The sequence below is a fragment of the Canis lupus genome, chromosome 31 (genome assembly GCF_003254725.2).
Source record: "Canis lupus dingo isolate Sandy chromosome 31, ASM325472v2, whole genome shotgun sequence".
Classification (NCBI taxonomy): Eukaryota; Metazoa; Chordata; class Mammalia; order Carnivora; family Canidae; genus Canis; species Canis lupus.
Window position 1 is genome coordinate 34,340,875 of NC_064273.1, and position 72,089 is coordinate 34,412,963.

The window sequence follows — 72,089 nt, forward strand, 5'->3', positions numbered from 1 at the left end:
CTGGCTCTGGGCCACGTGGCATCCAGAGGTTGTCAGAGAGCTAGAATCTGTAAAGGGGATTAAAATTAATTAATTAAAGGCAGTAGGAAGCAGGGTGGGGAATCAGAGGCAGGAAATTATTAGGTCCACCCTTTAGGGTGAGGAATGCTGAGCCTTTGGGGTAGGGCTGCCCAGGGACTTCAGGGGTCTTCTGAAGGGCGACAGTGAAGGCAGAAGGGAGGCAGGGTCTAGCCACTGATGTTGGGTCATGAAGACTCCATCCTGGGAGAAGGACCACATCCTCCCTTGGGCCAAACCTTCGAAGTTCAGGGATGAGGCCTGAGCTGTGCATGCACATGGCAGCTCATGAAGCATTAGAGAAGCAAAGATGGGAAAATGCCGCAGGAGGTGAATTTTTAAAAAGCCTCCACATCCCCTGAAATTATAGGTAAATGATGCATTTGGTATAAAAGTCTGATGAAAAGCCTCAGGTCATCAATATATAGTGGCCCTATAAATAACCCTAAAGGAGGATTTTGAAAGATTGCTTGGCTCATGTCTGCACCTTTGGGCAGGATCACATCCCCAAGAAGTTGAAAATAATCTATCCACATTACATATATTTTTTTCATAAATTATAGAACCCCATGTCTGTATCTTAATTCAGCAAGGTTGAAGTATTCCCCAGCATCTAATATATGAAGCTATAGATCTAATTCTCCTGAAGTTCTTTCAAAATTTATTTCTCAGCTCAATATATTTGTTGTGTATATTCTTGCTTAGGCTGGCAGATGCAAGATTTTACTATTTCTATATCACCAGCAGAGGAGATGAGATACTGAGGAATGGAAAGGCTTTGCCAAGGTCACATGGAAAACCATAGTTCATATCAAGGACTCAAGTCCTAAGCTTCTGGTTCATGACTCCATCTACCATATAATAGAGTGTTTGGGTGCTATGAGTCATATGATAGGGCCACACGGATTCTAAAAGGAGCTAGAGAAAGGAGAATCGGCAGGAGTCAGGAGGAGGCCTGGAAAGCTTGGAAGGAGTGAGTGAGGTGTGTATGTGTGTGTGTGTTTTATCGCTGTTCAAGCAACGACTCTCGAACTTGACTGCTTATCAGAACCAACTGAAAAGGTTTACCATCTTTGTCCACTTATCATCCTTGTCCCTTGGGATCCCAAGATGAGGTTCAGGGAGTCTTTGCAATCCTTGACCTGATGGCTGGTCTTGTGGGGGCACACTCCCCCAAGATGAGGGATGGGGCTGGGAGCTGTGTACCACGGGCCCACCTTCTGAGATATTATGGGAGTAACACCCAGTACCCTGGTGTCCATGCAGCTGGCTCCCAAGCAGACATGGAACCAGAACTATGTGGCATGCACCCCCAGATGCATCCCGTGTAACCTAAGGGTACTGAGTTCCCATGGCTGCTCAGTTCTCTCTCTGTGGCCATGCTCACCTTTGCTTTGTGTTTGAGGCAGATAGCTCCCTGACTCATTAATAGCAGATAATAGTGTTATAAAAAGTATCCTGGGGAAATTAACGGGGTTAGTTGCATGTCACATGGCAGATACTAATCACATTTGCTTTAAGATCTTTCTATGCTTCCCCTAAAAGTCTTCTTCAGCACTTGCTATGGCACCTGTATTAGTTTGCTGGAGTCACCATAATTAAGTGCCTCATGCCAGGTGGTTCAAACAATGGAAATTAATTCTCTCACAGTTCTGGAGGCTGGAAGCTGGAAGATCAAGGTTTGGTTTCTTCCAAGGCCTTTCTCCTTGGCTTGTAGATGGCCATCCTCTCCCTGTGTCTTCACAGGGTCGTCCTTCTGTCATAGGTCTGTGTCCTAATCTATTAATCTGTGCCAGTCCTATTGGATTAGGGTCTACCCATATGATCTCATTTTAGCTTATGTACCTCTTTTAAGACCTCATCTCTAAAAGCAGTTGTGTGCTCAACTGGATGCTCAAAATCCCCAACTAGGCAGGCTTTTGCTGAGAAAGGAGTCGTTTTGCTCTTCACACAGAGAAGTGAACCCTGCTCCCCTTCCTCTGGTCTGAATAATAAATAAATAAATAAATAAATAAATAAATAAATAAATAAATATTCAATTCAATATATATTCAATATATATATATTCAATTTCTGTTTTTCTGTGAAATATTATAACGAATACATCTATCCTTCCATTGAAAGGAATATTTCTCTAGAGACATTCCCATGTAAAGTGGCTATAAATTATGACGATTGGTTCCCACAAGTCTTAGGAGTCTTATGCTTCTGGCTGCCTCGTGTTGGTGCTTGCTCATGTATGCAAGCAGAGACCAGGGCCCCCTCCATGGGCAGCCTGTACTCGCTGGTACCAATTTGGGGATATATGGCCTTCCACTCATGAGGTAGACCCAAGAAGGGAGTTGAAAGGAGAAGCCACCATAGCAGTGGCTGGATAGAAGCCAACGGAAGGAATGAGAGTTGCGTCTGAGCTTAGCGTTGGTTTGTCACACAGCTGTTGACTGAGTCTCCCCACGTGGAGTCATGGGTGAGGCCCCCCAGGGGGGCATCTGAGTAGCAACTACCCACTTTCTCATGTGTTTATCCATGTGAGCTACTTGGTAGCTGTCACTTGGATATGTTTATATCTCCGGTAGGTCCTTTGAGGAGTTGTCAGTCATCGTTTGTAGTAGCCAGGATGGGGCCTCACCGTTCTCCAGCTGAGGCTCCTGCTTGAACCTGGCACCGAGCTGAAGCTGGTGAGATGTAGAAGGGCGTCCTGACCATCCTTGGGCCAAGCAGATGGGCAGTGACATGTACCTCATTCTCTGCATCGATCACGATCCCGGCTGTGAAAGTCAAGGCTTCACTTGGCTGCTGGGAAAACCCTTCAGCGTCTCCTTAGTCCAGGTGAAAGGACCAGACCTCTTTACAGAGAGACAGCACTGGCTGCAGCAATGAAACCGCTGGCAGGTTCCAGGGTCCAGCCCACATCCTCTTCCTGCTGCTGGTGAGGTTGTGACGTCACAGATAGGGCTGGGGCCCTTCTGTCTCATTACAGTGGGGCTCTCCAAGCCCATGTCCCAGACCTCCGATGCCCTCCCGCCAAGGGAGGAAGTTCCCGGGGTACAAGCAGCCTAGCAGATTTGGGGGCAGGGTGGGGGACAGTGGAAAATGTTCCCCTGAAAGCCTGAGATTTGTGCCATGAAGAACAGGGGAGGAGGCTGCAGCTCTTGGGAAAACCAGCCGGGAGGAGAGCTCGGGCTGCTGTTCCCAGAACTGGCCTTGCTTCGAAAAAACAAACCTTCTTTCCATTGATATGGAACACGAATCTAAATCCTGCGCCCTTGAACTAATAAACAATGGCCAACCCGTGGGGGATCTCTGTACCTCTGACTTTGACCTTTCAAAAAAAAAATTAAAAAGAAAAATATCTAGCCTTTCAGTCTCTGTCCCTGGTGGAATCTGGAGCAGAGAGCCAGCAGCTTCCTGCTGCCTTCCGCTAGGTGGCACCTCGTGCTCTCAGATGCCCGCGCGGCGTGTGGACAGGTGAATGAATCTCATTGGCTTACGGGAGGCATGATGCCACCGGGCAGCCCTTTTTAAGAGAAAAGCCAGGACCGGTGGAAGAGCCACCCCTGAGCAGAGGTTTGGGTGCTGAGCACGGTGCCGAGCACAGGGATCCCGGAGCTGCAGTGTCAGAGCAACATGAGTGAGGTGAGTGGCGCTGCTGCTTGCAGACGGACACTTGGGGTGAGAAGGGACCTGGCCACAGTTGGGCTTGGGGAAAAAAAAATGTGAAGGGTTTCCGAGTGGTGATGAAGAGCAGATCAGCCCCGTAACTATTTTCTCTGAGGGTTGACACTCTTGACAGCTTGGCTGGCACAGCAGGTGCAGACACCTGACAGGTTAAGTCTGCAACTTTTAGAAATCTGCCTTAGAAAGAGAAAGGGGATTAACCGTCTGCTTCCGATGTCATTGGGACTTTGGAAAGTGCTCTGGGTTTGAGACCTCCGGAGAGAAACCGATTGGCTCAGTGTCTTGGGAGGTTTGCACTGCTTCCCGCTTGTCCTCACGTGTCCGCTTCGGGGGCCCTGGCAGCAGGTTGGCAGGCAGGCCCGCTGGTGACAGTCAGCCCTGGGAGAGAAGCGGGGGCAGGATCTCACGGCCCAAACTCTACCTGCAGTTCATCAGGGCACTGGCGAAAGGGGCAAATGGTGTGAACCGTGCCAGCCCTGTGTGCGCGGCTCGGCCTGGAAGACGCTTGGACAGGAGAGCAGCGACAACGCTCGGCTGCAAGTCCCTTCTCTGAATATGTTCATATAGAAGATACCTTGCTGGGGCAAACTGAGAGCTCATTTTATTTTAAGACAATCATGTTCTCTTGCTTTCTTTTAAATGAAGCAGGTTTGGGGTTGGTGTACAAACCACCCCCTAACTCAGCTCAGTAATTGGGACAAATCCATTTTCATGTCTTTTCTGGTCGGCACGTAAATAATGACTTTTAAAGATCTTTTATCTTCTCTGTCTTTTTTTTTTTTTTTTTTGACAGATGGGGGATCCTTTTTTTTGGAAGTCTAGAGTAAAATTAACTTCAGAAATAAGTTGCACCTTCACTGCGTTTCTCTCTCTCTGATGGGTGACTTTTGACATACACAGGACAGGAAGGAGGGGGCCAAGAATGTAGGGTTTAGGGATGGGGCTTGGGACGGAGCCAGGGGTTCGAGTGAGGGTAAGGGAGTGCGGGAGGAAGATGGGAGGGCTGGAAGCCTCCCCGCCACCCACCGAGAAGGCTGGGGGGGCTCCAGTAACACCCCGAGCTTGCCTGTTCTCGGCCCTCAGCTCTGCGGCCCCGCGCTCCACTTGTGTTGTCTCATTTGCCTTCCCAAGTGCTGTGAGGTAGGTGCTAGTGTTATTCCCAGTTGACAGATGGGGAAACTGAGGCACACTGAAGTTCAAGGTGAGCTGGTTCCATGTGGGTGGCTGGTGAAGGGCAGGACTCAGGCTGTGGGGCTGGCAGCCGGCCGCCCAGTGATCTCAGGGTCCGAGAGCACATGGAGGTCTCTGAGCCTTGGGTGCCAGAGAAGGAGGAGGGGGAGGAGGAGGAGGAAAAGCAGCTTGGGCCTGAAGCAGAGACGGGGCAAGAAGAACCAGGCCCCTGGGCTTTCTGCTGGAGCCCACGAGACTTCGGGGGCCTCTACCCTGTGGCAGCTCACCCTGTTCACCACGAGAAGCGCAGGCTTTGGGGTTGGAGGTCTGTAAATATACAAATTAACAGTCTCATAGAGAAGGAGTCAGGACACAGTAGAGCCCCCGGGGCCCTTCTTCCACACTTAGCTACCCTGGGTTTTTCTGGAGTGGTGGGGCTCCTGCTGGCTCCCCTCGGGCTGTCACCCCATCTCCAGCCGGGGCGGTGGCCAGCATCACACACGTGAGCTCTCCAGAATGCCTCACCTCCGCGGTGTTCACCTAACTGTGGGTCCCCAGGGAGAGAGCAAACGTCCCAGAGCTCAGCCCATGATTAGGGTCACAACCTCGTTTCTGCCAAACGTGAAATTAGGGCAGCTGTGCAGCTGCGCCCTGCCCCATCTCTCCCCCCCCCCCCCCGACCTGTTCCCCATTCCCTCAGACCCTAGCAGGCCACTGCAAGGGCTTCCTGTGGTGCTGAGAACATCCTGCAGGATGCACATCTGGCTCCTTTGCCGCCCTGTGCCCCCACCACACCGCTTCCAGCTCCCTCCTCCACCTTTGCCCCTCCTGTCCCTCCTGCACCCAGGCCCCCCTCAATCAATCACCTGCAGCGCCAGTCTTCTGGCCACCAGCTGGGTGACCAGCTCTCTGGCTGGTCCCCAAGTTTCCGGTTGTGTGTCCCTCAGAGGGTGGGAATTTGTCCTTTCACTAAAACTTAAATCTGCTTAAAACATTTAATAAAGTTGAACAGAAGCTCCTTTCTGGGTAGAGAACTGAACCTCTCCCCACCCCAAAGCCTTTCCTTAGTTGGATGAATTACATGTGGTTTCTTGTTTTAATAGCTCTCAGGCAGGGATGGATTTCAGATGATCGTTTACTTACTCATGTAACTAATGACTGCAGAGGGCCGAAGCAATGGATTTTATCAGGCTTTCCTCTGACTTCGGGATTTGTTTGAGTCTGGTGGGCAAACAGGGCCTGCTCCAGCTGGCAGGGTTTAGGGCTCGCTGAGCTTACAGCTGCTCCCTTGGGCTGTGCTGGAGCTGGGCTGGGGGGAGAGGCTCCCAAAGGGCCATGTGCTCCCCAGGTGGGCACAGGGGTACAGCCCCGGGGACTGAGCTGGCTTTCAACTGGATGGCGCCACGACACAGTATCTTCTCCATCCCCTGTGACAATGCTTTTGGTGGAGGGGGCATGAGGTGATTGAAAAGAGCAGCTCAAGTAAAGCAAGGAAAGTCAAGTCCAATTTTAGGGCACCGAGAGAGTGGAGGTGGTTTGTGGGGGTGTCTCATTTACATTTCAGGATTAGAGTATGTCAGATGGGCCTGGAGATAATTTAATAGGAATCTAAGTGCAGGGTAAGGTGTATTAGCTGCCTTAGAAATCCTAGCCACCAAGGCTGAAGTGTACAAAGTCATTCCCTTCTCTCTTCAACTGGACCCCCACACAGGAGAAGAAAAAGACCTCTTTTGAGCCACCATACAGGAGTCCAATGAACAATAACAGTCAATCCCATTTTCCCCATGCAGGTTTGCATTTTTAAGTTGCTCTTCAAAAGAACTTATTTAGGAGGGCCAGGAGCAAGATTTTAATGCCATTAAGGCAAACATTTGGAGAAGCAATTTAAAAAATGACACCCACCCTCACCCTATTTGCAGGGGGTGGGGAGAGCTCCCGTTGCATAATGCATCAGTTGACAGTTATTAATTAGACCCGGGACCCCTTTGAGAAGGCATCCTCCCGTCTCCACTCTTTTCTTGCATAAGCTTGGATGGGATGTTGCAACTTGGCACCAGAGCTATGAGCCTTTCTTTCATCCAGACACTGCCGACAAAAGGATCATGCCTCTCAGAGGCATGGTGGGAACACACTGAGGACATTTAAGGGCAAATCTTTAGACCCACATGCCTGTCCTTAGCACAGAATCAGAAGCTACTGGCTCTGCAGCAAATCTCTAAAGAAGGAAGAGGACAGTGAACAACATTGTCTGGAGAGAGATTTGCAAGGGGAGGGTAAGCTCACTTAAATCCTGAGGTGGGTCATAGAAAGGACGGGATGTTTTTTTTTTTTTTTTCAAAAGTAGCTGTTGGTTAAAAAATATCATAGGACACTTGCTTGGGACTTACCTGGTCAGCCATCAGGGTAACCCACTGCTGAGACAAATAGTAGGAAACAGAACTGGAATGAGATTTATCATAGTCGTGTGCCTCATATGACGTCATGGTGAGCTACAGCAAATGCTCACGGACAGATGATCGGGTTTGCAGAGAACTGTGTGGTTTAGACCAGTTAAGCACAGATGCTGGGGGTACTTGCATAAAATGGATTTTAAAATTGGCCCCGGAGGCCTAGCAACAGAAGGCCAAATGGCAATTCAGTTTTTTTCTGTAATGTTAACCTCATTTGGGGGGGCGGGTACCAGCAGCAGGGACACAGAAAGATCCAGAAAGATCCACATGGTTTTGCTGGATCACAGCAGGGTAGGCACTCTTTCTCTCCTCTCACTGGGGATATTAGGTCTAGAAAGATACCAGTTTCAACTTGGGTTCTAAGTTCAAGTTTTCTGGAGTGGGAAGAGGTCACAGTTCAGCCTGGAAATGTGTTTGCTGGGCTGATGATTGTAATGGATTGCCATAAAACTCATTCCCCCGATCCTGCATTTCATTAACAAATGACGTGTGATTAAGAAGCCTCACTGTTTTCCTCTTTAGAATTCTAAGAATGACAGAATGCAAGATGTATTTTTTTTTTCAGAAAGAAAAATTGAAGAAATGACTCACACTCGGTTTTATTAAGGGTTCAGTTGAATAGTGTGATCGAGATGAAAAGGAAATACAATTTTCTGTCAGGGGAAGTGCCTTGAATTTATGATGAATACGTTGTTTGCATTATTATTTTTTTTAATTATAATTTTTACCTCGGTTTTTCATTAGAGGTGTTGTCACAGGAGGAAGGTGTTCACCATTTGTCTTTGGTCCTCTGTCCTCGGTGTACTGGGTGCATCGTGCTACTTGAACCCCTGAATAATATCATAAGCTCAAGCCCGGGGCTTTTCACTAATTTAGAATGGCTTTCTAGAACGGGCTTCTTGCTGGAGGGGGCAGAAAGAAGGACTTTAATTTGCACTGATTTATGTTATATTTGGCTGATGGTTTTCTAAGACACAGCATCAAAGCTCATGCTATTGTCTTCATCTGTTTGGGCTACTGTAAGAAAGTGCCACAGATTGCGTGCGTGCCTTATAAACCTTGGAAATTTATTGCTCATGGCTCTGAAAGCTGTAAATCCGAGATCAGGGAGCTGGGTTGGTCGGGTGAGAACCTTCCTCCTGGTTCATAGACACCTGTCTCCTTTCTGAGTCCTCACATGGTGGAAGAAGGGACAGGGATCTCTGGGGTCTCTTCCCTTGGGGTCTCTTATGCGAGGTCATGAGTCCCATTCATGGAGCGCCCCCCATCATGGCCTAATCGCTTCCCAAAGGCTCAATGCCTTCAGCTTGTGGGTTAGGATCTCAGCACATGAATTTTGAAGAAACACAAACGTCCAGACCCTAACAAGTACTACGGGTTGCATTTTATTTATTGGGATTATCCCACCTGGACCATAAGCATCCTGAGGATAGGAACAACTTTACACTGTCCCCAGGACCTGGCTCCTGGTCTGGCACTTGGTAATGCCCCCTTACTGGATGAATAAATGGATTTCGGGGTGTGAGTTTATCGGTTAAAGTGACCAACAGACCTGACACCCTCTTTTCTAAATGTTGAGATTTGGGGTCCAGACAGGTTTGGAGAAGTAAAGTTCTATCTTTTTTTTTTTTTTTTTTTTTTTACTCTGGGTTTGAAATCTGGGTTTGTCATTTGAATCTTTTAAGTTGGAAAGGATACATTTATATGCTTTCAGGACAGGCAAAGAAATAAGAGAAACTGGAGAGAATCTGGACAGAAAGAACTCTTGACATTTGGAAAAATGTCAAGGAAACCAAGGGAGCAGAAGGAGGGACAGAGAATTCTAATATCCTATAGTTCGGGGGTAGTCTCCACTGGGACTATTTCACTTCAGATAAGCTCTATGAAATTCAAACAAAAGGAGCCGTAGCCAGAGAGGCAGAGCCCGTGAATGCCCTACAAAACGGTTTGCTGTATTGAAATAGAAAACCAATTTGACTGTGCTTAGGGGGGGATCAGAGGGAGCCTGAGCAGATCTTTAGTGAGATAACTTCTGGTGCCGAATCACGGTCCACCAGCCTGCAAATCCGGGCATATTGTTGGAGGCAGAATGGATCTCTCACACAGGAAACGAAATTGCATATATTCGAATATTTTAATTCATATCGAAAAATTAGCCATTGATGTTTATAGTAATTAACCAAGTGTTGTAACTTCTGGTTGCATATTTAAATATTTTCAGTTAATTGGTATTTAAAATAGGAATATACGACAATTCATACACAGAAAGATGCATTTGCCTGTGTTCTCCTGGGAAGTCAGACACTGAATTGTGTGACCGTGCCCCCATGCAGCCCAGCAGGCTCTGACTCTATATTCCTAACACCCCCAGGTATCCACTGTTTGCCATTCTTCATCCGATCCTTGGAACGAAGTGAGGTCTAAGTAATGAGGAGGAAATATTTTCCATTCTGTTTGGTACAGGTGCCTTTCGAGCATGGATATGAGAATGTTCTACAGATCATTGTTTTGTGCCATTAAGCCAAGCAAGCTTGCCACACCTGCCAGTGGCCCAAACCTATAAATCCTACATCCATTTCTGGGCTGTTTTACATGAACAATTCAGCGTAAGGTACACATTCCAGGCATCAATCTGCTTGAATATTGTTAGTGCCTTGCAAATAGCCCGAAATTTATGCTTCGGAATCTCACTGAATTACTTCTCATTCCATCCCTGAAAGGGAAACGCTTGGCCATATTTATAACGTTGCCGGTGGAAAAATCAATCACCCACTAAATGCCATTATTTTACATTTTACTCTTAAACTGCCACCTTATAAATAAAAGGAAGACAAATTAGAATCATAAAGCAGGAAGGTAATCACCCACAAATTGAAAAAAACTCCTCTGCAGAACATCTAAGGGAAAAGAAGCCAAAAAGTGTGAATTGATAAGAAGTATTGAAATGAGGCAATTTTCATATCACAATGGAACTAGAATAGAGAACAGGAGAATCCTTTTTCCTGGAAGGTCTCTGCTCCCAGTCTGAGGAGAGTCAGGGCTTTGCCAAGACGGAAGTATCTCAAGTCCTCCGTATTTTGATCCTTCACCCAATGGTCTAGAGTGTCTTTTGAATGTTAGTTTTTAAATATTTGTTTCTGACTATTTGAAAGCTGTTTGATAGCTGAGGTTGTAGCTGGATTGGCTTGAGATTATGCTTTCCCCGCTATCACAATCCCAAACTGTGGAGGAGCAGCAGGACGAAGGAAATGGTCATCTGTCCTCATAACCCCACACCTGTGGCTTGGCCGAGGTTCTAACAAAGTGATCGGTTATTTTAATTTTATACAGTGCCTGAAAAGAGGACCCCGGGGGTTGACAATACTCATTAACGTTTGTCTTAACCAAGCAAGACAGTAAAATGTAACAAGGAAATGTCTTTATCCTCAAGATTTTTAATTTTTTTTTGCCAATATACTTTTATGTCCATCAGGTACTAAGTCTAACTATTTAAAAATTAATTAATATATTACATCTGTTTTTATCTTATTTTATTATTATTATTTTAATCCTTAAGCAATCTGTCTGCCCGACAGGGAGCTTGAATCACAACCCTGAGATCAGGAATCAGTCACACGCTCTGCCGACTGAGCCCGCCAGGGTCCCCATACCTGTCTTTACATGGAAGATTCTTTTTTTTTTTTTTTCATGGAAGATTCTAACATATATAATTTCCTTATTAAGTAACATCCCTCTTTCATCAGGGATTATTAGGGAAGCATCACTTTTCTTTTCCCGAGCTTGGCAAAATGACACAGTGTACCTGTGCTTTTCTTTTTCACATTTCCCGACAGTTGTTTGATCTGCAGAGAAATCCCCGACGCCATGAATTGGTCCAGCAGGTTCGGTAGCTGCGCTTCTCCAGCCTAATCTGATGGCCGTGGGTTCAGAGCTCGCATGGGTGCTCGTGAAGATACTCTAGCAGTCGCAGGGGGGGTTGGTGCCCTCTGTGCTTCCTTGTTACTTTTGCTGACGGCGTTAGCATTCTTTTCAATCTGTGAAATTGTATGCACAATGTTTAAAAATTGGGGTAAAACGCATATCATCAAATTTGCCATCTTACCCATTTTTAAGTATATAACTCAGCACTGTTCAGTTCTTTTACCTTATTATGAAATAGCCCTGCAGAACTGTTTCATCTTGTCAAACTGGAATTCTAAAACAAAACAAAACAAAGACAAAAAACTGGAATTCTATACCTATTAAACAACAAGTGCCCTCCCTCTTCCCCTCGCCTGGTGACCGCTTTTCAACTCGTTGTCCCTATGCATCTGACTACTCCAGGGACCTCGTATATGTGCACTCAGACAGTATTTGTCCTTTTGTGCCTGGCTGAGTATAGTCAGGATGATATCCTCAAGGTTCCCCCATGTTGTGGCAGGTCACTATGTAAGACAAGTTCACCTAAAGGTAGATCCATAAATCGATAAATGGATTTATGGATCATCGATGATCCATAAATCGCCCTCCCAGAGCTCAAGCAACTGCCGCACAGCACACGGTGATATTCTGAGAGCAAGTCAAGAGTCGTGGGATTCCCATTCTTTCCCACTCACCCAGATGACAATGTCGGTATCAATCCTGTTATTAGCTACTGATAAAACCTTATTTTGTTCCTATTGATCTTTGATCTCAGAGAGACATAAAAAGAAATTGTAAAGTTTCCTTCCCTGTGCGTGGTTATGACAGTGAAGCACCTTACATCCCCAGAGATGCCATTCTTTTCCATAGTCTATATCACTGGTGATCCCTGGGGTTGTGCTGTGCGCAACCTGTGCAGCTGAACGTGGTGGCCCTGCCCTTTCCTGGAGTGTAGTCACCCTGCTCAAAGACCGCTGACCTAGAGAAAGACTGTCATTTCCATGGTCCTACTTAGAATTCAGAGAATTGAAGCAGACCACTGTTGTCATTTCATTCGAAGTAGTCATTTGAAAATAGGGAGCTGAGTGCCTGAAGGCAAATCTTGCTCAGAATCACAGAGCTTCTTGAGGAAAATCCAGTGTCGGTTTCCCTTACACATTTCCTATTCTATTAAATTTCTCACTTTCTGTCATATCCTAGATACAACCCACTTTCTTTTACACCTGCCCCAGTTCCACTTAGGACTTGGATGTGAAATACTTGAAAAACAATATTGTCCTGGATTTTTTTTTATTAGCCTGAGTAAAAAAAAAAAAAGCAGCAACAGAAATCTTGACAAAGTCATTCCTTCCTCCCCCAGGTCTTCCACTTTGATTCTAGAGGTTCAAGTGTGCTCTCTGAGCCTCACCCCCATCCCAATAACACAAGGAGGGATTGGTGAGGTGAGCGTCAGGGAATGGCTGCCGTGAAATCTCACTGAGATCACAGTTGACAAAGTCTTTGCCTCACCTGGCGGTTTCCTTGACTTTGACTTTACACCAATCCACCGTCATTTCTTGCCTTACTCCCCAAACCCTGGCTCTGTTTGAGTAAGAAGAGCATTCTGGACCCCTCAAATAAAACTTTTTTAATTTTTTAAACCTTTGCTCAGGGAATGGCAGCATTTTGAGTGGCCAGATCCACTACGTGTATAATCAGTAATCACATATCTTGTTGGCCACGTTTCCTTCTGCCTTCTAGATTAGGGAACTTTGAAAGACGGAGACTGGCTCTTCTACACTGGCACATGCCCTTCAATGCACATTGATGGGGAATCCATTGCATGCTGTACGTTGTACTAGGTGAAGGAGTAAGACATGGTCCCCACCCCTCCAAGAGTTTAGAGGCTAGTTGGGGAGACAGAGTCACATAAAATTAACCTGACTTAAGGTCTATTCACTGTACAAACGGATGGAAGCACTTGACGAATGTCATTGTTGCAGGCCTGGAAAGGAGAAGAAGGGTGTTCTCAGGGAACCTTCCTCATGGAGTCAATGCTTCCAGAAGTAGGGTCTCAGGGGATCCCTGGGTGGCTCAGCAGTTTGGTGCCTGCCTTTGGCCCAGGGCGCGATCCTGGAGTCCCGGGATCGAGTCCCATGTCGGGCTCCCGGCGTGGAGCCTGCTTCTCCCTCTGCCTGTGTCTCTGCCTCTCTCCCTCTCTCTCTCTCTATATATATATATCATAAATAAATAAATAAATAAGTAAATAAATAAATAAATAAATCTTTAAAAAAAAGAAAAAGAGGTAGGGTCTCAGTACACATTGACTGAGGAATATCGACCATGACTAATGGATATTCAGTCTAAAAAATCATGAATTTCAGAACCACATGACAATTTAGCCATCTTCATGTCCAAGGGACAAGTACATATCTATGATGATACTACAGTTGATTTCTGCCCCTCGCTTAGTGATACAGATTGCTTCAAATGTGTCAGACATCTTCCCATCCTTATCAATGAATATTTGGGTTCTATTAAATTATCATGTCTTCTTTAAAAGTGCCAAGTGAATAAAGTCTCTTTAGTACATTGGAAGCTGATGACATGAGTACGGTCAATAAGACTTTTGGAATTGTGCAGATTGTCTCATTTTGAAAGTTCCACGTTCTACTTGTGAGAAATGCCTGAGTGAACTCAGATATGCCCGTAGCCGTCCTTCTGTGCGAGTATTAGCGTTTGTCCAGGATGAGACCTCCCTGCTCATGTTGTGTCCCAGAGCCCCGGGTGGCTTCCTCACCATTGTTGGTAATTTCTTCTCTTTGGAGTTTGTTCAAGGCATGGGCTCATCCCTGTATTTATAACTCTGTTCTCACATATGCATAAATCCTGTCAAAATATAGAGATAACACAGCGCCACATCGCAAATATTATTTCTGGCAATGTTCTATACCTCAGAAATGTGGGCTATTTTACCTATTCTGGAAGATGACTTCTTAAAATAGATGTAACAATGTGTCAAGTCCCTCCACCAAGTACCTCATGCGAGTTTACTGTTGTCTTTTCATCTAGATTTAATCCATCCCATCTTCAAAGCGGATTCATTCTGGGGGCACTTTTTAGTGAATTTCCATGCCTTTTTTTGTTTTGTTTTGTTTTGTTTTTTGCCCAATTCTTGCTGAGAGCCAGATTTGGCTGAAATTCAGGTGAGAGCTCCCTGATAATTGAACGTTGGATGAAGATTTTGAATTCTCACAAGACGAACGCATAAAGGCAGCGTCGTGTAACTTTAGCGCTACAAGCAGTGCCCTCAGGGGACCCCACTCTCGCTCTTGTGTCCCTTGCGTATTTCAACAAGGAAGCAAGAGGGGGACTGAAGAGACAAGCAGATCTCCATCAGAAATGCGGTGGTTCCAAGACAAGCAGCAGCTCTGTAATTGTTGGCTCCTGCCCGCCTCTGCACGAAATGTCTTTTAAGGTGATGGTTGCTCACATGGAGCTGGAAAGTCCTGGGAAAGCCCGTGTTTGGATGGTGGGGCAGGACATGTGTGGGGCCCAGTGAAAAACAGGCATGTGGGGCTCCGTGGAAAACATTATTAAGAATTTCAAGACTGTGATGACAAAGCATTAAACCAAACTTGGGGCTTTTCTGAGCCAGAGGTCCCTGTGTGACTGCGTGGGTCATGTGGCCATGAGGCTGGTCCTGCGTGGAACTGGAAGTGGCCTGATTGCTTTTTAGTGGAGAGAAACAGAGAGAGAGCGAGAGAGCAACAGTGCCCTGATGAAACATTGCTATCCCTTTGCAATGTCAGGGGCCTTATATATATATTTTTCCCTCACCCAGAGGAGGTTTTCAGAATGGCCCATGCCTGACCATGGGAGCAGGTGGCTTGAGGGTCTTCCCTCTGAATCAGATGGAGCATCGAGGTGGCTCTGAGGAAGTCCACCTAGCAGCTCGCTTATGCAAGAAATCAGATGACACTGGCTGACCCTGCAGGGCTGCTCTGAGGTTGGGGTGACAAAATTGATTAAAAAGCACTTGGAAAGCATTTTTAAAAGGCCATATACATGCTAACTTGTGACCCCAATGTGACAAATTCCCTTCATTCTGATTCAATGATGAGCACTGGGTGTTATTCTGTATGTTGGTAAATTGAACACCAATAACAAATAAATTTATTATAAAAAAAAACACATAAAACGACCTTACCCAGTGTGGGCTGTTGATTCAGATGAACATTGCAGGCAGCCTGCTGGCACCGAGGTACCTCCTACACTCTCGTGTTCTTCCCTGGAGGGCACCCTACCAAGAGACAGGGAGAGCAGGTGTATGAGGCTTGTTCAATCCGCCTGGGTGGCTCAGTGGTTTAAGCGCCTTCCTTCATCCCAGGGCATGATCCTGGAATCCTGGGATCGAGTCCCACATTGGGCTCCCTACATGGGGCCTGCTTCTCCCTCTGCCTGTGTCTCTCCCTCTCTCTGTGTCTATCATGAATAAATAAATAAATAAAATCTTAAAAAAAAAAAACAAAGAAAGAAACGTTTCCTGCTTGGGAAGTACAGGGTTCTCATCAGAGCAGGAACCAGGGTCAGTATGGACAGGTACAAGGCTGGCATGAGTGTCAGCCCTTCGGATCAACCCTGACCCAAGAAGGCGACCTTGACCGACGTTACAGCTGGGTTTGTTTTCCAGCAGATTACATGGGTCTGGATCTTGGAGGGATTTGAAAATAAGATAGAGAGCGAATGAATATCCACCGTGAAGGAGGCAGAGCGTGAGACGGAGCTGGTAGCGGGTGCTGGTGCTGGTGGTGGGCATGCGTGCATTTTGTTTGCAGTGGGGAGATTGCTGGAGTTTACACCTCCCCAGGGTGCAGCTGATCAGATGGCCCATACAGCTTCATCTGGTCTCCTAATCTGTCTCAATTCACCCCTTCAGCCGTGACAGCTGATTTATGACAAAGCAGTCAGTCCCCTTGCTTCCAGAAGTATACAACCTCAGACTTCTACGTGTTCCGAAGCTATTTTCGTTTTAGTCGAGTGGGGGAGAAAAGCTGGCTGCTTCCTTATTACCAAAAAAGAAAGTCTCCAGCTTCTGAAGCCTCGGAACACCCCCCTTGGGGAGAAGCACTCTGAGCAGCGCGGTGCCAGGTTAACATCTGAGCTTTATCACAAGGAGCCAGCACACGAGCACGGAGCTTCAGCTTCCCTAGGAGGGGCGCATGCAGAAGAGCCCACAAAACTAGTTTAACGTGTGAAAAATAAATCGGGACACTCGGGCGGAGGGGATTACCGAGCAAGATCCCCACTCTGGTACCAGATGGGTCGAGGCATAAAATATCTGTGCGGTCGATGGCAGAGGAGCCATCAAAACCATCAAAGACAGGTCTTCTGTCTTCCAAAGCCAATACCTTCCCCTCTAGACAGGCAAGATGAGGTGGCAGGTGTGCAGACTTCCAAACCAGTCTGCCGACCTTCAAACGCCAATCCCTTCCACTTAGCAGCTGTGAATCCTTGGGCAAGTCACTCAATCTCTACCCCAGTGTCTCAAATTTTATATCCATCAGATGAGGGTGATTGTCCTATCGGCTTCACAGGACGGTTGGTTGCTACAGACGTGTTACCCTGTCGCTTTGCAGGGACGGAGCCTGCTGCCTTGGTGCAGAGAAAGGAAGCCCTTGCCAAACTTGGAAGCAAGATCATTCACTCGGCCCTCAATGTGGCTTCTCTTGGGGAACAGTGGATTTGGCTGATGTTCTTTCCTCTCCTGCACACTGTCTTGTTCACTTGATGAGGAAGTTGAGCGCAGCAGTAGATCATGATCGGCTCAACCATTAGAGGAGCCGTGTGGCCGCGGTGAGCGACCATTCAGTGCCCGGGATGGGTGGCTGTGTAAGGCCCAGCAGGGCAAAATTCCCTCAGCTATGGGGGCATTTTCATTCTGTGGTTTTTGGCCACCCTTTGCCTTTCACTTGATGACACCTGGCACTGCATTTTATTAGCCATACTGGGGAAGGGATGGGGGAATGAAATGCCGGTGTTACTGCTGAAAACAAAGCAAAGAGGTCTTTTCCTGTGGCCTCTGTAATCTGGGGGAACGGGGACCTTCTGGCCTCACATCAGCTTCTCTGGCCTTTGAAATATAAAAGTGCCCTAAAAATAACATGACTATAGGAGGGACAGGCAGGCTTGGTGTTTTCACAGTGATACCAGTATAGGTCTCATTTCGTTCCAGAAAACTGGCCATGCCTGTTGGTTTATCCCCCTCATCATCTGTACAAGGTCGATTTGTCCTTTAATGAGTTAGTTTATAGGTTCATCTCAGTGTCTGCCTTTACATTTATCTTTTATGGACGCTTTTCCACCTCCCTTCTTTGTCGTGGCTTTGGGTTGACTGGCTGTAGCTCCCGGGATGGGGAGCAGAGCAAATCTCTGAGGTCCCTTTCTGCTCTGCGTGGCTCTGGCATCTTCTGTTACACTGAGAAATAATACACGTTTGGGTCTCTGTGTCTTTGTCTGAGAGCCTACTGTTGTCTGGTCACGGCAGCTGTCGGAGAAAGCATCTGCTCTTTACGCCGACAACCTTTATTCTGAGGATATTCTAAGGAACCTACAGAACTTTAGGAGGGCAGAGAAGGAAGCGGGGCAGACGGAGAAGCATTTCTTTGGGTGCAGTTCAGATGTGGAGGGTGGATGATGACATCTGCATTCAGGGGTCGTGCTGGCACCTTACAGATCCATGGGGCTTCTAAGGACAGCTCAAGGCAGGCTTGTTCTACTCTTGCTGGGGTCCGTGGAGGGGGGTGTGTATTGACTCAGGCTTCTTTTTCATCTTCAGCTGTGCGGGGTCTCTGCAGATGGGTCAGCTGGACACACACTGCCCCAGGGCCACTCCGGTGTCCCCTCTTCCTTCCCCACTCTTCCCTTGGTCACCATTCTACCCTCTTCCTGTGTCTTCTCTTTCTGGAAAAAAATACAGGCTGTCATTTGTATCGACACACAAAATAATCCACCTTGGGATGAGAGGCCCAACTGAAATTCGTAATAACTGATAGGTAGAGACTACCTACTTTGTGAAAAAAATAATCACAAATCCCAATATTCTCTCTTTAGATTCTCATAATAGCCACGTGAGCTATAGGTTTAATAATTTAATTTAATTTAATTTAATTTAATTTAATTTAATTTAATCCTTCATGGAGAAGAAACTGAGCAGCAGAAGAAGCCAAACTCTGAGGACTGAAATCACTTATTTGGGGTCATTTTGCTGCATGTCAGAGCTGGGGTTTCTCCTGGTCCCCAAGCTGCTGAGCACAATGTGCTTTCAGTATCTTAACTTACTGCAAATCGAACACAATGGAAGCAATACAGGCAGACTTCTTTTGAAGCCTGTTTTCCTATTACTTTGCCGTCTGGTTCCTTTTAGGGACCAGATCTGTGCACTGAGACCATTTTCATCATGTGTAATTCTCACAGCCTGATGAAGCAGGTGCCTTGTCCTAGCTTTAGAGAAGCAGAAACTGAGGCCCCAGAGAAGCCAAGTGACCTGTGCAGGGTCACACAGCTGCTAAGTGGCAGGGCTGGGAGGGTCTGGACAGTCTGAACCCAGGATTGCAGGAGACTGTCCTTACTTCTCTGTTTTCTTTCTTTCTTTCTTTTTTGGTCATATTTATAAAGGTATAATTTGTGTATAGTAAAAGTTACCTTGCTTAGTTGTATAGTTGATGAGTTTTGACATGATCAGTCTTATAATTGAGACACAGACTATTCAATCACTGCATAAATTCTTTGTGTGCCTTTAGCGTCAGCTCTTTCCTCTGCCCTTAGCTCCAGAGCCTACATTCTTTGCCATCACATCCTAAATTAAAATAATCCCAATTTATGATGTAAGCTATTCACACTGCCTTGAGAATACCGTGATCACCGAGGCCTGCACAGGTGCTTCGTAACTGACAACTGAAGCATTAGAAATGTAGGAAAACAATCAGGAGAGTGAGGACAGTTCTGGTCCTCGTATAAATCACTCCCAAATCTCAAACTGCAGAAGGGACGTTCAGTGATGGGGGCTCTTTTGCTTTTTTTTTTTTTTTTTTTTTTGGCTTAAACAACAAGCATTTATTCCTCATAGTTCTGAAGGCAAGGAAGGCGCAGATTCAGTGTCTGGTGAGAACTCACTCCCGAGTTCATAGATAGCCATTTTCTTGCTGTGTCCTCACATGGTGAAAGGAACCAGAAAGCACTGTGGGGTCTCCTTTATAAAAGCACTAATCCCATTCATGAGAGGTTCACTCTCATTACCTAATCCCCTCCCAAAGGCCCTACTTCCTAATACTATCACATTGGAAGTTAGGATTTCAACATATGAATTTGGGAGTTGGGGGAACACAACTCTTCAGTCCATAATAGAGGCATACAACATCAGATCATCCCATGATTAATTATTTGATTGTCAGGTTTAGGTGGTGACCTCCAGCTATCATTAAGGTACAGTTATGCTATATGTTGGCAAATTGAACTCCAATAAAAAATTAATTAATTAATTAATTAAAACAAAACAAAGCAAAATAAAACAAAAAAACCCAAAAGACTATGGGAGACAACTTGAAGAGAACCCTCTGGTCAAATTTGGAAGAATTTGAGCATCAAAACAAGAATGAGTATAATTGTTTATAACACATCGATTTCTTAAAAATCTGTGAGTCCATTGTGATATCTCTATCACATATATATCTCTCATTTATCTAGCTACCTCTCATCATCAGTTGTAATCTATATTTATATAAAGGAATAGCAGAGAAAAGAAAAGCTCTTCTTCATAGTAGAATGTCAAAGAATATAGAATTAGAGATATCACTATTTTATAACAGTTGATGTAGTAATTGCTGACTAGGTCAGGCAGCAATCAACGGTGTATTTTAAAAACATCAGATAAAAGGTTGTTAGGAAAAAGGCATATTCATATGGTGCTGAAGAATCACTCCACAGTTTACTCAGTAATTGCAAAAGGAAAACTGTACCTTTGCTTCTTTTAAATGGGTTTCTGTTCTGCTCCCTAAATGGACACCCCACCACCTGCTCACGGGGACTCTTCAAGCCTATCAGGCAGAGAGGGCTGGGAGGCTTCCTTGCCACCCAGCAAAGAAGTGAGTGCCTCCGGGCCAACACGGGTCCCTACTGTAGTCCCGTGATCTGCTCTGCATCTCTTCCCCCCACCCCATCCTTGCTGGTGGCTGGGAAACCCATGGCTCTGGGCTGGACACGTGGTTTAAAGAGGACACTTATCTTCCCTCTGGCCCAGTGATAGCATCCTGCCTCTGCACATTGAGGTTCAGGAGGGAATTCAGCCCATACCCATAGAATCAGACACCCCATGGAGAGCAGCTACCCCAAGTGGTGTGGAAGGAGGACACCCTCCTGTGTGCTCTCAGCAGCGGAGGCTGGGGGTGCCGGCGTTTTGCTCTGAGACCAGAGTTGGGGGCATCCTGGACGAGGCCAGTGGCAGAGTTTGCTCTGTGTGCATCTAGGTTTCGGCCCAAGTGCAGAACCTGTGCTTTCACATATTGCTGTTGGCATCACTGGTCTTCCAGAGATGCCCTAACAAGTCACCATGGTCCAGTTGGCTTAAACAACAGAAATATATTGTTCCACAGTTCTGGAAGCTGCAAGTCCAAGGTCAAGGCATCAGTAGGCTGGTTCCTTTGGAGGCTGTGCATGAGAATCTGCTCCAGACTCTCTCCTTCACTTACAGATGGCCGTCTTCTCCTTAAATCTTTCCCTCCGTGCATGTCTGCATCCACTTTTCCCCTTTTATAAGGCCTTCAGTCTTATCGAATCAAGGTCCGTCCTAAGGACCTCATTTGAACTTGATTACCTCTGTCCAGACCTGGTGTCCTAATAAGGTCACTTTCTGAAGTACACTCAATTGCAGGAGCACGTGGTTCAACAAGTAACACTGCAAATGTTGTGGTGAATTCCCTCCGATTTGAAGGACCATCCAGAACCTTCCCTGCCACCCATTTTTAAGGAGGATTGACATTATCTCACATCTTATCATGACTCCTTTTTTTTTTTTAAGATTTTATTTATTTATTCATGAGAGATATGCAGAGAGAGGCAGAGACACAGGCAGAGGGAGAAGCAGGCTCCCTGGGGGGAGCCTGACATGGGACACGATCCCAGGACCCTGGGATCACGACCTGAGCCAAAGGCAGATACTCAACCACTGAGCCACCCAGGTGTCCCTCTGACTCCTTTTTGAGCTGAGTTGAATAAACAAAGCAAAGTGATTTTCTTGACATAACTTGAGATACGTGGATTTGAAAATTTAGAGGTATTTTCTGTAGATAAATTTAATAGGACATGAACTCATCCTACTTTGAACTCATAAGATAAAGCAAATCTATAAACTTAGAGGATCCACACAAGAGCCGTTAAAGTGTTCTTACATTTCTAGCATATACCAGTTATGGAATTGTATGTGTGGTATGAGGCGATTTTTGTAAAATGGAGACTATATGCATCTCCACACAGAAAAATGATGTGTAAGAAATATTCTAGGCTATTTTATGAAATATTAACGAAGTTTAACCCTGATTAGTTGGAGTATATGTAGTTTCATGCTTTCCTCCTTGTACATGTATTTTCTGAAATTTTCATAATGACCATATCCTAGTTTTATAAATAAAAAAAGTGTTATTTTAAAAAATAAATTGGCACAGGAAAGGTTTTTAAGGGTGAAAAATACTAATTAAAAAATATGGCTGTAGGGGCGCCTGGGTGGCTCAGTCGGTTAAGCATCTGCCTTTGGCTTAGGTCGTGATCTCAGGGTCCTGGGATTGAGCCCCATGTCAGGCTCCCTGCTCAGTGGGGAGCCCGCTTCTCTCTATCCCTCTGCCTTTCCTTCTGCTCATGCTCTTTCTCACTCTCTCTCTTCCTCTAATGAATAAATAAAATCTTAAAAAAAAATAGGCGTAGGACAAAGCATAATGGGAATTTCGGTAAGACAAAGCACGCATGGATCCCTAAAAATGAGGATCCTTTTATAAATGGTCTGCCCTAAGCACAGCAATGCTAATTATTTCTATTACCATAAAGGTCAGGATAACAAGGGTAGGGGAAGAACTTAGCCTCTAGGGTGGGATTTCGGCCTTTGGGTCTTTCTGGGGTGAGGGCAAGCACAAGGAGGGGAATGAGGATGAGTTTCAAAGGTTAGAGCCCTTGTCTGTGAAGATCCCACCACTTTTTCATTTAACCAACTTTTTTTTTTTTTAAACCCTTCCAGCTGAAGTTCTCTTTGACGTTAGTTTCTACACCTTTAGGGATTAAATTAGCAGCATTTTTAATGCTCCATTTTCGGAATGGAGAATTATAGGTGATTTAAAGTATCAGTGGCATGAAATTAAATCTATTCTATCCTTATCACATAATGTTGGCATGAAAGTCTCTTCCGCTCTTCAGACAAATTCAGGAACTTTGATTTGGGAGAGGCTTTTAATGATGTACCTTTGATGTTCCCAAGAAGCCACCTGTTCAGTTGATCTTGGGGGCCCCAAGCAATCATCAACTGCCTGCTGGCTCACCCAGCCACCCAGCCCACTGCACCATGCCGTGGCTGTGGTTTTGCTCCACTGTACATTTTAAGTCTGATATTTCGGGTTGCCTGGGTGGCTCAGTGGTTGAGCATCTGCCTTCAGCTCAGGTCGTGATCCTGGGGTCCTGGGATCGAGTCCCACAAAGGGTCCCCCACAGGGAGCCTGCTTCTCCCTCTCCCTACGTCTCTGCCTCTCTCTCTCGGTGTCTCTCATGGATAAATAAATAAAATCTTAAAAAAAATGAAGTCTGATATTTCATCCAAGAGACTTGCGAAACTGTCAATAAAGTGTTAAATACCATGGAAACACACATTTGTTTCTTTATAAACACGGTAAACAAAAGAAAACACAGAAAAGGTGCTGGGTGGGAAGGTGAGATCTTCGGGGACAACTCTCATCTTGACATCTCTCCTGTGCAAGGCACTGATTCTGGGAAGAATCTGCAATATTCGAAACATCATGGTCCCTGAGCGCAGCCCACACCACAGACAGGCAGATTCGTGTTTTTCCGCTTATTTAGGACCCATCTGAGAAACTGCTCGTCACGATGCTACCATTTCAGGCAAGCTGGAAACCCTGAAACCATTGGAAATATGAATATCAAGAACACTACAAAAGGAAGATAGCACCGAAGAGAAAAATTGCTTGGGAGCAAGTGTATCACCAGGGGATAGACGGCGTTAAGTAGCACTTGCTAGCAAGAGATTCCAAGCCATTATGGGAATAAGATGGATTTTTCTTTCCTTCTTTTGCCAGATCTCTGCAACTACTTGGTAGACAGAATCCAAGAGAGGCTAGATGTTGGAAACTGAGAGCAAAGTGCTTTTTAAACAAAACAAAACAAAACAAAACAAAACAACAAAAAAACCACAACACCTTGAAACAAGTACTTTCCCTTCTTTTGATATAGAAATGCCAACCACTTGATATCGCCGGGTAGCGTGGTCTCTGGACTACATGGTAGTTGATGGGCAGGAGAAGCACGCTGACCCCCTGCCAGGTCCCAACGTGTGGCCAGCAGGAGCCAGAGGTTATGATCTTTCCTTCTCAGAGGCGGGAACAGAGACTCCAGGAAGGGCTGTCCCCAGCGACGCAAGGCTGGTGGGGGCGCTGTGACTTGCACTGATCTGCAAGGGGAACAGCCTCCTTGATTCCCAGTCCTGGTCCCTCACCTGTGCCCCCGATCTTAGTCATCGTCGGGGAAGCTCTTAACCAGCTCGTCGAGATGATCAGGTCGTGAGCCAAACAAAGTCAGAGAATGTGTCCTTCTCCCAGGGACCCTCAGGGCCCAGCCCAGTGCCTGGCTCACTGGAGAAAGTGAACAGTCCAGCAAGGAGTCTCTCCCCGGGGCTGAGTGCTGGCCTCTGACCCTCAAACCATAGCCTTCACTGCAGATGGTCTTGCACATTGGTGAATGTGCCTAATTTTGACAATCTGTTTTTGTAAAGAATCTTTATTTCTTAGCCTGGGAGAGATCAACATTCTTTAAGTATTTTTCTCCTACAGCAGCAGTGAGAGGCTGATGCCAAGGCAGTGAATCTCTTGTTTCCCTTCCTCCTGGATGGTTCGATAACAGGACTGAGAAGCTTATGCCTTTCTGAGCCATAGGCTTCTGTGGAGCCCCTCTGTCCTTTGTCCCCCGTGGACCTAGCTCCATGAGGCTTGTTGACTTTTCTCCAGCGTTGCCAAAGCAAATGCATTGGCATGGAAATCTTTCCATTATTTGGTGGCAAAATGGATGATGCTTTTTGGGAGACTGGGGAAGAAGGGGTGGAGAGTGGGTAGGACCCTGGGGACTCTGGGGATGGCCTGGGACATTTACTTGAGGAGGCTCTTTGTTCCCCAAGCCTTTGGGAGTGGTGACCCTCTAGTCAAATCATATGTCACTAAGTTAAGTATCAAGCCAGTACAGATGCAATACAGATTTATACATTTATTTTTATTTATTCATTTAACTTTTAGTTTCAGGGGTAGAATTTAGTGATTCATCAGTTGCATATAACACCTCATTACATCAAGTGCCCTCCTTAATGCTCATTGTTGTTACCCCCTCCCTCCATCCTCCTCCCTTCCAGCAACCCTCAGTTTGTTTCCTAGAGTTCAACGTCTCTTAGGGTTTGCTTCCTTCTCAATTTTCATCTTACTCTATTTTTCCTTCCCTTCCCCTGTGTTCATCTATTTTGTTTCTTAAATTCCACATATGAGTGAGATCATACGATATTTGTCTTTCCCTGACTGACTTGTTTCGCTCAGCATAATACCCTCTAGTTCCATTCACATTGTGGCAAATGGCAAGATTTCCTTCTTTTTGATGGCTGAGTAATATTCCATTTAAATGCTACAGGTGTTGCTTCAGAAAATATTCTCGGACTGTCACTTGGACCTTAAATTTAACCTGCTCAAATTCATTTCACTTTCCATTTTCTTCAAACTTCTGAAGTGAAGAGTAAATATCTTAAAACGGGAACCTGTGTCTTATCCTGAAGATGAAACTCTGTGCACTGACTGAACCATTTTCAAAGGAGACATAATCTGTCTGGTGTTCTGAGTTTGCACTGATGAGGAAGGACATTTTGGTAATTCAGTTTAATCTACAACATATGATTAACATAGTCAACGTTATAGGTATTGATGGCAAAGTACGAAAGTCGAGACCCCCTCCCCACTTCAGTATTCTGGAAGTCGCATAATAAGAACTCATAGAATGATAGCCCAAACTCATAACTTATAGTCCTGGCCCATGAAAAAGCTGCAAATGGAAGTTGTCAAAGACTTTATTAAAATAATTTTCCAAATCCTTGAAATTACTTAATTTCTTGAAATTTTCACTTACTTTGGAGGAACGCTGGACCGGTGCCTGGTGGAGCTGCATGGAGCCTGAGGCAAAAGGAAATGTCAGTAATACTGGTCGATTTTGTCTTTGTGGACCATGTTGACATCTTGTTTATCATGACTTTTTACAGTAATTTGATTTTCTAAAATAGTGCCTTAAAACATTTTTTTTTAGTTGTATTGAGGTATGATTGACAAAATTGTAACATACAATTTTGATGATGGTTTGATATATGTGCACATCGTCAAGGATTCCCATCATTGGGTTAATTTCCACATCCCTCACCTCACATACTTACCTTTGTTTTTTGGTGGGAGCATGTTAGTTCTACTCTCTTAGCAAATTTCAGTTATATAACATTGTGTTACTAATACAGTCATCATGTTGTACATTAGATCCTTGGACTTTATTCATCTCACAGCTGAAAGTCTGTACCTTTTTACCAACCGCTCCCTAATCCCCCACCCAGTGCCTCGCAGTCACATTCTACTGTTTCTATGAGTTTGTCTCCGCTTCTCCAGCTTTCCCTCCCTCCCTTCCTTTCTCTCCCTCTCTCCCTTTTGCTTGCTTTCTTTCAGATCCCACATATAAGTGGATCCCATGCAGTGTTGGTCTTAATCAATGACTTTTTTGGTGCCCACTTAAATTTTGTGTCTGAGGTGAATGCCTCACTCACATTATTACCCAACGGTGGCTACTTCAAGAACACCAAGATTCTGTAGTAGATCGCATGAGGAAGCCTAGAGGACTGAGGAGTAATGTCGTCGCTCATTCTCAGAGAAAGAGTGAATTTTGCAATGAGCATGCAGTAAGGTGGTTTCTGAGGATTGGGACAGCACCACCTATTCTGTTTAGCTGGCACTCTGAGGACATAGGTACTAGTGATATGTGCACGCCCCTAGATGTAGCATACAGATGGCCAGGCATATCTTAATCTCCATGCTGAGCTCAAAGTGTAGGAAGAAATGGATCCAAAGTCACTTATTTACCAGAAAGTAGGTATGACCTATTCTATCGTGGAGTATCTAATATGAACGGGTTGCCCCTGATTGTGCAACTTGGTTGAAAGAGTCACCCAGACAAATTGATGTGCTGAGTCAGACACCTTTTCAGATGTCACTTTAGACTCTCTCAGTGAGGACCTCGTGGGTGGCCAGCTTTGCGTGGGCTCCACAGGCTTCAGGCAGGTATGGATTGACAGCATGCACCTCCTGGCCACACCACGTGTCTCCACCTCTGCATCTCCTGCCCTGACACTTCCTGGTAGATGCCAGCTGTGAGACATTGCCCAGTCTGGAGGCATCAGGAACTGAACTGGTGAGCGACAGCAGCTGGTGGCTTATCGCTGATCTTTTCCCATGGGGGTCCACTGGGTTGCACCCCTCCTAGAGGGGGCGAGGTCAGTGTCACCCGGTAAGCCGACTTGGCGATGAGTCCCTCTTTGCTCTTTCGTCCCTCATCCCAGGCGCCCTCTCCAACAAGGTTGTAGCACAAACAGCATTTGCCTCTGTGTTCTGGGAAACCAAATGAAGACATATTCTTTATTTTCCTGTAGCCCTTGGTGCCATGGGACTGTCAGAAAATTACTTCAAAATTTATACCTTTAAATACCAATCCTGCCTTTTTATGGATACATGGCATGTACTAGATTTTCAGAAAGAACTGTATATACCACTCTTTATTTGGGCTCCTTTTATTTGGAAGCTTATTAAATTCTGGAATGCTGCCTTTTTATTACTTAACATCACCGGGGAAGGACGCCTCTCTTCTGAGACCCATGTGAGTTGCTTGGCAAGTGTTCAGGGGTTGAGGACAGTCCTCTCTGGCAGCCGTTCTACCTTGTTCCCTCCCATGTCCTCCCTGCTTGTCTGCAGCCTCCACAGCAGGTGTGCTTGCTCACCACCAGCTCATGCTGGAAGAGGCTCCTTCAGTGCTGCAATCGGAACTTCTCGTGTTGTATCCTTGGATGGCTATTTAGCATTTCCTAATGGCAAATGAGGACAATATAGAAAGAGATAATTTTCAAGAAAATGCATCCATGTTCTAATAAGCTGAGTAGCTTTTGTATTTGTGATCGTAAATAGAGCAGAATGCGCTTTCCCACACGAGACCGTCTGCCCCCTGAAGAGGTCTTGGGGATGGTGACAGGGATGCTGTCTTGACATGTTGGAAAAGAGAATGCCATTGTGCCCGAGGAGGATGGACACAGAGCTGGCTTGAGCAGCAGGATGCTGTTTTCAGATGGCTGAAGAAGGAAGGGACTGTTATTCCTCCAGACACTTAGGAAAGCTTGGGAGAAGGACTGGGTCTGTAGTGGGACGAGGTGTAGTGGAGGGTCCCAAACAGGAGTGTCATATGAACGTGAAGCTGTTCAGGTGGGGCTGGAGCTGACCAGGAGAGGACCTGACTGAGAACATGTGCCAAGGGCCTTGACAAAGGCAGACGGCAAGAATCATGGTGATGAAACAATCAGGGGTGATGACCACTATAGACCCCCAGAATAGGGACACTCTCTCTCCCACTGCACTCAGACTTCCCTTAAAAATGCTGCAAGATCTCAGAGAAGTTTGAAATGGGAGACTCACAGTGAATAGTTCTTTTTTGCCAGGATCATTTTTCTGATCTGAGACGCCGTCTCCTTGTGACATCTCTCAGTGTTATTTTGCCTCCCTCAAATAAGACCTGACACAAAAACCCTGTCTTAGAAATCCTGAAAAAATGAGCTCCTTTTCCCCTCTGTGCACATTTCATGTTGGATTTCCTCGGGTTTCTAAAATGTGATATTTTACGGAACGAGGTATTCATGACATTTGAAAGGTGTCACTGTTTAAGGTTGTTAAAGACAGTGAGGGTTGAATGCGCTCCTATTTTGCATTTGTATTCTGCTTAATTTTGACTTTATTCAACTCTACAACCCTGTCCTTTTATTCTCTGAAATTCGCTTTCTTCCTCTGACCCGTCTGTGGATTATATGGGGGAAGGATGGAGGGTGTAAACACTGGAGTGTCTAACAGCTGCCATGCAGCTGGCTGGATCCTCTGTCATGCTGGTCTGATTCTCTTCAGTGCAGCCCACTTAACCAGCCCTACAGTGGAAGAGGGAGACTCAAAACAAGCACGAGAAGAGAAGGGTGTTTCACTTGCAAATCTACTATATTTAAGAAGTCTGCAATTTATTTAAATGGAGATGATGTGTATTCCTGGTTGACTGCTTAGGTAATGATGCCATGACACAGGATCTAAATGAAGTTTGTAGAGCAGTTGATGTCTGGCTAAGAACTGCAGATGCTCTCTGTGGGAACACATGGGCAGATCTAGTGCTCCAAAAATTCAGGATGTTCCAAATTAGATGTGAAGAAAGGGCCCACATTCATACAATCTTTCTAAGTGGCCTCTCCTTCCACTTCCACTAGCCCACAGAGAACTGGGTTATCCTCCCAGAACAGGACAGAGCACCTCTGAGCAACATTTGCACTTCATGTTGACTGGGATGGGGTGTGTGGTGGGCTTGGAGAGCACCGGGACACTTGGCTTTGTCACATTCTCTTGAGTTATCATCTGCACAAGGCAACAAGAGTACACGGGGATCATTAACTTGGTTAACATGAGTCTTTATCATTCACTCTATTTATTCATACTAATCAGAACCTGAATTTCTCATGACAAAACCGAACACTAATGGGAACTGATAATTAAGTGATACTGTTTTTATTTTTTATTTATTTTTATTTTTTAATTTTTTAAATGATACTGTTTTTAGGCTGCAGTCCTGGACACAAATTAAATTTTGAGGACATCTTTAACCCTTCCTGAGAGTCACCTATAGTGATTCCCTCCTTGTTCAGAGCTCTGCCTCTCTTCCCAGGATCCTATTCGAATAGTTAGGTGACCAAGACAATCCCTGCAAGTCTCTAACCTCTGGACACAGAAGTCCTGTGAAGACTAGAGGTCTAGTCTTGACTGTGCCACCAACTAGTTCCTGACCTTGGACAAATCAGACTCACTCCTGGCTGCATTTTCTTCACCTGGAAGTTAGATACTTCATAATCTCTTCAATCTTTTTCAACAGGATGCATATTTTCAATAACAACCAGAAAGTTGGATTGGCAATAATACTTCTCTCTCCATGAACTAGAACAATTCTGAGCATCATATTGTTTTTGTTTTGTTTTTTGTTTGTTTTTGTTTTGTTTTGAGCATCATGTTCTCTTAAAGATAGTAGTTGGATAAGCTTTGAGGAAACATGCTTGTATGTTGACATGTATAATGTGTTTCACATAGCTCCCCAGACCTCACAGCCAGAGAATCTTGCCCAGTGATCCAAGATGAACCATAAAATTCTCATATTTTGGTCAATCTGGTGAAATGAAAATGTACAGCATAGGCTTACACAATGACAGACAGATGACTCAATAATAGGAAAAACTCTGACTACAACATAATATTCTTTTAGTTGATTAAAATTATTATTATTATTTTTTAAAGATTTTATTTATTTATTCATGATAGTCACAGAGAGAGAGAGAGAGACACAGGCAGAGGGAGAAGCGGGCTCCATGCACCGGGAGCCCGACGTGGGATTCGATCCCGGGTCTCCAGGATCGCGCCCTGGGCCAAAGGCAGGCGCCAAACCGCTGCGCCACCCAGGGATCCCGATTAAAATTATTTTAATCTGGACATTGTGATTGGCATGAGAATACAATGGTATAGTGGCCATCATTGACAAAATGACGATTCTCATCTTCCCACTGAAAACTATGACTGTTTTCCTCATATTTCAGATGGGGTTTTGGTCTGTCAACAATAGCTTCCCATCTGGTGTTCCTTGGATGTGGGTGAGGGGGGCAGTCTGCAACTTGAACGGATCCTTTCTGGGGTTGACCCTTCTTCCTTGGCCTCATGAGCACCATGCTTTTGCCATCTGAGCTCAAATAACATGATATAATGAAACATGATATAATGCAACAGATATTTAAAACACTAGAAGAGTTAAAAATAATCCTGAATATATCTGATAACAATTTCTTTCCTTTTTTTTTTTTATGCATTTAGCGACAAGGTGCTGGGGCAACCAATGGAAAAGACAAGACATCTGGCGAAAATGGTAAGATGACACGAGTAGTCCAGATATTTACTTGTATCATGTCTACAGCCTCGCACATGTGGCAGGCATGGGTAACGCCTTCTGTGCAAACCTGCTTACTATACGTGTTTATGCTTCGGGTTAGAGTGGATTTGAGCAATTCACAGTGAGCACCATGGTCTGGTGTTACAAAGAAAACCAAGCTTGCTAAATGCAGTGATAAGAACAGTTTCCTTCCCAAAGGAGGACTCCCATTTTGGGCAACACGATAATTACAATGCAAATATAGTTCTGTGCTTTCTTCATTAGGGTTGGTGAGAATCATCAGAGTTGTTGTGAGGATATAATGAGATCAAATGAGATAAGCGCTTGGAAAGCTGTGAAGTGCTCAACTCCTGATGGGAGGCTCTACAGTCTGCTTCAGCCCTCCCGAGGACAGGACCCAGAGCACAGCACTGGAGGTCTGGATCAGGGAGTGTTGACAGCGTGGTTGCCAGTGAAAATGTGGTAGAGGCCAGAGCGTGGGCATCCTGGCAGCAGTCTCCACGCTGGCCTTGAATTGTAGGAGCATCATCATCATGGTCTTTGTGGATGGGGCCTGAGGCTCGGAGAGGGGCTGCTGGCTGTGACCACGAATGGGAAGAGGGTGGACTTGCGGGGAGGCCCAGCTAAGTGTAAGCCTGGCCCCCCAACTTTAGCAGCACAAAGGGGAGGATGCAGATTAATGAGGAGTAAAATATGCTCCTGGGGAAGTTCGATTCTCAGCCTTCTTACTTTTTTGTTGATTATGAAATGAACTCACTTTTGTGGGAAATGGGTCCTATGTCCTCCTGGGTGGGGTTCAGGCTGTGCCTTCTCCTCCCATCGTGGGTAATTCCACTGCAAAAAACCCTTTGGAGGCCTTCAGGGTGCTCTGCTGGGTCTGTGCTAGGGCCTGAGCAAGACTCAGGTCCTGGAATGTTCCTCGGTGCCATACTCCTGGGGAGCCTGCTGACTCATCCACCTGTTTTGGGGCATCCTATTGGGCAGAGTCATTGTGCGAATGAGCAGAGTGTGTCCTGATCAGAGCTGGGGGCTCTTCCTATCTTCTCCATGTGAGTCGGGGGTGGGCTGTTAGCAGGGAGATGGGGTGGGGACAGGCAACAGGAAGCTGAGCAAGCACAGTGGAGTGGAGGGCCCCCCAGCAGCTTGCCCATCTCCCTGGTTCGTGGGTTCATAGCCATCTCCTTCCTGGCACCTTCTGCTGGCCTCACAGCCTTAGGATCCCAGGGTTTTACAGTCAAAAGACTTCTCAGTGACCCACCAGCACCCAAGCACAGTAGTTGTGCTTTTGTTCTCACAGCTACTTTCCATTCGTAAAAATGCTCCAAGACCCCAAAGAGCTTTGTTTTTGTTAGTTAGATCTGTGGTTGGTTCTCATAGAAGAAATTAAAAAGGAGGAATTATTTTTTTTAAAGATTTTACCTATTTGTTCATGAGAGACAGAGAGAGAGAGAAAGAGAGAGAGAGGCAGAGACACAGGCAGAGGGAGAAGCAGGCTCCCTGCAGGGAGCCCGATGTGGGACTTGATCCCGGGACCCCGGGATCATGACCTGAGCCAAAGGCAGACGCTCAACCACAGAGCCACCCAGGTGTCCCTAAAGGGAGGAATTCTTAAAAATGTTTACGTATCAATTCAGTAAACTTAAAGCAATAAACCCATGACATGTTCATGTAAGTAACATTTTCAAATTCAAAGTAATTACATTTTCCAAAACAGAAAAAAAAATACTATTTAGCAAAAGAATAGCAATGTCCTACATTTTGGCAAATCTCTTTAATGTCTGGGTTTAATAGAAGGCAGCGAGCTGCCTCTGCATTCCATCCTGTGGCATCGCACCTCGTCTCGGCTCAGGGATATTCCACTGTGAGCTCCTGAGGGAACGAGATTTTAAAAAGCAAGTCATAACCTAGTACTACAAAAAATAATTCTGATCTGAGCGCTTTCTCAGAGGAGGGCTGCACCCCCCATCCCGAGTACCTGGTCCACACTCTGAGCACTGCTGCTCCTCTGTGATTCCCCGTGTCATGTGTGAGGGGCCTGGACTCTGAAGATAAGGGGGTCATTGCCCAGACAGGCCCAGGTGCCTCGTGTTCACTGCCCCTGCCCGTTGGCTTTCCCCTGGCCTCCGTCCCATCCATCCTCTGAAGCATATCTACACCCTCAATACTTTGCACCAAAGAGCTGCTGCTGAAGACATGACTTTCTGCCATTCTGAGGCATGAAATTTCTTTCAGCCAAAATCCGATTTCTTCTAGTGAAAACCAAATGTGTCTTTACTGGAGGTATGGAAGTCAATGGAAAGAAAAATTCAAGATGTTATGGATAAAGCTTTCCTTTCCATAATTCTAGATATTAGAGGATAGTCACTTCTGAGTAGAAAAAGGGATGTTTAGAATTAGAGATCATTCAATAATCGTAGAACAAAGGTGCTGTATAAATTTAAACCATTAACACGCTGCACTTTGATTTCAGACAAAACGGCTCACACATGCTACATGTCCATGACATTTTATTATAATTTGAGTTTGTGCTTTGCCTCTAAAAATGAACAAAGACAAAAGTCAGTAACAAGCCAACAATGATTGGGGTAAAGACTTGGTCTAAAAGATGTTTTCCTAAAAGTCTAAGCCACTTAATTCCTTGTTCTTAAATTTGTCATGCGAGAATATCATCTTGGAATTTGTTTTAACCTATTATTACATCCCATTGAAATTCAAATTATTTTACTCTGTCATCACAGGTGTCTCGAGAGATCTTTTATCTGAATGTGTATTTCCTGTTACCACAAATGAAGCTGCCCACATGTGTTGAAGGAGTAGGGACCCATGGGAATGGACGTGTGGGGCAAAGGGCATCAAACTGTTAGGAGAGTTAGATAGTAGTCAATTAATCATGAAATGATCATTCCCAAATTTCATTAGATGTCTACAAGTTGAAGGTGTTCTTATTTCAAATATTATAAATTTACTTTAGGTCTCTAACATTTAAAGCAATGAGGACTGTGGCAGTGAGTTATGAGTCCTTCCAAATTCTAATTCGGATCATAGAAGACACATCTCGGATACATTAAGACTCCAGAGGGATCTAAATCGTTAGCTCCGCTGGAATTTTGTTACGTTAAAAATTATCTCTAGAGGGCCATTGATAGAGAATCCGGATTCTTGTTATTCCAAGATTATTTTTACTGACAGTGTTGTTGCTGTGGTATTTATGGATATGAAATATGATATTTATCCACTCCACACCCAGAATGCCCCTGAAATCTTCCTCAGTCAGTGGGATGCCAACCTCTGGTTAAACAACCCAGCAAACCCACATCTGTAGTATGGAGACAGATTTTTTTTTTTTTTGAGATAGATTTTTTCAGAAATTTTAAGGTTATTATTTTTTTTTTCATTAAAGAATGAATTCATTGGGATCTTGTTAGTTCAGACATTTTCATTCTTGTAGGAACCAAGTACCTTTGTTGTTTGATTGGTTTAGGCCAAGAACTTCATTTGTTTCCCTCCTTGAGTGAAACAATAGTTCATAGCTCCAGTTACAACTCATCTATTGTGTTAAACTCAGATACGATTTTTCGCCTCCAATCACCAGTATGGACACAAACAGAAGGTGTTTTGTTTTTTTTCAAGATAGTAATTTTCCTCGATGTCTTGATCTGTATCTTGATACTTGTCATCAAGAGAGTCTCCAAGAGTTAAAATTTTTAGTGACATAGAAAGTAGGAAAATACTGGAAGGAGAGTGGCCACTGGGAGGCTTCCAACATGAAGGAAAGATTTACGAATAATAAACCTCTGGCAGAGCTTACTTTCAGAGCCTGGAGGCTTACCCAAGCTAAATTGAATTTCCAAAACTGGAATGGATTTCTCTGGATTTAGTGAGCTGTGATACATTTGTTTCCAGAAAGCTCTGTCTTTGGAGGTGGAGGGCATGGATACACTTGATCTAAGAAGAAGATCCTCTCCCATCTAGGTTGTGGGTAAATGCCCAGAAGGGAGGTATTATTCTGCACCACCTGTGGAGCTCACTGCAGTTGTAATTTCTGAGCAAGAACTCGGCATCATGGTTGAATATGTGTGCCCTTCTTTGGGAAAGAGTTTGTGGCTTGAGAAACTTCTAGTAGGTGTGGGGATATGCTAGGACCAATAATGTTCAGTTTGCATTGATACGATTATATGATTGCTAACAATGAATAAGATAAGACATTGTCTTGGGTGTTCTCCTCTCCTTGTTTCAAAGAAAACCTAGACCAGGGCAATTTAAGTTTATCTCTCCTTTGGATTTGAGAAAACACACACACACACACACACACACACACACACACTGAAATTTTGTTTTTTCTGCTATCAGGTAGGTGGAGGGAGATTGAGAAGGATTTGTGCTCATAGATAGACATACAGACTACCATTAATCTGCGTGTGATTGTTCAAATAAGACATGAAATTCAAATATTTATCCCCAAAGCAGCCCCCTGTCAGCTCCAGATCGCTTAGTAGAGAGCAGCATTTTTCCTTTTGGTGTTCTCTTAGGGTATGATCATCTTTCAGTACCTATAAATAGACATGGGCAGGTGTTGCCTGGGACACATCTAACTTGCCAGCTCTCCTGGTTTGTGGAGATGTGTAGAGTGAGGCCTGGTGTTCGAGGGGGGATGGTGAACCGGGAATAGGATGGGTCCAGGAACAAAGATGACCCAGTACTCAGTAGAGAAAAGGTCAGTCTGGCAGGAGGTGCTGCTCGGGTCCTGCTTTTGTGCAACAGGACGTTTGGACAGAAGGCAAGATGAAGAAATGCAATTTCTAGAAAGGCTACAGAGACATCGCACCATGCAACCCCTAAAGCAGGGAGGTGACCTGGTTCTTCTTCAGATGCAGAGTACAATAGACCAGAGTTCAGGGCCCACAAGGAGAAGGCCCCAGCCCACAGCCTTTGAGATTTGTGGTGTTCCTATAGGCTGGTGTGTGCAAGCATTTGGAAGCCGGGGAATTGTGAAGCTCTGCTCCGCACGGAGATCTAATATGCCAACTCTGCATAAATCTCAATGGGAGTTTAGGTGGGAACTTGCCATCCTCTGCAAAACCTCTTTGAAAAGGGGAAAAAGAGAATTCAGAATGCCGAGCAGCAACATGTATCAGAAATACACTATTTAAAAATTTTATAGCCCGCACCTGGCTGTGGGAAAAGCACCTCCCCAAAGTTATCAATCTCTAAGGTGTGCAACGATTACCAGGCCAGAAAGCTCTAAATCTGTCTCCGGCTAGTGTAATCAAGCCTCGAGCTGCATGAAGCCCAGAATTCGCCTGTGCTGACATACTGCGAGCGCTGCCATGAGCACCACAGACACATGAAGCTTTCAAGGAGAAAAATCAAATGCCTCTGGTCTCCATCTGGGGCCTCTTGGCCCTTTCTCTTTCTTTTTCCATACTCGGAGCAACCAGAGGGGGAAATAAAAATCAAATCAAGGGTGATAAAGCACTAACACGGGTTTCAAATATTATAGCAGGATATGCCCTTCTTTGCTGTCAGCGTGCAACACTCTGAAGATCTATATTCCAGGAGGAAGGTAATGGGCACACAAGGTTGCTTCTGATATTGATCCAGAAGGAGAAAGAATGAAATTGGAATTGCTGATTAAGCCAGGCCTTTCGACCGCCAGAGTTTTCACACAAACCTGGTCAGTGGGTAATATTGTTCAACAAGTGAGTTGATTCTGTGTGAAGGTTATTTCAGGGATTAATGCTGATGGGAAATTTATTACTGCTAATCTTAGCTTTACCCTTGATTTTTTTTTTTTTTTTTTGGCCTTCAGATTGAGCATTATAATGACTTCAGTGTACAGGTCCTACCTTGGATAGATAATGGTGCTTCAAATCCACTGTCTTTGGGGTAAACATACCTGAAGGGTCGTCAATGGGAGAGGAGATTTGTATCTGTGCCCAGTCTCTACATCCGTATGCATTTGCATCGCTTAAAATGCTCTCATGCATGACCTTCTGTTTGATTCCCTGGCAGCCTTGGGAGGTGGGTGAGGAGGCTGTGTCAGGCGAAACTCCTTGTGTTGGTGATTTGTCCAAGGTCACATGAATCACAAGAGGAAAGTTTTGGTCCTCTGGCCAGCAGCTCAGACACGCATGTCTGCATGGACACTCGGTCCTGGGAAGCTCATTACGTGGACAGCCACATTAATTTTTAAAATTAACACATTGAGGCAATATGCTAATTTACCTCTTCCTTCCTTCTTTCCTTGTGAGATTGAACATTGGATAACTTTAGACCAGCCGAAGATAGAATTCTGTTTCATATCATATGGAGAAGGCCCATATGCCTCAGTGGAAACCTGAGGGTATAAATAAGGTTGAAAGAATTGTCATTTAAGATCTTTTTAAGCCCATGAAGCAGCTCGGACCAGGAAAATTGGCGATCCTTCTTTTCTTTGGAATCCTGCCTTAACCAGGACACAGGAACACCTCCCTTTCTGCTAATCAATTATTCGTATGGAAATAACATTTCTCAAGTGCTTGAAAACATTTTGCTCTTTTAAGCATGTGAAACACTCCTAATTTTACTTATAGAATTAATTTGCACAGCAAGCAGCTTTTCGGAAGACAGAACCGACTTGAATCTCAGCCTGGGCTCTCTGATAAGATGGTTTAAATTTGTAGGTTTCGTATTAGTGAGTTTGTCTGTGATTACAGACGCATGTGGCAACGCTAATGTTCCTGCTTGAGAAAGGGTGTTCTTGGTAGATAGTGGGCTGAACTGTCTTCAGAAACTGAGCTCCCGCTCAGGCTGGCCCAGCCCTCCCAGCCGCAGGAAGAGGAAGCCTTGGTATCCCCTGTACCTGTGTCCCTGCACCGGGCATCCTTACAGCCAACCCAGATCTTGCTTCAGACCCAAGGGCAGACGTCGCCCTGGGTCTCCCAAGAAAGCCCTCTGCCACGGGTTCTAGAACACAGCTCTGGGGAGAGCCCCTGGGGCCTGTTGTGAGCTCATGTAAATTCTACTCAACACTAATTGATGGTTTCTTCCAGCATTCTTCATCAGTAACGAGTGGGAGTTTCTGATCAATACTAATTAATTGTGATGATTTGGTCTAATTTGAGCCATTCAATCAAGAAACAGCACTATTTTGTCCCACGTACGACTTTTATTCTCTCCTTAGTGGGCTTTTCCTTGTTTTCAGGAACTGACCGGTTTTCATGAAGTTAGGCAAGCTGAGAACAGATTTGGCTCTGAATGCTCTTTTTAAGAGTTACTTCAAAATGTGATAATGGTTTTTCTGTTTTGCTTTGTTTTTGGCTTTGGTTTTTTTTTTTTTTTTTTTTTTTTTTTTTTGGTCCTCCACTAAAATTTAGGATAGCAGACTGGCCAAGCACTAAGGTAGAGGGCAGGTGGTTTTGGCCTTGCTTTTTTGAGGAGTCAGGAGAGCAAACGTGACCAGCTGTTGCACACCAGTTCATGAGCCACCCGGCTCTGGAAGACAAGATCTAGCAATCTCTTTCCTGATTGTTTTATGATTGACACCTCCTTGCCTTTTTTTCATTCTCTGTGAAGGATGGGGCCGCCACTCTCAGGGTCTAGGGAAAAATGAAAACATGGCCTCCTTGTTAAAAAATTGTTAAGCAGAACATAAATCACCCTGCTGAGTGTGGGGCCTTACGCATGTTGCCTGGCTGTGAAACCAGCCTCTAAAGGTGCTGGATGCAAACCTTTTTTCTTTAAAAGTATTAAATATATACCATTCACTTTATAACACATTTTCTATCTGACACTTTCTAAACTGCTGTCCTGGCTGAAGCACAGCAGATAGATAATTGGAAACTTTTTAGGGTGTGAAAAATTAATTTGAATTTATAAGGAGCACAAAACATCCCTGCTCTTTATACTTTCCTTACTGTTTAATGGACTTGGCGAATGAATCCTCCTGGATCACTTTGTATGCTGGTTGTAATTTTGTATGAATTCTGGTTTTGCATCCTATTTTGTAGAGGAGTACAGATAACTCCAAGGTCTTTGGCCCATGGAGAAGGAGTTCTAAGTCCCCTTCTCTAACATCGGGGCAAGTGCGACTTCTCAGACCAGCAACACACAGCACAGGGGGTGCGTGGGGCTTCTGGGCCCAGACCTAAAGGAACCTGCAGCTTCCACTTTTTCTCTCTGGGAATGTTTGCTGTGGGAGAAGCCCATTGCCCCGTGAGAAATCTGATACCCTGTACCCATCCTGTTGTGAGGAAGCCCGAGCTAGCTGTGTGGAGCAGAGGCTTGGTGAGAAGCTTGACCAGCCAGCGGCGGTGCCGCCTCTCCCAGCCCCACTGCCAGATGTGCGGTGAAGATCCCCTGGGTGACTCCAGTTCCAGGACCATCTGGCTGCCACACAGGGAAGGCTCCATGCAAGAAGTGCCCGGCTGAGCTCATCCACCTGTAGGACCAGTAGGCAAAATAATCACTTCCTGCATTGAGGCTATTACAGTTTGGAACAACAGTTACCTGTTACATACCTAAACCTCTTGTCTTTACTAACCTGTCGGTTGGTTCCCTTCTCACTCCATCCCTCCTTCAAGTGCATCCTGGAACATCCTGAACATTCTGTTCTTGCTGGTAGGAATGTAATGTTTAGGTTCTTAAAAACCAGGAAAGGGATGTTACGAAACAGTATCAACTCTAGCATTTTTTGCTCTTTCATTTAAAAAGTATTTGCTCAGCACCGACTCTGTGCTAGGGATTGAAATCAGAATGGAGAGTGGGGCCGGATGTCCTCAGTGACAAATATGTGGGCCATGGTCCTGGGAGGGATTGGAGGGCACACCCCATCCCTGAATAACTTGAAGAGTTAACTACAATGGGACTGTTTGCAAAGATGTGTGTAGGGCTTAGGGAAGCCCACGTAGAACATCAAGGCACCTCAGACTAGCGATGGCAGGGCCTGATGGGAGGCACCATCCACAGAGGATGCTGTCTGGAGAGATAGCCCGATGGGGGCTATGTTCTTTGTTGATGGATATACCCGAGCTGCAGCAACTGTGCAGATTTGTAAGGTTGTCAGATTTAGGAAATAAAAAATACAGGATGTCCAGTTAAATTTCAGCATCAGATAAGTAATAATAATAATAATAATAATAATAATAATATTTTAAAAAAAAGTTTAAGTATGTCCCATGCAATATTTGGGACATACTTATAATAACTATTTTTTTTCATTGTTTTTCTGAATTTGAATTTATGGGCAGTTGTATTTTATCTGCAACCCTAGCAGAGAAGAAGGCAAGGGAATCAATACCCGGATCTCTCTCATTCTGTTTTCTGATTGCCTGTGGTAACCCATTGGAGGAACACAACCAAAGCCACAAAACAATGGTTAGGAGAAGCAGGAAAGATATGGACAGCAAATCTGAGCAGCAAAGGTTGAGAAATGGCACTGTGTCTTGCCCATGCACTTTCCTCACTGAATCTTGGGGCCAGGTCATCCACTACCCCTCTCAATCTTCACTGATTAAAAAATGTAGCTTATTGTACTGTAAGCAATTGCAGCCTTACACAGACAAAGCCGGCAGGAATTTTGCATCCAAATTCTGGATTGGTTTCAGAAAAAAGCACAAGAGAAAGAAAGAAATGCCATTTATGAATATTATCCTGTTCTTTTACCTGTGTAGTGTCATTGGTTGGTTTAATATTTTTAAAGGAAGGAAACCTGTCAGATCTTCTTTTGAAAGAGCAATTAGGCTGTCCGTGAAGGTTTGTGTGTCTCCCAGGCAGTCAGTTTAAGGCCCCCAGACACTCTTAGGTGTCATTCAGGAGCAAAGGGAGGTGGGCGAAGGCTGGGGAGGGGTATTTAATAGGAATGCAGCCAGGCTGGTGTGTGTGTATATGTCTGTGTGCGTGCATGCGTGCACATGCAGAGTGGTGCACATCTCAACCTGGTCTTTAGGGAAACCCTGATGGAAGCCCAGGCCAACTGGGAAATGGGTGTGTGTGTGTCTGTGTATGTGTGTGTGTGTGTGCAGAGCGGGCACCGTCACTCCCTCCCAAAGTCAGGTTTGTCAGGGCAGGAGGGAGGGCCTGCAGTCTCAGCCTCCTGGGATTTGGGGTTACCAGAGACCAAACAGAGCTGGGGCATGGTGGTCCGGCACCCTCTAGTGATCTGGGTCTGGAAGCCACCAACTGAAGGCTTCCAGAAAAGCTGCCTTCTGGTGGCCCACTGCACTTGTGGACGATGCACCCAGCTCTCCTGAGCCACAGGAAGAGTGAGGAGAATGAGGGCTACCAGTGACCCCATGTGATGCCCTGGAGGGCTGCCAGTCTAGGGCTTAGGGGTCGGTCTGGGAGGGATACAGCACTGGGCTCTCCCCGGACAGCATTTCAGACAGGAGATGCTGAAATTTGCCTTCACGGTCCTGGAGAGGGATTAGGTTGTAGATTGGAGTCCTTCGTTTCAGAACCTTGAATTAAACTTCAAACTTGTGACTGCAAGATCAGCTGCTTAAGACATACGAGAAACAACCATCTCTTTCTTTTCATGAAGTGCAAACCAGAACCAAAATCTTCATCCCTCTCCTTCCCTACACAGCCAGGGGAATTGTTCATGCGGGCATGTTGGGGAAGATAATTTCCCACAGAAATGAGGGAAAGTTCAAGAGGAAAGAAGGATAACCATAACCAATATTAGGGGATCACTGAATTTGCAGTGTAATTATTTGTAGACTTAGCTTTTTCCAAAATTAATTTGAAGGTGTATTTATTATTATTATTTTTTAAAGATTTATTTATTTATTTGATAGAGATAGAGTGCATACAAGCAGGGGGAGCTGCAGGCAGAGAGAGAGGGAGAAATAGGCCCTCCGCTGAGCAGGGAGCTTGACTTGGGACTTGATCCTAGGATCCTGGGATCATGACCTGAGCTGAAGGCATACAGTCCACCGACTGAGCCACCCAGGTGCCCATATTTTTAACAGAAATTGTTGCTTGTCATGATTGAGAAGACTAATTATTTGCATATCACTAGATTTAATTTACTGAGACATTTAAAAACAAATTTGATTTCCCTTGAACGTTCATTACCTGCCTCTGCCAGAAAACGAACTGGCTAGTAGAAGCTCCAAATCTGGGATTCCTCTGAGTTCTTGACAGAGTGCTCTTGTGCCAGGTGCCACTTTCCTTTTTCCTGTTGGGATCATGGACTCGAGTAGACCAGTGATTGGCTGAAAGATGTATTGATTTCATAGACCCAGCCGGTGTAGGGTGGAGGTGGGAAGTGGGAAGTTAGAGACACGGCCTCCTTCACGTTTATGAGAATACTCCTTCCCGTAATTTACGATTACTCGAAATGGAAGCTTGCTGCCATTTTCGTTTTTGGCAAGTGGCCTCTTCAATATTTCTAAAATGCATTCTTCTTTTGCACCGTCCCAGACCCTGAAGATAATTGAAAATTGAACTGTGCTCCAGCATTCATTTAGAAAGCAAAGTGTCCTTGGATGTCAGAGAGAAGCTTTCCTGGCTAGGTGCTGATGTGAGCAAAAGTAATTTCCACTTTAGACTCCTCTTCCCATCATAATTAGCTCCCAGGCCTAAGTGCAACAGGATCGACCTTTGAACATGGCAGATCTCATTACCCGCAGCACAGAATTGCTAATTGCGCTGATCACAATGGAAACCCTGAGTCTTCTTGCCTCTGACCTTTCTTAGGTCTGGAGTTGCAATGCAAACGTAAACCTTTTGGCAGTTTGAATTGATATGCACTCACCCAAATTCAATTTCCCACCGGTCCATAAAGCAAGCATTTTTACAGCGTGCATTGCAAATGGGCTGGGTCGTCAGAAACAGCCCTGAAAACATGCGTTGTAGATTATAATGCATTTTCTGGCCACAAACAAGTTCTCCAAATGTTCCTCCCAGGTAGTGGCTCTCCGTAATTATTTCATAGGAGTTTCAGAAGAAAATTAAAAAAAAAATGTTTAGCATCAAATTTTTGCTGGGTTCATTCACAGCAATAATTTCCCACAGAAATGAGAACTTGAGGCCCTTTAACATAAACCATACTTCGAAAGTTCAAGAGGAAAGAAGGATAACCAATATTATGGGATCATTGAATTTGCAAGGTAATTATTTGTAGATTTAGCTCTTTCCAAAATTAATTTAAAGGTGTATTTATTATTATTATTTTTAAAGACTTTATTTATTTATTTGATAGAGATAGAGTGAAATAGCTGCCACCTACATTGCCACCTCTGCAGTTATTTTGACATTTTTAGCTAGTTGTTTTAGGATTTTCTTTGCTTTTCGGCTTTTGCCCTGATTGCAGTACCACTGAACCTGCTCCGCTGGCTGTATGGTCTGGCAAGAAAACCATGTCTGAGTCTCTGTTTGCTCACGAAGAGGCAGGTGAAGAGTAGATCCTGTTTCTCATCCTTGCCCTTAGTGGCTTGCCATTGGCTGCTCATTCACCTGTGGTCAATCATTTCCTGTCTTTGGGGCCCCATTCCTCACCACGGAGCAATGTCGCATCTCGGCTTTTGCTGAATTTTGATGCTTTATGATCCCGTGGCTGTCTCTTTCTGGCACACTATAGGATGTTTGACTTCTTTGGATTCAATCTTCTGCACCTATCGAGGGAATATTGCCTGTGAGTCTGAAGGAGAAATATGATGCTATTTCTTGGTGGAGGGAATGGAGGGGAAAGAAAGTACAACTTGTAGAATCTGAAAAGGATTGTCACCGGCTGTGTTAACAGATATAACCATTTCAACAAATTGGAAAATTTGTTCCTTTAGTTGGATGGACTGCATTTCCCGTAGCTGCCTGCAGAACACGGGCAGGGGCTTATTGCCCTGGGCTTTCCGTGGTATGCATTCGGGTGTGTAGCAGGGCTTCCTGACCAGTGACTGGCCTCCTGGTGTGGACAGGTGTCGGCAACAGCAGTCCACTCATCACAGGAACACAAAAGAAGTGGGCAGCCTGGTAGGGCTGAAATGTGCACACCTGCGCACATAAAGAGGCTGCTGTCAGCCCTCCTGCTACCCCTGAAATTAAGTTGTTACTGCAATTTTGCAGCCAGAAAATATCCCAATTTTCTTTTCTTCTTTTCTTTTCTTTTCTTTTCTTTTCTTTTCTTTTCTTTTCTTTTCTTTTCTTTTCTTTTCTTTTCTTTTTTTATATCCCAATTTTCTTTTGAAACTTTGTAACCGTGGGTTTGGGCAATGCTGCCCCCGGGGTGCCATGCTCTCCTGGAATCATGCAAGGGGTTGCCAACGAGGGCCCCTCCAGATCCTGGCAATTGAATCCTGAGTTATAGCTACTTGTTGAAAAATGTCTCGCTTGCATTCTTTTATAGACCCAGCCCATGGGCACTTTAAATTATGGAAATATGTGGGGGAGTCGAACTATAATTTTGAAATTATGAGCCAGATTAGTTGGTGGAAGGTTCGAACAGGGCCTTAAAAGACTCAGCGAGCTACCTGCAGATAAAATGAGCAGTCTTACTCTGTTCACACATCTCAGAGTCGAACAAAACCGTGACATCCTGCCAATTACATATCTGGGATGGAGGTAGACTGTTAGGTCACCCCGGCCATCTGCAGCTGGCAAAATATATCCCTGGTGTGCATTTCCTCAGTTGAGCTTAAAATGGCTTTAGTGAAAGGTCGGATGCCACAGCTCCGGGGAACACTTCCATTCTCTAACAGAGCGATGTTAGACATTTTCCCCTAACGTCCTACCTAAATTGGTTTTTCATATCAGTTTCTTAATATCAGCCTCTATTCATGTTCCCTTGAGCTCCTGCAACCAAAAATGGATATTTTATCACTGCTTAAATTTTTGATCTAGACGGAAATGCTTCTATTACGTCTGTTGATCATCATAATGCTTCAAGGGATGCTATTTCAATGCTGGTCCTTTGAAAAATGATTTTTTTTTTTTGAAAAAAAGCTATTTAGAAACAGAATACATTTGGATCATGTTGCCTGACACTGGAAATTTCTCTGTTTTTAGAATTCTTAAGATAAAAATACGCTGCTTTATTTTTGATCTGTAAGGACTTCTGTGTGTGTGGGTGGGTGGGGTGGGGGAAAGGGCTTTGATGGCTCTCCTGTCAAAGTGTCAGATAAAAAGCCTAGCTTAAACAGTGGGATGGCTCTTCAGACCAAGCACAGTTCACATCTGAGTTTTTCCCAGGCGCTGGCCCACCTTAACCAGTAGGACAGACGTCTGAAGACTCAGAACTTCATCACTACCTGGGAAAGTACTTCTTACTCCATTTCTTCTTGAGATTAGTTGTGGAAACATTATTACTAAGTAGTGCTTTAAACTAAAACAGAAGCTCTACCATTGGCTAGTCCTTCTGGGTCTAGGTACTAGATGTGGTTCACCTACCGAGTCCAGAAACCCCATAACCTCATTCCTTCCTGAGCATTTGATTTTAGTCTCTTTTAACAATATGTGAACCCATCTTCCTGGTAAGTAGGATAACTTTTCCAAAGCTTAAAATGACTCCCCTTTAGGAAGCTATTTCTAACAAATCGGTGCGTACTTGACCATGAGCTCTTAAGACAGTGCCATTTTAAAAAAGCAAATGGAAGCGATGTGCCAAACATGGGCAGAGAAACGTGGAAGCAGAGGCTTGTGGGGTCAGGACAGCAGCCTGCATGGAATTTAAACCCACGGATGGCAGTTCCTGGAACCTAATGCATCTCTTTGTTTACACGTTTACAACAGAGGCACACACCTGTGTGCAAAGGTCCTCCCTGTCCTTGGGATATTCCAACATGGAACACATGGTCGCGTTCAGGAGGTTTGAAGGGTATTTAAAATACCGGGAAGTCGTGGACACGAGCAGTCTCTCTACTTCTGCTTCTCTTTTTCTTCTTGCTGTGAATGAGAGGTGCAGGTGCAGAGGGTGAACGGAGGCACCTGATGCGTGACCAGGTTTGGTGGCAGCGTCACGTTTGGGATTTTAAGCAGCAGCAGTGCTCATCAGCCTGACTGCAGCTGGACCTGGCACACACCTGACTCTGGCTTCGCTTCACAGACCCCCTTTCCAGGTGTCACCCAGAGCGTGACCCCCAAAGTCAAAATCTGTATACACAATGGATGCATCTGCCCAATAGACCTGCTCATCTAAGGAAGCTTGTAATCCCTGAAAATCCACATAGGAAAATGCTTGTCCGCCGGGATTAGAGGCGCGGGGCAGAGAGCCAGAGTGGGAATGTGTCCATAAGATAGTGCAGCCCCCCTGCTGGGCCGCAGGGGTCCAGGAGGAACACAGAAACGTCTGCCAGGGCAGATGGCACAGGGCCGGGGGAAGGCGTCCCTCGCCAGGCAGCACCGCAGAGCAGAGGGAAGGAGAAGAGGTCTGCAGCCCAAAGTCTGAACACAGCCTCAGTCCCTTTCTGGTGCACACGTAATGCTTTTTCTATCCACACTGCTGCTTCCCCCCAGCCCGGGGATCCTCTGGTCTGTAGGCCTAGGAGCCTTTCCCTTCCTCCCCCATGGAGTCTGGAAGGCAGTGCACTTGCCTCTGCTCCTCCATCCCTCCTAAAGGCAAGTTTTCTGGAATGATGAGCAAGGGGAGCTACGACCCTCCCTGGGCTCAAGTCAGGTTTCTGTATTAATGACTGGAGCTTGTGCTCCTTGGAGGCTCCTGGATGATGGCCTGTCATTACGATCGCATTTTCTTTCACTTTAAAACTGGAGAACTTTACAAAATTCTCCACGGTGCTGAAGTCTTCCGAGTTTAATCCTTCAGAACTTTGAAGGTTGGCAGCTAGGGGCAAGTAAGTCCGGGAAGATTTCACCCTTCTGAAACCTTGTGAAACGGTAAAACCAGGTAAAGCATAAGAGGAAGGGAAAACCGCTAATATCCCAAAGCTCTGAAAGAAGAGAAAACGAACGAAGGGCAGAATGAAGGGAGGATGCTGAGCCCTGATTAAAGAGAACTCACATTCCTTTCCTGTATTTTCAAGCATTTCAAGCTTCAGACTTTCAAAAGCTGGAAAGGGAAGGCTGTGGGGGCAGAAACCCCAGTAGGGAAGCCGGAGAGAAATGCTTGCAAAGGTTACCGAATATACAGGAGATATTTCTATCAAAAACCTGAGGTTTTAAAAGTATTAAGTGTTATAAACAAACGGCCATCGATATCAGATGTACATATCGGAATAAATGTGTGGGAAATATCAGAAAGGGAGACAGAACATGAAGACTCCTAACTCTGGGAAACGAACTAGGGGTGGTGGAAGGGGAGGAGGGCAGGGGTGGGGGTGAATGGGTGATGGGCACTGAGGGGGGCACTTGACAGGATGAGCACTGGGTGTTATTCTGTATGTTGGCAAATTGAACACCAATAAAAAATAAATTTATTATATAAAAAAAAGAAAAAAGCTCATGTAGTTAAGGGAGGAAAATATAGCCATGCCCTGTATGGTGATAGATGTTTGAATTTATGTTATCAGGCTGATATGAATTCAAATGAATTATATGCTTATTGTAATTTATGTGTAAATAGATGAGGTTCATCTACAAGAAGCTGAAACTTTAAAAAAAAACAAAGCTTAAACAATAAAGTTATTTCTTTCTCATATAAAAAGTAGGTCATTGAGGGCAGTCAGGATAGTGCTAAGGAGCATCCGGCATCCGTATTCCTTTGTGCCCCCCACAGCATAAGACTCTTAACTTAAGGCCCAAACCGGCTGCTTGAGCACGAGCCATTGCATCTGCATTCTGACTAGCAGGAAGCAGATAGGAATAAGGAAAAAAGGACAGAGTGCCAGCTTACGTTTAAGGAGATTTCTTTTAAGGAGATTTCTTTGATCCTACCCACGTCATAGAACCTAGTTGTGTAACCACACCCAACAGCAAGGAGGCTGGAAACCTAGTTCTGGGTTTGTAACTAAGGAAAAGAGACCAGGAGCAGATGCGGCCACCATCCATTTCTGCTCATGGAGTTTCTCGAGCGCTTACGTACCTGGCTGGCTTGCGTGGAGAGGGCTGGTCGAAGGTGATGGATGACTCCTTTGTTCTCTGTCCTCCTCACCAGCCTGAAGTCGTTTTTCTTTGTCAGCACGTGAGGGAAGGCAAACTGTGGCTTCTCTGAGGGGTGTGCTGTTAGGGAAGTTAGCTGCTGATTTGGGGTGTGCTTCGAAGAGGGAAAGAAACCTTTGGTGTATTATCCTCACCTCTGAAAGGGTTCTCCTTTGTCTACTTTTATTCACTCTGTTCTCCACTAAGTACGAAAGAATTCTCTATGCACGTAAAGTGAAAGCCTGCTCTCTGATCCCCAGACACACGGGGGGGGGGATGACCCCCTTTCCTTACATAACAGCCCTGTCCCTCCCCTGCACCCCCTCCCATATAAGCTAGGCGTGCCTGCAGCTGATGGGGGCATGGACAACACAATCCACGCACGCTTGCTGGATTCCATGGAAGGGAGTTATTATAGGGTTATCTGTGCCTTACAGAATTTCTGAGAGGCAGAGAGCCCAGCCTGGACCATGCACAGCCGGGATCAACGCATCCAGAATCACCTGACCACGCACAGGTGGTTCTAGCAGAAGCCCCACTGCTGCTGCTGCTGCTGCTGCTGTGTGGCTGTAGCACCGGGCAAGGCCAGTCCATGTCCCTACAGCTGCCCCAGAGAAGCCCGATGCCTCGGCCCCTGTGCTTTTGCCAGAGACGGAGTCTTCCTGTGTTTGCTGACCACCCCCAGGGCTCACTTCTGCTTTCTCAGGTCCTGCCACATTGCACCTGCCTGGCTGGCCCTAAACCTGAGAAGCAGGATCCTCCTTCCAGGACATCTGGGAATGGGTTTCCTCCAGCCTGTCAGCAGCATGATGGAGCGAGCTGGTGGAAGGAGAGGCCATGGGGTGAGCCGGTCTGCGTGCCCCCGTCTCGGGTAGCATGCATTTGTAATCGCTCTGGATGCGCCTCAGAGCCGGCTGGCGCACACCCTCTCCTCGGCCCTCTAAAGTTCTTGAGAGGCAAACGAGTCTCGATTCCTTAGCATCCCCCATTTCAAACACAGCGGAGCATTTGAACCTCAGAAAAGCAAATCTGACCACACTCGATCAGTTGGAACTTGAATTTGAGCTTTCCCTAGTGAAGCTGCTTCTTCATGCCTCATTGCCCTGTCTTCATTTTTTTTTTCCTCTAAAAGGAAAAAAGACATTTCCTCAAAATGTAGGCATTTTGGCTAGTGCTATGGGCTGAATTGTATCCCTAAACCCAACATTTGTATGTTGAAGACCCAAAGTACTTCAAAATGGGACTGTATTTGGAGACATAGTCTTCAAAGAAATGATTGAGGTCAAATGAGGTCATTAATGTGGGCCCTAATCCAAGACGGCCGGTGTTCTTATATAGAGACCCATATATTATTATAATATATTATAATATTATTATATATATTAATAGTAATAATTAATATATATAATAATATATTATATTATTTGGTGTTAATATATAGAGGAGATCAGGACCCAGATGTGTACAAAGGATGACGGTGGGAGGACACAGGTAGAGGAGGGTGTCTGCATGCCCAGGAGACGGGCCTCAGAGGAACCAACATGCCAACACCTTGATCCCAGACTGTGAGCAAATACATTTCTGTCATTTATGCACCCTGCTGGTGGTACTTTGTTACCAGCCTTTGCTGACTAATAAAACTGCGAACAATTTTGCCTTTCCAATAGAAAAATTAGTTTTTTCTTTTTTCTTTCTCTCTCTCTCTCTTTTTAAAGATTTTATTATTTATTCATTAGAGACACAGAGAGAAAGAGGAGCAGAGACACAGGCAGAGGGAGAAACAGGCTCCGCATGGGGAGCCAGATGCAGGACTCGATCCCAGGACCCCAGGATTGCAACCTGAGCCAAAGGCAGATGCTCAACCCCTGAGCTACCCAGAAGCCCCCCAAAATTGTTTTTTTCAATGATATTTATATCTCTTGTTAACATGGTCTCTTCCCGTGCTTAATGAATTTGGGGGAAAATATGATCTCAGCAGCACATATGTGCACCCATTTGGTTACCTAAACGGCCCAGCCCAATGGTCTTTTTTATATGAGGAAGGTGCATGTAGAAAGGGGCCAGAGCAGCAGCATAATGGAAGCAGAGGACTCAGGAGCTGCAAGTAAGCCGTTGCGTTCGGGAGACCAAATTAGGCCCGGCATTAACAACAACCCATTTTGAACAATGGAGACTGGGGGTTCAGAACGCCTCTATTTTATGACAACAGAGAATTTCTCTCTCTTTGGAGAAGCTGTAAGAACCAGAAAAGTGCAAACTTGGTGTGTGTGTGTGTGGAAAGTTAGAAGAAGTGGGAAATGTGTGTTTATCTAGCATGAGGACACAGGAGAGGCAGAAAGGCCCCTCGCCTGCTGCCGCTAATGCCCGGCCTTGCTCATTAATCTCCGCCCGCCGCTTAGCCAAGACCTGGAAAATTGCAATTCTCCGCACCAGCAGCCCCCATTCAATAAACCCTGAGCCAGTGGGCAGGAACGAGAAACCGGTTGGAGCTCAGAGCTCGGAGGCCAGCTTGTTGGAATTCCATACTCCTGCCCAGCCTCGGGGGAATGCTCTAACTCACCACCAACTGGGCTTTCCCCGGCTTTTTATTTTTATTTTATTTCATTTTAATTTTTTTTTATTGGAGTTCAATTTGCCAACATATAGCATAACCCCCAGTGCTCATCCTGTCAAGTGCCCCCCTCAGTGCCCGTCACCCAGTCACCCTGTCCCCCTGCCCACCTCCCCTTCCGCTACCCCTTGTTCATTTCTCAGAGTTAGGAGTCTCTCATGTTTTGTCACCCTCACTAATATTTTCACTCATTTTCTCTCCTTTCCCTTTATTCCTTTCACTAATTTTTATATTCCCCAAATGAATGAGACCCCAGCTTTTTAAAGAACGGGCAGTCATTACTTTTCTAATTAGCATTTTATAAGATAGATGCTTGATGCCAGCATTTTTTGGAACAAGGCATACAAATTTATCTTTATTATTTCTAGGGTGAGGGCAGCGGACGGGGGGTGGGGTGGGGAGGACACGACCTCATCCCTAACACTAGGTGCCTTGTTCTCTGGGTATATTTTGATTCAGTTTGAGGCTTAAGAAATAAAAATGCCAATCTTTGCTTGTTTTTCTTGCTTGTCTCTTTGCTTTCCCTGCCTTAAGGGTCTGGGTTTGGGTCCTTATGAAGAAAGCCACGCTGCTGGCCTTGGCCAATAGGTGGCCCTGGCGCGCTAGAGGGCGGAGAGCCAGCAACGAGGCCCCCGGGAGCCCCAGGTTGCCCTGTAGCAATTAGCTTAAGTATATCAAGGGCAACACGATGGACAGATGTTAATTTTTTCCAAGCTAGTATTATACTCTGAAGGCAGGTCGGGCATTCTAAGGACTTCAGTATTATAATACCCCATTTGCAAGGCATACTTAAGTTAAATGATTGCTATTTCTTTATGGTGTGCTAAAATTTAGGTCTTTATGATAGGCTCTGTGCTGTGCCTCCGAATCAAGGCAAACTCCTACTCAGGACAATTATATCCCAATTTACTGCTTATGCACAAATTTCTGATCTACAGGATTAGGACTTAGGAGGTAATTTTGTTTCTATAAAATAACTCTTTAACGTATGGAGAGTTGTAAGTATGTAAAGGGGGTGTGTGTGCATGTGCATGAGTGTGCACGTGTGTGTGTGTGCAAGCCCCTATATTCATGACTTATTGCCAGTACCTCTAGGCCATGACCCTATATCATCATAAAAGCAAATATATCTAAGAGTTCCTTCCATCAGGCATGGGGGTCAATATGATGTATTTTTGAATGATGCTGAGTCTCAAACTTTTTATCAGATCTTGGGCTTCACAGGCTCCAGGAATAGCTCTGTTATGCTCTGGATGACTACATGTCTGTTAATTTCTAAAGGATTTATGCTAATTATTTGAAGTCTGCTACTTAGATTGTGAATGCACGGATGGAGAATAGTTTCTCAAAACGTGTTGTTTCTCAGCAGCGGAAGGCCCCTGTGTCCTTCTCCCCCGGGCAGATGGGTCTTAAGCTGGTTTTGGGGATAGGCCTCCTCTCCTGACCCTGTCTCCTTCCCAGAGCCCTTACCTGACTTCATAACACACACACACACACACACACACACACACACACACTTTATTTTGGGAACTTATGAAATTCCATTACTTATTTGCATTTGCTTATTTATTTATTTATTTTCCCTGGAGAGAAGGGGGCTTTGGGCTTGTTCTTCCCTCTCTCTCAGCCTCTAGGACAGGGATGGATCCGTACTAGGCATTCTTGACCATTTGCTGAATGATCGCATTTGGTGTAGGTTCTCCTGGACTGCCCAGTAGACCAGCAGATTTTGCAAGCTGGTCGACTGTCTCATGTGTTTAATTTGGGCCATTTAAGATTTTCTTTTCCCCTAAGCAACATTAACCGGTCCATAGGAAAAACTGTCATTTCGGCCTCTAAGGATCTGAAAGCAACCCAACAATGTTGATTAAAATCCAGATTTCGAGCAAAGCTGGGCTTCCGACTCAGCCCTTGGCCAGCGCTCACCAGATGATCTCAAGCAAGGCATATCATGGTGTCTGTGCCTTTGTAAAATGGGAACAGTGGGCATTTCCTGCCGCTCTCGAGAATGCAGAAGCCAGACAAGGGACAGAATACAAAGCTACTTTGAAACCTATAGAGCCCAAAGTTAGTTTAGGTTGAATTGTGTCCCTCCAAATTCGTATACTGAAGCCCTGATCCCCAGTGTCTCAGAATGAGGCTATATTTGAAGATAAGGACTTTAATGAGGTGACTGAGTTAAATCGAGGTTTCTTTGCGGTGTCTGACCAGTGTCCTTATAAGAAGAGGAAGAGGCACCAGACCATGTGAGGACACAGTGGGGAGGCGGCTGTCTGCAAGCCAAGGAGAGAGGTCTCAGAACAAAAACCAAACCTGCTGCTCTGTTGGTCTTGAACTTCCAGCTTCCAGAACTGAGGGAGAACAAGTGTCTGTCATCCAAGCTGTCTGGCCGGGGTACTTTGTAATGGCAGCCCTGCAGATCCACACAGGGGCCCAGTAAGAACCTGTTGATGGGCTGTGTAGCCCTGATTTGATGACCACCACTCTAGCGCCAGCTCCGTGTTTGTCAGAATAGATACACGCAGACAGTATTCTAATATGTCAAGCCATTTTCCTATACGATAGATTTTCATGAAAGCATCAGAGACTTGCAATATTCACCTGGGATTAGCCTGAGCTGGTGGTAGTAGCTCCTTCCTTTCATATTTATGATTCTCTATTTTACATTTGCCATCAAATGATCTGTAAAAGAAAATCCACTTAAATCTACGAGGGAGGACCTATTTAATGCTCAGTGAAGGGTGGCTCTTATTACAATGACATCTTTAAGAACGGCTACCTGAACATCTCTCTTATGGCGTAATAAAATCCAAAGCAGCAGGGCTACTTCCCATCTCAGTGCCTGCAAGGCAAGGGCAATATTTCAGGAAAGCAGCACAAGAGATGTCTACAGGAGCTCGGAGTATAAATCTGAATCGCACCGGCTTCCTTCCAGGGGGGCAGGTCACGGCAGCACTGAATCACCAGCCTCCCGGGCCTGGGGGAGCGTCGTGGCTCCCGTGCTGCTGGCCCGCAGCGGAGCTCTGGGTTGCGTCTCGGTTGTCTGATGGAGTTTCTGCCTGGGGAGAAAAGTCTAATTGCTTGGGACTGTTTTGCAGCTGTCCTGCTGGTTCTGAGAGCGCAGTGGGGGAGAGAGGATAGGATTGGGGGGGGTGGTGGCAAATAGAAGGCAGGTGGATGATGTAGTAGCTGGTAATGGCTCAGACTGCCCTGTGCCTTCGAGAGCAGGCCTGCTAGGTAAGGGACCCACAAAGCTGGGTGCCATCTGAGGGACTCGTGGGGGCTCCCAGCCGACCCGGGCTCCTTGGACATTGCAGTTACGGGGGTGCCCCTTACACCCCCGGAGCTACACGGTCGGGAAGCCGGGCTCCTTCCCGTTCTCCAGGGGACTTGGCAATCGCTAGCTTTTTATGACTTTTTTATAATTGGTATGAATAGCATCTTGACAGTTGTCCTGGTCGGCTGCAGAATTTCTTCACAGAGGGATGCTCAGAAATGATCAAATTCCTGTGCTCCAGAGAGATGTGAATAATAACAACGGCTGTGCAGCAACGGGCAGGTTATAAAGTGCTCGCTTAGGCTGGTGGAACCAGGTCTCTATGCCCTTTGGCTCCTGGGATCCAGGATACAAATGTCAGGTAGAGAGCCCACCCCGCCCGGCTGCAGGCCCGCAGGCCCGCACGTACCTTTATGAAGTGACAAGTAGAAGAATCTGGGGAACGGCTAGGCGGGGTCTGGAAGTGAGAACAGCTCACGATTTCCCTCTGCTCATTTAGATCTACTGTCCCTCCTGAGACAGAAGCCACCTGGACACAGGGCCCCAGGCGCCTTTAGTGCCTCCTAGCGACCGTGCCTGGGGACTGCCTGGTTTATTTTCACATGACCTGTGAGGCCTCGTCTGCACCTGTCTTTGGGTGTAGCCTCTGGGCCTTGTGCTGCTGAGCAAGGATGTGAAGTCACAAGCCCAGCAAACGCCACCTGCCATCCCAAAGGCTGGGGAGGGCCTGACCCCTCAGCGCTGCTGATGGCCGTGTGGCTGGCCCTGCTGGAAAGCAGTCATTTCCTTCCCCCACACAGCAGGCCCCAAGCACCTGAGAGTCTGAGCAGGTGCAGGGCCCGGGGGCTGGGGAGCCATGGGACTGCTCACACCCCCTTCCACCTGCTTTGCCGCTATGGCGTGTCTTGCTCAACACCACGGGGCCAGTGGTTCGATTTACAGCATGGTCTAGAGCTGCACATCACACTGGTATCTAGGTGGAACCGGCTTTTGAAAATAATTTTGCCTCTCCATTTTTGAGACGAGCACACTGAGACCCAGAGACGCTCCGAACCTTCAGGAGAGTCACAGAACAGTAGGACACTCCCCCAAACCACTGTACCTGGTCTCACAACCCCTGCTTCTGCCAGCTGCCTCACTGGGACCAGGAGGGAGTCAGCCTTAGCCCCGAGAAGGCTGGAGGATGCTTGCCTGCCGGATGTGAGGCTGCCTTTCCTTTATTCCTGGCCACGTGCTGATACCAGGCACTGTTCTAGGCACAGAAGGGCTTAAAAGCCCACCCAGAGCTCACCATCAGGAGCTGTGTATCTGAAGGTGCCTACCTTTGGACTCCCGTGAGTCCTTCCTCTCTACCCAGGCCCTGACCTTTCCCTGTGGCACGCCCCCCTCCCCATTAAATGATGCTTCCTTATATCACTCCGACGTCGCCACATTTTGTATTGTGTTCACCAAGTTGTCTGTGGATAGTGCCCCTTGGCTGGCCCCACAGAGGCTTTGCCATGACCCCCAGCCTCCTCCTGCTGAGTCTGGGGTGCCTCGAGCCCTGCTTTCCTACTCTTAGGACCACACCCTGAGCCATCTGCAGACCCTTGCATCATTTGCGGTGGACCCTGTGCCACCAATTTGGTTTTTTTTTTTTTTGAAACATATATATATATATTTTTTTTGGAGTTCAATTTGCCAACATATAGCTGTGTCACCAATTTGAATAGTTGTCTCTTCTCTACCACATTCTGGGTCCCTCTCCTCTGCTTTACAAATCCCAGTGAGAGGAGTCACAGGGTCAGATCTTCCCCAGGCAATGCTGGACTCTGCCAAGTAAACAGAAGGTAACGATTCCTGAACTATTAGTGCATTCTTTTTTAAACATTGTAATATTTTTTCAACGAGGGAGGAATGTAGAAATCACTTTTGTCTGGAGATATTAGTTCCAAATATGACTGTAAAATTGTTTTTTATGACCCATCCTTACAATCTCATATATTTCCGAAATCTAGATAGTTTTCTAAGCCCTCTTGAATCATTTGTCAAAAAATAATATTGCTGTTTTCTTCATTATTATTAAGGGGAAAGATGAATCAGGCCATTGAAAGCCTTCAGGTTGCAGCAATATTTTACATCTAAGAGAAGTTTTCTGTGTCTCCTTGAATGACAGATGGCCTCCCCTTTTGCAATCGGATGCAGCTGGGCCTAGCTCAGGCTTGCTAGACACTGTCCTATCCCTGTCTCGCGCAATAATGCTAATGAAACGTGTTTGAGGTCCTGACCCGGGAGTGTCCGGGAGCTCCTGCCCCACCCAGTGGCCCTATTCCTTATTGATTCCCTGCAGTGCCATGTAAAATGTGAATGGCTACCGGATGCAGTACGAGACAAACCCAATGTGTTCTCCATATCACCTGGGCTCTCAAGGGTTAGGAAAAGATGGCCCTCAAATATTCCCCGGACATTGGGACATTCAAACTTCACTATTCTTATGGGCATCCACAGCTCATATCCAGGATAGAGGAAAATAGTTCTACTGATTTAGGTCACAGATGCGTCAGTCTGGCAAGGCTTGCCGAGCCAGTGTCCTCTCCTCCCAGATGGAGGTGTGTTTGGAGGGATCTAGGTGGAACCAGCTTAGTCTCTGGGAAAATTGATAGGAGCCTCCTTAAGGGTCTGCAAAGGGAATGCCATGCCAGCAGATGCACCTGAAGGAAGGGGCAACTCACATATATTTATATTCTTATCTCTGTATCATCTCTCTATGTATCTACATCATTTATATGTATCTATTTACCTATCATCTATCAATCTACTATCATCTATCAATCAATCATCAATCTATCATCTAATATCTATCTATCTATATTTATCATCTATCAATCAATCATCTATCATCTATTATGTATCTATGTATCTATGTATCTATGTATCTATCTATCTATGAAAGAACAGAGAAGGCAGGAGAGAACAAGCCTGCCTCACTTGAAAGTGATCCATGGTCTCCACCTTCTTTGTGAGGGTTGCAGCTGAACATTATCACCCAAAGTCTCTGAGAGAGGAAGTGAGTGAGTGACTAACTCAGGCAGCTTGGTGACAAAGTCAGGTGTAGAGACCTGTCCCTGCCTCAAATGTCCCTGACATTCCCATCCTGGGCTCGATATGCCTTGCACACTTCTGGGCTCCAGGGCACACTGCTGGGCTCCAGGTTCAAGTCTGGGTTGCAGTGAGGCAGTGAGGTCTCAGCCCAAGTGCTCCAGGGTGGGTCCTGTTCCCAGGTGTGCTTTGAGCTAACTCTAGGGTCTTATTTGGTGCCTTTTCCATAGACAAAGTAGCTGAGTCTCAACTCTGGCTGCATCTTGGCATCATCTGAAAGCCTTTTATGAAAACAGGGCTGTCTGGTGCTGCCCCCAGGGCTGCTGATTCATCTGACCTGCTCTTGCTACCAGGAGCCCTTCCCAGGGCAGCCCTAAGCCTGGATTGGGGCCCTGGGCCTGTATGTTTTTTTAAAAAGATGCTTCGGTGATTATGAGGATTAGCGTTCACTGGACTGAAGGAGCTGTAAAGATGCTTCCCTTTTAAGACTAGAGGATTTTACTTATTTATTCATTTTAATATTTGACGAGAAGTCAGCTGATGCTCAGTGAAGAGGGACACTGAGCACGTGCTTTCACTTTGGCTTATATTCTATTTTCTATAATCGTTACAGTGTGAATTAGTTAAATCCTTCCAGTTTAGCAAACATATTGCTAAGCCTCCCTCATCGGAACAGACGTGTGGAAGTTTAGCCAAATTGTGAAGGTCAAATGGGGTCATCCATTGGTGACAATGATAAACAGAAACCCTGATCCAATCAGCAATCTCGCTGGCAATAAAGAATACGTGGAAACCCAGTGACTCCCCCCCCCAACTCTTGTGAATATCAGTCCCCCATTGGGTCAGTATCTGTAGCACTATTTAAATTGTATCTCTATGAGGAAAAAGTCAAAGCACAGCTAGTATTATTTTTTTTAAATTGGAGTTCAATTTGCCAATATATAGCATAACACCCAGTGCTCATCCCATCAAGTGCCCCCCTCAGTGCCTGTCACAGCTAGTATTTTTAATACCATGTGATACATGACCATGAGACATAGAAAATTATGTACGGAAAGTATCTGAGTGGTTGGGGCTATGTCCTTGAGTTTCATGGTCTCTTGCAAGTGTACAGTTTAGGCAGCCAGAGAACAACCCATTCTGGGCTCTCGTGGGGGGTCAGGACATGCTCTACTCTGCACACCAGGTCCTGTGCTGGGGGTGGTGAGTGCGCGCTGCCTGGCGGACTGGAGGCTGTCTGTGTTTTTGCTCTCAGCTCAGTGACAGCTTCATGGGTGTGTTTTTCTTTTGTTACAGATGGGCAGAAGAAAGTTCAAGAAGAATTCGACATTGACATGGATGCGCCAGAGACAGAACGCGCAGCCGTGGCCATTCAGTCTCAGTTCAGAAAATTCCAGAAGAAAAAGGCTGGGTCCCAGTCCTAGCGGGCGAGCCCCTTCATAGTCTTCCAGGAGACACCGGATTCAACCATCATCTGTCAAGAAATTAAAAGAACAACACCCTAGAGAGAATTCATTTGCACATGATACACACATGCACACCTGTCCTGCAATGCATGTACAGAGACCCATGATATTTATTCCCTGCTAGGAAGGTGTAGACACTGCAACTGTGGGTGGCTTAATCTCTGTTTATCTCTAGTATCATTCCTCCTGCAACTATTTTCCTTGATGTTGTAATAAAATGGAGTTACGATGCGTGATTCAAGCGTCTGCTTTGTCTCTCCCTTTAGATTAACCTGGGAAGTGACCAGTGTCAGAGATGACTACAGGTCAGGTGTGTTTTTTCTCCTTCCCTTAAGAGTTAGAGCTGAAACATAGTGCTTCTATGAGAAGCCTTTCTGCTACGAATGAGAGATCTACTCCTTGCCATGCCTGTCTCATTTGAAGAGTATTAACTGCCAACCGGCAATGCATTTTTCTCTTATGATGGGAGTAGAGCCCTGTATCCTGGGATGTCAAAGAACCAGAAGCTTCCCAGAGGAATTATGACTCACTCAGGAGAACAAGAAGGGGGAGGGCGGTGCATGGATGTTTGGCGCATGTCACTCAGATGTGCTCAGCAGGTGCATTTCATGACTCCAGGGGGACGCCCCCACCGCTGAGGCCATTCTCTACACCTGTATGGCTCTAGCGGGAAGGTAGCTCTATGGTCCTTCCCCTCCCACCTCCCTGAGCTCCTCACACTATGATTTGCTACTTGCTGAGATCATTCACCACAACCTGCAATTCGAAGAAGCTGTTTGGCTTACCTTTCATCACATACCTTGAAGGTATGTGGTTTCACAGACTCCGAAGGGGCTCCACAGACTGGGAGGAGAGATTGCCATGTGGAAAGGATGCCTCACTGAGTAAGGGGCAGGGGGATTGGGTGCTTGCCTTGGGACCCCAGGTGGCAGGAGCCCTGAACCACTAAATCTTGCTGGTTTTGAGCTTTGCCACTTGAGAAGCTGATATGGAAGTTACATCTTGTCTTCAGCATCCTGAGGTGCTCTGTGACAGCACAGTGGTCCACTGAGGGGTACTTGATTTCTTTCCTTAACTAAGTATTGAGGTGGAGCATGAAGAATGGTGGAAGGAGGAGAGACAGGGCTCTGTGTGTGTGTGCTCACACTTGTGCTTGGGAGTGCAGGTATAAAGTAAGGTGGAAGTGGGCCAGGTGATGGCTGGGGTGGAGCTCACGGTGCTCCTCTGGTGGGGGTCCCATGTGGTGCCACAAGGGTACGGACCAAGAAAGATTGGCATCCTTGGAAAGATTAACTGTTTCAAAAAGTCCATTTGAAAATGTGTCTAATGTGTTTTGTGGGGAAATCCCTCCTACTGAATAATTCTCATGGGATGGGCTCTGGGGCTCCTCTAAAGGGTTTCTAATCAGAGAAGTACTCAATAGGATCGCTTCAGTACCAGCAAACAGCCAGGGCTTCCTAGGGGTCCTGGCATCTGTGGACCACTGCAAACAGGACATCAGGTTGAGGGGACACTCCAGAGCAGGCTTCCTGAGACAGTAGAGCAAATGCCACTAAAGTCAGATGGGCTGCTCTGTAGTCTCTTCATGGAGGTAAAGAGAGTTGGGAACATAATTCAGATGAATTCCCTCTACATCTGATCCTTTTGGTGACTCCTTTGTCCTTTCATTCTCTGAATATTGTCACATAGAGGTAGTGGCCTCCTTACTGAATGTGTCTGGCCCTGATGGCCTGTGTGTAGATCTCCTCCAGCTCCGACTCACCTGAAAGCAAATCTGGTTTTACAGTGAGGATTCTCCCCTTACCAAGGACTCTACATGCAAAGCAGAAGAATCTGGGGAATGTTATTCCCCAGTGTTCCAAAGGGATGGGAAGCCATCCTCAGGAATAATGCCTATTGATGCAGAAGGAGGAGAGGGGGCTGAGGGCTGTCATGTTTGGAGAGGTCCCTCAACAGCTCTGATATACCTCCCTCATCCTGATCACAAGACAAGGGTATGTCTGGCCTCCTTTGAGCCACAGGAATAAATTTAACTTTTTATTTCCCAGGTAGATTCATAAGAGCGTCAAACTCTAGGTAACAGCAAGGGAAAGACTCTAAATGTGCCTCCCTTTGCATGGGATTTGGGTATGTTGAGTTTATGACCTCATGGAGACAGAGGAATGAGAAGGGACTTATGGCTCCAGGCTTTCTTTTTCTGTGGCCTGCAGTGTTCATCCCAGAGGGCAGAAGGGAACTCCCCCAGGGTGTGCCCAAGCAGGGATGCATAGAGTGTCAGCAAGCTGGACCATCATCAATTCAATTCCATTTCACACATATTTATTGAACTCCTACTATGTGTAGGTACCAGTGCTCTGGCCATCCCTTGTCAACGTGCTGGCAGGCTGGTGGAGAAGAGGCTCAGATAAACAGAAGATAAGATGGAGAGATTTGTGCTTGGGTGCAGTTTATCCAGGTTTGGAGAATCACTCAAATCTCCCCGAGGAACTGCCACCCCAGCAATGATGGGAAAGATGATGGGGGTCACTAGTTATATAAGATGGGTGGTTGGGGTTGGTTGGTTAAGAAGGGTCTGGGTGAGGCAGACAGGATGCACCTACCCAGCCTAGGGCACGTGGTTTGTCACCCACACTTGGGCAAGCCAGGAGGCAGGACTCAATGCTTGAGACTTGGAATTGGATTTATCTTTGACTGCAGAGAAGTTACCTACTGGAGCAGCAGTTTTTCTTACCATCAAGGTGATGAGAAGGTGTACTTCGGTGGATGGGAAAATGTTAGGAATTTAAAATGAGGTAAAATACTTGAGTGTCTTGCTCAGTGTAGGTATCCAATACATGAAAGGCAAGAATGGCAGACCCATGTGGCAAAGAATCTATCATTACTTCCAGCAGCAACAACCTTTTTTCCTGACTCAACCCAATGTAGAGTTCCATGGGACTCTGCTTCTCTTGGTGACAGCCAGTTGGGCCAGTGGTGGGTTCCTGGCCCAAGGGGTGGGCCCAACTAATCAGAATCCTTCTCTCTTGAGTCTAGACTAATGGTCATGGTCACAGAGCTAGTTAATGGGAAAGAGATGTTGAGTTGGGATCAAGGCTGGTATTATGGCAGATAAAATCTGCAAAAAAGCTCTTCACAAAAAAAGCAACCCCCCTCCTTTATTTATTTTTTAAAAAAAGATTATTTATTCATGGGAGACACAGAGGCAGACACATAAGTGGAGGGAGAAGCAGGTTCCCTGTGGGGAGCCCAATGCAGGACTCAAGCCCAGGACCCCTGGGTCATGACCTGAGCCAAAGGCAGATGCCCAACCACTGAGTCACTCAGGTGCCCCCCGCTCCCACCTCCTTTTTTAAAAAAATAAGTAGCAAAAACTCATTTGGAAAGAGCTGTAGGGGGGTGCCAAGAGGATTTGAGAGCCAAGATATATGGGCCCAGAAGAGACAAAGGGTAGCTTAGGTTGAGTTAGTCATTTTGTTGCAATGAGCAGAAATCCATTCACATGAACTAAAAACAGAATTATTCAGGTCTCACAGACATCTAAGAACAGAACATCTTAAGACATCTGACAAAAGAATAGAATCCCATAGGCAGATAGAATTACATTAAATTTATAAATAAACAGGGGATGTGGTGGAGGAAGAATTGACATCTTTATATTACTAACTTTACAGCATTTTATGACTTTCAGTGAAGTTTTATAGTTTTCTTCATAAACGTCTTCTTGTTCTATTTCTAGGTATTTCCTGGTTATTTTTGTTCTTCTAAATAGAATCTTTCACCAAAGCTTTTCTGGTTGGTTTTGCTATTATCTAGGAAAACTGATATCTGTGTATTTAAGCTTGCAACTACTCATATTACTGAACTAGATAACATCTGATGGTTTTTCAGTGGATTCTTCCGAATTTCCCCGTAGACAGTCCTATCATCTGCAAAGAACAATAATTTTTCTCTTCTTTCCCCCTATTTTTAGCTCCTTTCTTTTTCCTTGCCTTCCTGATACTTCATCCTTGCACTCTGGGGGAGCCTCGGGGGTTGCATCAGCCTTGGGTGACAGTGACAGACCATCTCTAGAGGTGTTTTCCTCACAGCTCATCTATTTTGGGTTGACAGAATTGAACATCAGAGGGTCATGTATTCTCAAGTCCTGCAGTCTTCTTGTCATACCTCTGAGGGAAGAAATTTTGTACACACTGAAGATTAGCTTGGATAATTTAGCAGAATTGTAAGGGAAGAGTGAAGAGGAGAAAGAGTTTAGGCTTGGAACTTATATAGGGTTTGTGTTTAAGGTGAGGATTCACATGGAAGGCATGTTTAGGAGATTTCACTTGATTCTGATTCAAAGCACATAGATCATTGAGGTGGGGTCCTTTGGTCAGTCTGCAACATCCAGTCTTAGTCCACTCGGGCTTCTGTAACAAAATACCACAGACTGGGTCGGGGTACAACAGACATTTATTTCTCACAGTTCTGGAGTAGGGAAATCCATTATCAAGGTGTTGGCTAATTCCTGGTGAGAGCCCTCTCTCTGGTTTGTAGGTGGTCTCCTTTTTGCTGACTCTTCATATGGTGTAAGAGAAAGAGAGCCGTGATGTCTCTTCTTCTTCTAAGGGCACCAAGCCCACCATGAGGATCTACCCTCATGACCTCACCTAAACCCAATTATCTCTCAAAGGCCCCATCTCCTAATACCATCATATTAGGAGTTAGGACTTCACCATATGAATTCTTTTTTTAAAAAAAAGATTTTGTTTATTTATTCATGAGAGACAGAGAGAGAGAGAGAGAGAGAGAGAGAGAGAGAGCCAGAGACATAGGCAAAGGGAGAAGCAGGCTCCCTGTGGGGAGCCAATGCAGGACTCCATCCCAGGATCCGGGGATCATGCCCTGAGCTGAAGGCAGATGCTCAACCACTGAGCCACCCAGGTGTCCCCACAATACGAATTCTGGGGGGACACAGATATGCAGTCCATGACATCTGCCTTGCAGGAGTAGGAATGGTCATTGACATAGATGTCATTGACTGTAATGTGATCAGACTTACACATTGGACTTTATTCACAGACCTACTGATTTACTGCAGGGCTGGGATTTGTAGCCACTGCCTGATTCTGTGTTGGCTCTCTTTCCCTGATGGCTGTGACAGTGGACTCTGTTCAGTGCCACATTGCCCTTTCGGAAGTAGTTTGTTCTTTTGCTAACAGATGCTTAATTGAATAAGAAGTAAGGCTGAGTGAGATGCTGCTATGTTTTCTGTGACCTCCCCGGGAGGTAGGGGTCCATAAGGCAGGGATAATGATGGGTTTGGCAGGGCCCTACCAGGCTTCCTGAATAAAACAATCAGAGGATTGTCAAAAAGCAGAACCACTAACCTTGTTCTCTGTCTGCTCTTTGCCCTGTAAAGCTGATCTGAATATGGAGATTTTGACCGCCTCCCCTTCCCCGAAGCTAATCATTCTCATTATTTCTGCATGCCTCTGCCGTGGGGCCTCTGCCACCTGAGTGTTTTAAAAGCTGTCATCACATGAGTCATGATAGTTCACAAAGGATGGAGAAGTGCTTCTCTGTTAGAGGTTCTTGAGCTTTGGTTGGGGGTCTTCTTCCAGCCCCTATAACTCAAGACCCATTTCCTAGCTCACCTGCAAGACATAGAAGACCTTCAATTAGATGATTGTCTTGTCCAAAGCCAGGCTGAGTCCTTGACTAGTGAGATGGATTCCTGCACAGAAACACCCAGCACAGGTGAGACCACCATGCAGTGCTCCATGAGATTGGGAGGGGCCTTAGCTTCCCTGTTGGGTTTCTCATGCGTGACTGCATGTTTCCCTCTGGTGCAGCCATAGCCACTGGTGTCCCCAGCCTTTAACCAATTACTGTGGTTACAGCTGTCACAGGGCATGCATCTAGCCTGAGAGAGGACAGCTTTGGCTGACTTGTTAAGTGGTGACTGGTGGATAGAGCTAATTGTAGGGAGAGCCTGTGTCTTTCCACACCAGGATCATTTCAGCAGTCACTCTTCCGATTTCTCTACTCTGTACCCACTTTCTTCTTTCTAGTGCATTCCTCTGTGTTGGTCGATCATTTAAGAATGCAAATTGAATCATGTCATCTTTTCCATGTCTTCCCACCTCCAAACTTAAAAATCCTTTGAGGATTTCACTGTGTCTCAAGAGAAAGTCAACCAATTTCCTTGACATGCATGGCCTGTGACGACCTGCGTGGTGCCCTGTCCCCTCACTTTCTCAACCTTGAGCCTGCTCCTCTGTCTTTGCATCTTTTAGTTCTGAGCTGGTATGCTACTTCCTGGAGCAGCTGAGATAAAACTACCTACCAGGAAAATCTCTAAATTCTGGAGGCTGCACCCCATAAATTTTATTACTCACTCACAGCCCAGCTTGATGCATGTGTTCTCAGTCATGGCCATTCTCCACGTGGAAGATGGCATTAAAGGTTTGTAATGGCCTAGACCTAGAGGTGACCTAGATCAATTACACTGGCCAAAATGCAGGCACACATGAGGTCCTGTTCTTGATGGCACTTATTACAGCTTTAATCTCACATGTGCTTATGTGATTCTTTGGTTAAGGCTGGCCTTCTCCACTCAGCTCCATGAGGTCAGTAACAATCATTTTATAGGCAATTTAGTTGCCCAGGAAATACTCAACTTGAGCATCAATGAATACACGTGTCCAAGTTTGTTGCATGTGCTTTACAGAAAATGTCTCCCCCAACATATTTGAGGGCAGAGGGACATAGATAAATCCTGTACTTTCATTTAGTGAACAGCCAAGAAAGATCATGATTCGGTCAGAGTTCAAAGTCAGCTTGTAGTCTTTGGCTTTACATTTTGCTTTTGAAAGAGGGTCTCAGAAAGCCAGCCTGTGATGGATTTTCTTGTCACCCCAGTTTATGATGGATAGACACACACTGGAGTCCAGCACAGATGGACACTGAGACATAGGTACGTTTCTATCTGTCTTATAGAAAAAAAACAAACTATTCCCCAAGCTTGTGATGGCCTCAAGGGCAACAGTATTCTGAATACTGCAAATCCAGGATCCTGTTTATCATGTATATATTTTTCATGTCATTCCTTCCATATGGAACATAGCCCTTTCTTTCCACTCACCCTTCCTAGGAGAGGAGATGTCCTTGGACTATGGTCAGTGGAGCCAGGCTTTGGCCTGGACCCAGTCACTATTGGTGTTATACTGTAAGCACTATAACTTCATCCTGCCTCAGTCTACCCCTCCATAAAGTGAGTATAATAATCCCCCAGTGTTCTAGGGAAGGAATGGAGTCTTTTCCATGTGTCAGCCTGAAGCAAGATACTGAGCACTGTAATCTTAGCAATATTAGAAAGTAGGTACTTTATACCCATTTTACAGACAAAGATATTGAGTCTAGGAGAGGATAAGGAAATGCTCAAGGTTGTGCAGATAGTGAGGGGTGAAATGGAATTTCTTATCCAGGTCTGACTTGAAAGCCTGTGGTCTTTGACACCTACATCACTCAATGTGAGGCACTGAATACCAATGTACCTTGTAACTAATGATATTTCTTATCCACATAGGGCATCATTCAAGTTCTATAGTCCTCAGTGATGCTCATGGTGTCTTCCTCATCCATTATATTCTTAGGGGTCCTCTTGATTCTGAATTCTGACAGTGGTGGTGGCAGGTAGAACAATGGCCCCCAGAGGTACCCATGGTCTGGTCCCGGGGACCTGTGACTACATTGCCTTATATATAGTGAGTTAAGTCAAGGATTTTGAGATGGGGAGGAAGGTTATTCTGCTTGTCTGGGTGGGCCAATGCCATCATGGAGTCCTTATAACAGGAAGACAGGAAGGTTGTATCAGAAAACGTAAGACTACCAAGCTACATTGGAGAGATGGCCTTAGAAGGTGGGAGGAGGGGGTGGGAGCCAAGGAATGTGGTGGCTTCTAGAAGCTGGAAAAAAGTAAGGAAGCAGATCCTCCCTTGGGCTTCCAGAAAGAACTCAGCCCAGCCAAAACTTTGACTTTACTCCATAAAACTCATTTTGGAGTTCTGATTTCCACAACAGTTACCATAAATTTGTGTTGTGCAAGCTACTAGATTTTGGTAATTTGTTGCAGCCACAATAGGAAACTAATACGGTGGTATTTTCTTATACCTTAACACTTGGTATGATCTTGTAACTAACTATTATCCATGTGTTAATTATTATCACCCTAGCTGTGAAACTAGGACAGGGGAGACCATCCTCTCTGTAAGGTTAGTACAGACACAAAAGAGGGCTTGTGAAAAAATTTGTTGGGTCCCAAACCAAGGCCCAGTGTTGAGGCCATTGAGAAGGTCAGCAGATCACGGTGTCACTGGGCCTTGTCTCTGGGGTGGAAACTGTACAACTTCATCACCCCATGGTCTCTGTAGGACCCCCTCAGACAGGGATGTGTTGATGGTTGAAAGGAGCCAGCAGTATTATGGGGTCTGCAACTTCCAGGACCAGACCACTGTGGCTGAACTCAACACATGGTGGTGTCCTGCTTTGGAGGTGGGCCAGTGTTGGCTGTCACTAACAGTTCACTCATGGTTCAAGTACAGCTCAGGATCTTCTGTGTGATTTGTTTGCAACCAAGCCAGCAGCCTCTGCAGCACCAGGTCCCCAAGCCAAGCTGATGAACATAGTGGCCACAGAATGGCTTTGCTACTGCAGTGCTTTGAGCAGAGATGGAGCAATGCAGGCTCTGCACCACTTGTAATATTCCTCTGGTGTTCCATCCTCCCACAGCAGTGAAGCTCTGAGCAAAGGAAGATGTATATCTCCACCGTCCTCCTGGCATAGGTTAACAGCAGGGTGAGATAGCTTTATTAATTTGACAACCTCCTAGGTGGGCATTCAGTAGTGAGGGACCTCCATGGAGCTGTTCATGAAAGGGTTGGGTTTGGCTTTTATGATTATCTGGGGCTAAATGAACAAAGGCATTCTCCAGCTCTCTAGGGTATCACTGGGCTTTCAATCTACTTCTTACTTATTCACGACAACCCCTTATGTGCTTTGTGCTCATAAATCAAAGAGCGTTCAGTGCTGCAAATCACTGTAGGGATGTCATCCTCCCTGAATTTTATAAACAAATAAAGCAAAGCTTGGATAAATGGAGTGTCTGTCCATGGCCACATTGCCAGGCCCTGGACCAGAGTCCTTCAGGGATGGTGTGTCATCTCCTGGAAAGCATAGACCACAAACAGAGCTGATGCAGCCCATCCCACCTTCCCATCAAACATGGGAAGCTGCACTTGTCCATACCCTGGCCCTTAGAATCTCCTTGGTGGCCAGGTTACAAAATCTTCTGCTAACATTCCCTGGGAATGGAAGTGGGGGGAAGATCAGAAGCAAGCAAATAGTGGGCTACCCCACAGCTATTTTAGTACAAACCCTGGAAGAGTGATGAGGAGGAAGTGTGGCTGTCAGGATAAACCCACTGCTTTCACTAACATCTCAAATAATAATGGCTCCAACAAGAGCGTTGTCTCACCTGAGACAGTCTTCATTAAGCATTCCAGGGCTGTGTAGCACCTCCTGATATCAGGAGCAATGTTTCTACCAACTTGCTCTTCCACCATCCTCAGGTCCTACCCTTTCCCCCCTGGTCACTTGGGTCCACATTCCAGTTCTAGGAAGGAGATATGGAGATGGATGCCTGGGAGGATGGATATAGAGGGACAGCACATGGTCTGTGCCACATGGGTCATCTTGTGGCCTAGACTATGGAGATGGATATGTATATGCCCCAAGTTCTTCAGACAGTTGGCATCTGTCCACTTCTCTTGGCAAGTGTGTGACTGGGGATGTGTGACTGATATGGTTGGTGTACCAGATGTTCTTAGTTCCTGCCCAGTGCTCCCCAATTAATGTGACAGCCTCCTTTTCTGAACCTCTGTGACTCCCCTAGGGCTTCTCCCAGCCTGCATGCAGGGCAACTAGGGGTGACAGGGTGTCATTGCCACTCAGTGCAGTCCCCAGCCAATGCCTGATAAGGGCTGGAGGACAACCATTATGGTTCTCTCGCTCCTTGGGCGAGCTCACTCCAGCACTGTTCCCTGCACACAGAGCAACCTGCTTGACGCTGCACTCTTGGTTAGCTTTGCTCCTTCCTATGTCATGTTCTCACTTCCCTCTCCATGCTCCCTCAGATAACCTCCCAGATAAACCTCTTGCATTTCAGTCCTTGCCTCAAAGTTTACTTCTGGGGGAAGCCAACCCTAGACATATGGTGAGGGAGATGTGTGGGCATTTTTAGCTAAAACTCCAGGTTTAAGGATTCTGGACCATATGTTTTGTTTACATCCTATTTTTCATAATCTCTTTTTATTAAGAAATCAGCCTCTTTGGATTAAAGTGGGCAAGAATTGGTTTAGTGTTTATACATCAAGAGTTGTTTTGTCCCTTTCCTTGAAGAAAAAAACCTGTCGGGGAGAAGGAAGGTGGAATGGGATGGTGTAACCAATCTGCTTTGTGTTGGGCTCTGGATGAATCTCATAGATACAAAAATGAAGGATATGTGGCCTCTCCATCCCCCACAAGTCTTCCTCCAGTAGAAGATTGAAGATGTAAGAATGTGAGGAAGCAAGTAAGGCAGAGCATACAAACATGTCACGTGGAGCTCATGTTTATGAGAGAGAGAGTGTGTGTCCTCGAGCAATGGAGGGGTCTCCATGGCCAGGTTCAGAAGAAGAAACTTCTCAAACTGGAGAGATAGAAATGGGAGAGAGGATGTCTGTGATAAGACCACATGTTCTTGCATCCACTTCACCTATTTGATCACATGAACTTCAGCCAGGAAAATCTCCCTCTGTTCCTTGGGAATTGCAGATTAACTTACTCTTGGCTTTTCCAGCTTAACTGAATATGCATTTCAGGTCACTTCAAGGATGCTTCTTTTTTCATTGATTGCTTATGACTTGGTGCTTACATCTCTGGGATATGCTGACATCTTGGGTCTGCTTCTGCATCACAGGTTCAAACAGGGATGGTGTTCTCTACTTGTGTACCCCCATCCCTTCCCCTAGTGTTGTTATCCACTGCCCACTCTCTCTGTTCTTCCCAGATGTTCACTCACTTGTTCTTTGTCAAAGCCCCCTTGACCCCCTTATCCTCTGGACCATTTTCAAGAAGGTCCTTGCTCCCCCAAGAATAACTCCTTGTGTTTGGTCCCATCTTAGTTTCCTCAAGGCTCTGAGGGATAATTGCTTCCCAGGAGGATCCCTGATGCCTCTTGACATCACTTCTCTGATGGACACAAACTCTCAGTGGTCCTGGCTGCAGAGAAGCTTGAGTTGGTAGCCTGCAGAGAACTGAGCCTCTCTCCTGGTACCAATGCTATTCTAGAACTATGAAAAGCTACTCTAGTTAAAATCAGTTCAGTTTGGGATGAGACTGATTGCACTGTGGTCCCTCAAGATTTTCTGAGTCCTGTCTCTTCACTTTTTTTCTGTTATTTCTAAGCCCCAGGCTATGGCCTTCCAGTTTTCTTAATGGGAAAACTAACACAATTGTCTTCCAGACAGATTGTAACATCTCTATCTTGCTTTAAACTAGATGCCTGACCTGGATTGAATCAGTCCTGTGTACATCTTTTGGCTTCCCCTGGCCTGGGACCACACTGATTCCCAATGTGAGAGCTCCCTAGGAAATCATGTCAGTGTCTCTATGTGGAGTTTTTGTACTTTAAAACATGGCTTTCTATTAAGTGGTCTGATTTGGTTCTCTGAGTTAAAAGTGACTCTAGTAGGTTTTAGGGATAAGGTCTGACTAGCGTGGAGTTGTGTGTGTTTCTATTGTGTCAGTCATTCTATCCTGGGCCCATATACACATGAAAGATCCATAACTCAATATACCATCATGGATGAGGATGTGGACTGCCTCTCTCCTCTTCTTCTCACCATTCCTGCTATCCAGGTTGCTCTTCTTTGCTGTCTCATCTAGATTTCCACTTTAGATCCCTTAATAATAATAGCTATTACTTAGGATAATTAATGCTAGCTGCTGTAATGAACAACCCCACATCTCAATGATTTATTGCACAAGAGGTGAGTATCTCCCTCCTATGAAGTCTGATGAGCATTGTGTAGCTCTTTGGGGCAGTTCTCCACCCAGGGGGTGACTCAGGGACTCAGGATCCATCTCTTGGGTGACTGCTATCTTGGGTCATTTGTTTCTGAGAGGAAGAGCTTAAGGGATTATATGGTATATTGATTTTCTAGGCCTTCCATAGCAAATTGCCACAAACTGGGGGCAGATGACAATAGAAGTTAATTGTCCACAGTTTTGGAGGCCAGAATCCAAAATCAAGGTATTGACAGGGTTGGTTTCTTCTGGAGATATGGTGGGAGAATCTGTTCTATGCCTCTCTCCTAGTGTCTCATGCTTCTGGAAACGCTTGAGTTTCCTTGGCTTGTAGACATACAACTTCAATCTCTGCCTTAACTTGTACCTCTTCTGTGTGTATCCCTCTCCCTCTCTCTGTTTCTTTTTATAAGGACACTGTCATTTAATAAGGTCACCTTCATAGGCTCCAGGGGTTAGGATTTGGATGTATCTTTTAGATGAACACTACTCAAGCTAGCACACACAGTTTGTTTTATTGTCAGTCCTAGAGAGGCAGACAAATCTACCCACATTCCAGTGGCCAGAACTAATCACACAGTACAGCCCTAGTTGTGGGGGAGGATGGGAAAGATAGTCTTCTAGTGTGTCTAGAGAAAAGAAATGGAGGATGTAGACACTTGGCCAGTCTCTGACATTGGCTAACACTCAAGGGGCACTTACTCTGTGTCAGATGTCCTGCTAAGGACTTTGCAAGGATAATTGCATTTTAATCATTTTCATCCTCACAAGAAACCTTTGAGGTAAATACTCTCAAGTTAGTAAACAGAGGCAGAGAGTCCTTTGAATGATTTCTCAAGGTTATTTGTAGGTGGTGGAAGCACTGTTTTTGTCTAAGCAGACTGTTTTCAAAGCCTATCCCTTTGGCTCCTGTATGAGATGGCCCCTAACTACACTGACCCGTGGCTATTTGTCCCTGTGGGACACAATTGTTATCCTTCCTTACATGTCCTCAAGCTTGTTCTCTGACTTTCCTTTACTCATCACTGGGAAACCACCTGGGTGGGGCCAAGTGCTTTTTTTTGGGTGCTGCCTTTCCTAGGAAATGCTCATCCCTTCACCCTTAGAAGTCTTTCAGCTTTCTTTCCCTCACAGTGACTTGTTCAAGGACACCTCAATGGACACCAATGAAGCAGCCAAAGTAGTCACCTGCCAGCCCAGTAACCGGATGGAACCTACTGGCAGGAAGGACAATGCGGATGTCCCAGATTGATTGAAGTAATGCTGACAAGTTCATCTGCCAAAGAAGAGGAACTGGCAAGTAGAGCCTGATGAGTGGCCCACAAGCACAATTATTGACTTTTGAGCTAGAGGATACTGCACATTTATTTCTGTTTTGGCCGCCCACAGGACTGCATTTCGGCAGCTCTAGCATAACCTACATCAAGCTACACAACATCAATTGGCTGCTTGTTTGAAGTGGATCCAAACTACCTTGTCTGAATAGAGAACACGGCATATTTGTAAGCAAGAAGGCCTTGGATTCATGGTGTGTGAGGAGGAGGAGATCAGGGTTACTTTCCTTCTCCTGCTGCCCCTTCTGTTCTGGAAAATTTTCTGCTGGCTCTCAGAAGTCCAAGAAGGAAAAGATGCTTGTGTAATTTTGGATTTCATTACTGATTTTTGATCCAGATCTGGGTGGTACACACAGTAGAAAACAATATTTTTGTGAAGAAATGAAGTCCAGGAGAGGACTGAGGTTGGTGGAGGGGTAAGAC

At 45.5% G+C, this 72,089-nt stretch overlaps 1 protein-coding gene across 1 annotated transcript; it reads left to right on the forward strand.

The window, feature by feature from the left end:
• The first annotated feature begins 3,535 nt into the window (after nucleotides 1-3,535).
• On the forward strand, nucleotides 3,536-58,460 carry PCP4 (Purkinje cell protein 4). The gene is made up of 3 exons (XM_025449864.3): nucleotides 3,536-3,693; nucleotides 30,710-30,761; nucleotides 58,055-58,460. Exons 1-3 carry the CDS (start codon nucleotides 3,685-3,687, stop codon nucleotides 58,180-58,182), a joined length of 189 nt encoding a protein of 62 aa, XP_025305649.1. The 5' UTR covers nucleotides 3,536-3,684; the 3' UTR covers nucleotides 58,183-58,460.
• The last annotated feature ends 13,629 nt before the right edge of the window (nucleotides 58,461-72,089 follow it).

Bases quoted from the DNA above. Each gene is read 5' to 3' on its own strand.
- PCP4 (XM_025449864.3), top strand. The intron at 30,762-58,054 runs GTAAGATGACAC...CTTTTGTTACAG, and splicing joins CAAGACATCTGGCGAAAATG to ATGGGCAGAAGAAAGTTCAA.